The sequence below is a fragment of the Equus przewalskii genome, chromosome 8 (assembly GCF_037783145.1).
Source record: "Equus przewalskii isolate Varuska chromosome 8, EquPr2, whole genome shotgun sequence".
Lineage (NCBI taxonomy): Eukaryota > Metazoa > Chordata > Mammalia > Perissodactyla > Equidae > Equus > Equus przewalskii.
The window spans coordinates 83,293,939-83,354,886 of record NC_091838.1 but is presented as its reverse complement, the minus strand read 5'-3'; the positions used below and the strand labels follow the sequence as shown (position 1 = coordinate 83,354,886).

Here is a 60,948-nt window from a genome sequence, read left to right as displayed (position 1 = left end):
GGCCTCAGCTGGCTGTGCCTCTACCCCCCATACTGTGGCCCACAGCAGGTGCCTCGCCGCTCCCCACCCCCCTGCTAGGTGCCCATTGTCCGGGGAGAGGGTGGCCTCCACAGGCTTCCGGGGGGCAGGGAGGTCTTACGACGTCCCTCTGTTTACCCTTCACTCGATTGTGCCAGCCCTGCCCCACCCGACCTGCCCTGTCTCCACAGGAAGCAGGTTTGCCTGAACTTGCTGTAACCCTGCAAAACAGCAAGATGCGCTCTGGGTGTGCAGCCAGCTCTGCCTGCCCCAGGTGTGAACGGAGACCTCTCCCAGCCCAGTCACCCCCCGAAACGGTGGTTATAGAAACACACAGCAAAGAGGCTGCTCTGGCACGTTCCGTTGTCATGTTCATCTACCAAGGACGCCCGTGTGGCTTTTGCTTGCACAGACTTCGTGGATGGAGGGATGGCATTTATGACCTGGGAGCAAATGCATAGTTTTTATACTGGTTTATTTACTTATATGCAGATGAGCAATTTTGTAATCAGTGGTTGATTAGACACGAGGTTGATGAGAACCAGCTCCTCTGAGAAATACCCCTCACAGCCCGGAGCCCCTCTCCACAGTCCAGTGTCTGCCCGATGTTCATAGTCTTGAATTTACAGACCCGCAATGCTTCCAGTCACTGAAACAAACTCTTGATATTTCAGAAAAACTATTTGCCCCTTCTGAAAATTCATCTTTCCAGCCAGGACTGTGTGTACACAGGCAGCCCGTTTCCAGCCCAGCCCTTGGGCAAACGGGGAACTCAAGGTTTAGATTCCCACGCATCCTGTCCAAGCTGTTCACCTGACACTTTCCAGCACCCCTCCTCCCTCTGCCTCCCCTGCCCCAGTGCGGCCAAGGTGTTGACCAAGATTCTTTTACGGCATTCATGATTGAAGAATCACAAACTTGGAGTACGCTATTTTATTTCCACAAACCAAAGTGCCCTGTTAATAGGATGTGCGGGGCCAGAAGGAGCCCTGAGCTTGGATGAAAACACTGGTCTAAACCGCGGGTCTGCAGACGGCCATGGCTGCTCTGGGATGTCACCTGGCCCTGGGTCCATGTGGGGAGGGCCTCGGCCAGGCACAGACCCTCCCTGGACTGGCTTCCTCACAGGAGACTTCAGACACTGGCCACAATTGGGGTTTGGGGAATCCACTGCTTGGCCTGTGGGAAGGGCTTTTGGAAACACCTTTCGTAAAAGTCTCAAGGGATGACGTGGAGCCTCCTGGTCGAGGAGTCTGCCGGCATGGGAGGCCCCTCAGACTTGGCTGCCCCTCCTCAGGGACCACCAGGGGCTCTCGCGAGAGCTCCTCACCCACAGGTAGGTTTGCTCACTTTGTCGCACACACCACATCCCAGCCTCAAGAACCTTCCTCTGGCACCCTTACATTGGAGGACTCTGTGACCTGAGCTGAAGCCACAGGGGCAGGCCAGAGGGCGTGGGCTGTGACCTGAGGTCACCCAGGGGACAGGATGGTGAAGTCAGGAGGCAGGGGACAGGCCCACCAGGCTGGGGGAGCCCGTGCAGGCTCCTGTAAGGCTGGCCCAGTATCCGTGGAGTCTTCAAACCCCTCTGCCCATGAAACTCCACCTACCCCCGATACACAGCCGCCCCCGGACCTTCCCCCGTTGCACTGGGTGGGGTGGGAGATGTCATGGCCCACTGGCAGCCGGGGGCTGAGTTGGGGCAAGGGAGATGGAGGAAGGAGGGGTGCTGGAGGAAAGGCTTCCAGATTTCCAGGCCTCCCAGCCCCTGCCTGGCGGGAGGACCCAATCCTGTGGGGCGGATGTGTCCCCCGCCCAGGGCCTGCACTCCCTCCCAGACTGTCCCAAAGCCTGGAAAGGAGCCAGCACCCTTGTTCGGGGGTTGAGGCTGAGTTGCCCCTTCTCTCCAGCTCAGGTGGTGAAGGGACCGGCGGGAGGGGACTTTGGTCCCTCTGCTCACGTGGCCTCTACGAGGGAAAATGAGGTGGATGTGCGGGAGTCACACCCAAGCCGCTGGACAGACCTACGGGGGCAGCACCACAGGCTCTTTGTCTCTGCCCCAGATGGGCATGAGACTCAGGCACTTGACTCCTCCCCGTGCCTTAGTTTCCCCACCTGTGAAGGGAAGGGCCAGCCCTGGTCTCCGAGGCCCCGCCGACCCCACCATAGCGATCCCTATGGGATTCCCAGAGCCACACTCAGAGTTCCCGGGCAAGGGCGGCTGTAATGAGGGAGGGAGGGGCTTCTCTCTGGAAGATGTGCCTGGGGGACCTAGGGAGGAGACAAAGCTCTGGTCACCACAGTCCCACTGGGAGGAGCAGGGTCCTGTGGGGTCAGGGAGCCCCTGAGCTTCAGGGTCACCCTAGGGGACGGGTGCTCAGAGGGGAAGAAAGTGTGAAAGATGCTGGAGATGATGGAGGGAAGGAAGCAGCCAGGCCCCCTCCCCTGCCACCACCACCACCTCTGCTGAGGGTGTCCTGGCAGTGCAGCCCCCACATGGGCCCTGGACAGATGCCCCCCATGGAGGGTCCTGGTGTGGCTCCCAGCAGGGGCTCAGAGAGTAGGGAGTGTGCGTCAGAGCAAATGCTTCATGGGGGGCAGTGGGGGCCACCCCCTGGTGTGCGAAGCTGGCCCCTCCAGGATCTGCCCCTGCCCCTAGCCCCCTGGCCATCAGAGCTCGTGGCCGAGGGAGCACCGGGCTGCAGGAGAGGCTTCCTCGGAGGCAGGTGGCAGAGACCCCCACACACACTCCCCCCGACCTCCCCACCGTGGGGCTGAATGGCACGTGAAGAACAGGAGGGGCTGAAGAGCATTTATTGTCTACTGACTGCCGTGGGCGCTCTGCAGAGGACCCGCTGGAGGGGCTGTGGGCTCCGCTCTCCTAGCAGCCCCTGTCCAGCCGGGGCTCGGCAGTCTCTGCATCTTGACTCTGTGGTTGATTGATGGTGTTTGCAAAGTGTGACACACCTGTTGGCATAGCAGGGCACTGGGCACCTGAGGCTGGGGCTGGCCAGGTGGGAGGGCAGGAGTGGCCGTGGGTCACCCGAGGGTGGATGCTGCCCACCTCCTTCCCTGGGCCTCTGGGTCCCAGGTGTAGCAGGAGGTGGAGTCCAAGCATAGCCTGTTTGTGAGAACTCACGGGTCTGAGCAATGTGTGCATGTGTGTGAGCGCATGTGCGTGAAAGTATGTGCACACGTGTGCCCGCATGTGCATGTGTGTACACGTGTGCATGTGCACGTGTGTGAGGTGTGTGAGTGTACACATATGTGTGCATGTGAGCGAGCTTGAGGTGGGAGCTGTTGTGCAGGCCACCAGCAACTGCGATCCTCCTTGGTGTCTGGGTTCCAAGGGTCCTCACAGCAGGGCCCAGAGGAGGGCAGGCCCCAGGCTGAGCAGGAGCCCCCCGGCCAGGATCCAGAGGCTGCGCCCCACCTGGGCCACCCTGTTGCAGAGGTCCTTTCCACAGCAGTCCGGAGCCCACAGTTCTAACTTAGACCTGTCCTCTGAAACCATCTTCTCCACCAGCTGCTCCATCATGTCATAAACGTCATCGCAGGAAGAGCCACAACCCTTAGAATGTAACTTGACTACCTGCCCTGTGGGCAAGAAAGGAGATGGCTGGCTTGGAGGCCCCCCAGTTCCCTCTGACCTCTGGGGTTGTCCCTCATCGCCCTCTTCCCAGGGCTGCTGGGCGCCCCATTCCTCTGCTGGGAGGCCCGTCCCGCCCCACCAAGCCCCCACAGCCTCTGGAGGCTAGCCCCTCTGTGAACACATGGGGACACTGAGGCAGGCCAGTGAGGGCCCAGGTGACACGGACACTGGCCCCTGCCACACTCATACTCCTTCCACGAGGCCAGGGTGAGCCTCAGAGCAGAGCCCCCTGAACACACCCCCACATTCTGGATGCTGGGAACTCACCACTGGTCTTGGTCAAGGTCCTGCCACCCTTATAGCAGATGCTCGGTGTGGAGTCACATGAGATGGTGGTCTGGCACTTGCTGACGTCCTCTTCTTCAGTGCAGTTGTAGCACTGCAGGCTCAGGGCTGGGGTTTGGCAGGGACACAACCAAGCTCCAACAGCAGGAAGCTGGGTTTAGACCCCCACGGACCACAGCCACAGCCCACATTGGAGCGTGGCCTCCAGGCCCCTGCATAGGAACTGTGGCCCTTTCCCGCCTTCGGCGGTTCTGGAAGACAGCTCCCCACATGCTCACACACAGCCTCTCACAGGGGATGCCGCCCCATGCCCCCAGGACAGGTCCCTGCCGGGTTCCCTGGGACTCACCTTGCTGGGAGCACAGCAGCACGGCCAGCAGGACCAGATGGATGCCTTTCATGGCTCCTGGAGATGGCACAATTCCAGTGGGCCCCTTTAGGGTGCTCCAGGTTCAGGCTCCTACCCTCCTCCCCACACCCTGTTCCTTCATAGCTGACCCCTCTGCAGGCCTCCCCCAGCCCCCTGTGCCAACCAGATGGCTCTCGCACCTTGAGTCACCTGCTATCTTCAGCCTACACTCTGGAAACCAGCATCTGGAGCCACTTCCTCAGTGGCTCAGAATATATCCCCTTGCACCCTTGTGCCCCACCCGTGAGAACTGGGGGAGGGCGGGTGCTGGGCTGTGTGTCTCTGCCGTTTGCAAGGATTCTAGTGGTCAGACTCTACCCGGGACCATTAGTCGTTAGTCACTGGCCAGGAGGGTGGGCGTGAACTCCGGGCCTGCTGGGAGGGGCTGATTGGCAGAAATCCTGCTTCCTTCTCACTGAGGAGCGGTTGCCTTGGGGAGATCCCAGGAGGTTGCTTTGGGGAGATCCCAGGAGGAAGCTCGGCGGTCTCCAGTTTCCAACCGCCCTTCAGAGGCCTCTCTGAGGCCGCCGGCCCCCTCCTCAGAGCTGTAAAACTGAGACCTGTCAATGTTGGTCCTGTCTGTCCCCTTTCCCTTCTCTGGCTCCCAGTCCCAGTCCTCTCCTGGTGTCCTCCATGCACCCCCACCCCTCTGTGTGTCCTTTGTCTGCCCTTGGTGTCAGGGTAACGCTGGCCTCACAGAGTGAATTCAGAAGTGTCCCCTCCTCTTCAGTGTTCGGAAGAGTTTGAGGAGCATGAATGTTTATTCCTTTTTAAAAGTTTGATAGAACTGATGCGGGCTCAGTGAGCCGAGGAGTCGAAAGAGAGATTTCTCAGACTCAAGGTCTCGTGGTAGTGCTTCTTTACTCCCAGAATAACAGGGGGACAGGATCCAGGGACAGTGAGAACTGCAATGGGTTGAGGGTAGCGCTAAATTTATAAGGCATAGATATGTGAGTTATTTCTTTACAGGACAAAGGAAGGATCATGTTAAAAATCATTAAAAATTAGAGCAGAAATAAATGATATTGAAACAAAAAAGACAGTAGAAAGGATCAATGAAACAAAGAGTTGGTTCTTCGAAAAAATTAACAAAATCGACAAACCCTTAGCAAGACTCACTAAGAAAAAAAGAGAGAAGTCTCAAATAAATAAAATTAGGCATAAGAGAGGAGAAATCACAATGGATACCAAAGAAATACAAGGGATCATAAGAGAATACTATGAAAAACTATATGCCAACAAATTGAACAACCTAGAAGAAATGGACAAATTCCTAGACTCTTACAACCTCCCCAAACTGAATCAGGAATAAATAGAGAATCTGAATAGACCAATCACAAGTAAAGAAATAGAAACAGTAGTCAAAAACCTCCCCCAAAATAAGAGTCCAGGACCAGACGGCTTCTCTGGAGAATTCTACCAAACATTCAAAGAAGGTTTAATACCTATCCTTCTCAAACTATTCCAGAAAATTGAGAAAGATGGAGTACTCCCTAACACATTCTATGAAGCCAACATCACTCTGATCCCCAAACCTGACAAGGACAACACAAAGAAGGAGAACTACAGGCCGATATCACTGATGAACATAGATGCAAAAATCCTCAACAAAATTCTGGCAAACCAAATACAGCAATACATCAAAAAGATTATACACCATGATCAAGTGGGATTTATACCAGGGACACAGGGATGGTTCAACATCCGCAAGTCAATCAACATGATACACTACATTAACAAAATGAGAAACAAAAACCACATGATCATCTCAATAGATGCAGAGAAAGCATTCGACAAGATCCAACATCCATTTATGATAAAAACCCTCAATAAAATGGGTATGGAAGGAAAGTACCTCAACATAATAAAGGCCATATATGACAAACCCACAGCCAACATCATACTCAACGGACAAAAACTGAAAGCCATCCCTCTGAGAACAGGAACAAGACAAGGGTGCCCACTTTCACCACTCCTATTTAACATAGTACCAGAGGTGTTGGCCAGAGCAATTCAGCAGGAAAAAGAAATAAAAGGAATCCAAATAGGCAATGAAGAAGTAAAACTCTCACTGTTTGCAGACGACATGATCTTATATATAGAAAACCCCAAAGAATCCATAGAAAAACTATTAGAAACAATCAACAACTACAGCAAAGTTGCAGGGTGTAAAATCAACATACATAAATCAGTAGCATTCCTATACGCTAACAATGAACTAACAGAAAAAGAACTCAAGAACTCAATCCCATTCACGATCGCAACAAAAAGAATAAAATACCTTGGGATAAATTTAACCAAGGAAGTGAAAGATCTATACAACGAGAACTGCAAGACTTTCTTGAAAGAAACTGACGACGACATAAAGAGATGGAAAGACATTCCATGCACATGGATTGGAAGAATAAACATAGTTAAAATGTCCATACTACCTAAAGCAATCTACAGGTTCAACGCTATCCCAATCAGAATCCCAATGACATTCTTTACAGAAATAGACCAAAGAATCCTAAAATTCATATGGGGAAACAAAAGACCCCGAATTGCTAAAGCAATCCTGAGTAAGAAGAACAAAGCTGGAGGCATCACAATCCCTGATTTCAAAACATACTACAAAGCTACAGTAATCAAAACAGCATGGTAGTAGTACAAAAACAGGTGCACAGATCAATGGAACAGAATTGAAAGCCCGGAAATAAAACCACACATCTATGGACAGCTAATCTTCAACAAAGGAGCTGAGGGCCTACAATGGAGGAAAGAAAGTCTCTTCAACAAATGGTGCTGGGAAAACTGGACAGCCACATGTAAAAGAATGAAAATTGACCATTCTTTTTCACCATTCACCAAAATAAACTCAAAATGAATCAAAGACCTAAAGATTAGGTCTGAAACAATAAGTCTTCTAGAAGAGAATGCTAGGCAGTACACTCTTTGACATCAGTTTCAAAAGAATCTTTTCGGACACCATAACTCCTCAGATGAGGGAAACAATAGAAAGAATAAACAAATGGGACTTCATCAGACTAAAGAGCTTCTTCAAGGCAAGGGAAAACAGGATTGAAACAAAAAAACAGCCCACTAATTGGGAAAAAATATTTACAAGCTACTTATCCGACAAAGGGTTAATCTCCATAATATATAAAGAACTCACACAGTTCAACAACAAAAAATCAAACAACCTGATCAAAAAATGGGCAGGGGACATGAACAGACATTTCTCCAAAGAAGATATAAGAATGGCCAATAGACACATGAAAAGACGCTCATCATCACTAATCATCAGGGAAATGCAAATCAAAACTACACTAAGATATCACCTTACACCAGTTAGATTGGCAAAAATATCCAAAATCAAGAGTGACAAATGTTGGAGAGGTTGTGGAGAAAAAGGAACCCTCATACATTGTTGGTGGGAATGCAATCTGGTGCAGCCACTATGGAAAACAGTATGGAGATTTCTCAAAAAGTTAAAAATAGAAATACCTTATGACCCAGCCATCCCACTACTGGGTATCTATCCTAAGAACCTGAAATCAGCAATTCCAAGAGTCGCATGCACCCCTATGTTCATTGCAGCATTATTTACAATAGCCAAGATGTGGAACCAACCTAAGTGCCCAGCAACTGATGATTGGATAAAGAAGATATGGTATATATACACAATGGAATACTACTCAGCCATAAAAAAGGACAAAATCATCCCATTTGCAACAACATGGATGGACCTTGAGGGTATTATGTTAAGCGAAATAAGCCAGACAGAGAAAGACGAACTCTATATGACTCCACTCATAGGTGGAAGTTAACATATAGACAAGGAGAACTGATTGGTGGTTACCACGGGAAAGGGGGGGTGGGGGGAGGGCACAAAGGATGAAGTGGTGTACCCACAACATGACTAACAATGAGGTACAACTGAAATTTCACAAGGTTGTAAACTATCATAATCTTAATAAAAAAAATTTAATCATTCTAAAAAAAAAAGTCATTAAAATAGTGCCAGTGCAGGTGGGGTCTGGTTAGCGGGTGGTCGTATAACTTTGGATACGAATCAGGTCAGGACGTCCTATGCCTCCCGGAGGGTGGTACGGATCCATATGTAGGCCAGGATGCCTTGGGCTTCTCTCCCTGGGGCAGCCTTGATCCTCATCAGAATCACCAGTGAAGGCACCCAGTCCTGGGCTTGCTTTCTTGGGAGGTGTTTGATCACCGATCCTTCTCCTTACTAGTTCCGGTCATCCCTGGTATGCAGGGGGATCAGTTCCAGGGCCCCTCCTGGTACCAAACTCTGCGATGCTCAAGCCCCTTATATAGAAGGGCGTAGTGTTTGCATATGACCTACGCATATCCTCCCGTGTCCCTGACATCATCTCCAGAGTACTTATAAGAGCTGATATAACGTAACTGCTGTGGAAATAGTTGTTATACTGTATTGTGTGGGGGATGGTGACAAGCAAAAAGCCTATACACGTTCACTACAGATGCAGCCATGGTAGGCCTTTCGATCCTTGGCTGTGGGGCCCGAGATACGGAGGGCCCACTGTACGTGTCTATCAGATTTTCTGTTGCTTCATGATTTAGTCTTGATAGGTCTTGTGTTTCTAAGAATTTTTCCACTTCATCTGGATTATCAAATTTGTTGGTGTACAGCTGTTCATAGTACTCTCTTATAATGCTTTTTATTTCTGTAAAATCAGTAGTAATGTCCTCGCTTTTATTTCTGATTTTGGCTTGTGGGGGAGGGGAAAATTCCTTCCCTTCCCCTCTTGGTTCTTAGGGCTGGTTGAATCATTAAAATGACATAAGACAGGTTAATAGGAGAAAAACCAACTTATTACGTATGCACAGGAACCCCACATACACGAGAGAGTCAGAGACAGAAAGGTAAAATGAGGTATTTATGTCATCTTGAGCCAAGAAATGGGATAGGGGCCTGGGGCTTCAATGGGGAGGAGAGTAATTCAAGGAACAACGAGTAGAGCAAATGTGCGGTAATTAGAGGTTTGACCTACTATACAGGTAGTCACAAAAACTTATTTCTAGTAATAACACTTATTACGGGCAAGGCCTCCAATCTACTTCCTTTAAGGGAGAGTTACAAGTTTCTCTTCAGCCTGCGGGGTCTCAATAGCCTTTCACTCAAACTATTCCACAGGTCAAAGGGTCATATCTTGGGGTGGCCTGCCCTGAACACCATCAGGTTATTTGAGGTTTCTTTCTCTCTTTTTTCTTAGTCTATCTGACTAAAGTCTTGTCAATTTTGTTGATCTTTTCAAAAAACCAATGATTACTTTTGTTAATTTTCTCTATTGTTTTTATCTCCATTTTGTTTATCTCTGCTCTAATCTTTATTATTTCTTTCCTTCTGCTATTTTTAAAAAATTATTATTATTATCATTTTAATGATTTTATTTTTCCTTCTCTTCCCAAAGCCCCCTGGGACATAGCTGTGCATCCTTAGCTGGGTCCCCCCAGCTGTGGCATGCAGGATGCTGCCCCAGTATGGCCCGACGAGCAGTGCCATGTCCGTGCCCAGGACCCGAACTGGCGAAACCCTGGGCTGCCAAAGCAGAGCATGTGAACCCAATCACCTGGCCATGGGGCTGGCCCCTTCTTCTGCTGCTTTTGAGCTTAGTTTGTTCTGCTTTTTCTAGTTCCGTAAGGTGTAAAGTTAGATCATTGTCGAGACCTTTCTTCTTTTTTAATGTAAGCATTTATAACTATGAATTTCCCTCTGAGCACTGCTTTTGCTGCATCCCATACATTGTGGTGTGTTGAGTTTTCATTGTCATTTGTCTCAAGATCTTTTCTAACTTCCCTTGTGAGTTCTGCTTTGACCCATTGGTTATTGAAGAGTTTGTTGTTTAATTTTCATGTATTTGTGGATTTTCTAGTTTTCCTTCTGTTTGTGATTTCTACTTCCATTCCATTGTGATAAAAAAGATATTTTGTATGATTTCAATCTTTTAAAATTCATTAAGACTTGTTTTGTAGCCTAACATACGGTGTATCCTGGAGAACATTCCATGTGCACTGGAGAACAATGTATATTTTGCTACTGTTGGGTGGAGTGTTCCGTGTACATCTGTTAGGTCCAATTGACCTCTAGGCTTGTTCAAATCTTGTATTCATAATGTGTTTTTAGGGCTTTGCAGCAGGTGAGGCTCTCTTCTTTCACTTCCTAAAAGAATTTGCTTAGAATTGGTGTTGTTTCATCATGAAATGTTTGATAGAACCCATCAAAGAAGCCATCTAAGCCTGGAGTTTTCTTCAACAGCCTTTTTAATTTTCTTTTTCAGATAGAGAGCTATGCAGATTTTCTTTTTCCTTGTGTCAATTTTTGTAAGTTGTGTTTCAAGGAAATTGTCCATTCTATCTAAGTTGTTGAAATTCTGACATCAACTTGTTTAAACTTGTCAGGTGCCCAGCTCCGCTGGAGAGAGAGCTGAGATGTCAGCTTTGGGGAGTAGTCAATTTAAGCAACAAGCCAAAAACGAAAGTAGCGATAAGGTCTTTAATCAACAAGATCCAAAACGAAAGAAAGTACTGACTTTCCTCAGTTCCACTTTCCCTCATGAAATGGTCCACTGCTGGAGGCTCAGACAGATCACAGCGCAGCCCACCGGGTCCTCAGGAATTCTGACATAAAGATTTAAAGGTGTAGTTACAGTTTCTCGCTTAGGATGCATCCCTGCTTCTGGCACCTGCAGTTGCATCAGGCAGGAGAAAAGGAAGTTGGGGTGATGTGGGAAGAACTTTATAGTTGCTCCAGCATCGCCCCCAACCCCTCTGCCCCAGATCACCAGAAAAGCAGAGGGATCTGTCCAGGGGGATCTCCCCTTATTCCCCCTCCTGTTGAGTGTGAGCACACACTCTTGAAGGCATGTAAGCCAGCCCCTCATGCCTTATCTGCCCCCATTTTAGACAGCAATTGTTTCAACTGCCCATTCCAAGTTTCTATTAAACCATTATTCTGCAACATGATATGTCCGTGTGATGTGACAGCTCTTGGCCCACTGTTGGACAGTATGAGCTGTAAAGTGTGTTCTCAGTCTGAAGAAATGTAGCTCAGTGGTCAGAATCGGTACAATATTTTCTGTTCCAATCCTTTAATGGTATTTTGAGTGTTTGCATCTACCACTAGGCCTGCAAAGCCCAGTCCAGAGTAAGTGTCCATTCCTGTTAGGACCATTTATAAGCCCCCAGGGCTACTGGCATCATTCCAATGTAATCCACTTGCCACCTGTGTGTGGGGCCCTCTCGACAGGAAATTTTTCCCATTGTCATCCGCAGTCTCTGTCTCTCTTGTTGACAGGTCAGAGCAGCTGTTGCTGGCATTTTGTGCCCCTGAGACCAAGGGAGGAGTATGTCTAGATTCAGCCCATCTCTGCATTGCTGCATGCCCCCAAGCCCAAGTCGCCTCATTTCATGGACCCAGGCCCTCAAGGGAGGACACCAAAAGGTCCACTTGATGGTTTCAATCACCTTCTGAACCTGGAAGGGGTTCTTCTGATGGGCATTGATATGTCCTGCTTTAACGCACTCCTTAAATTCCTAGAGCAATTTCTTCCAACAGGGCCATGCCCTGTACGGGCATCACTTTAATGGTCCAATTTTCCACTGACCATATACCTGACTAGACGGCCAGGACTTTGGCTACGGCCCACGTGTTGATAAAAATGCAAATATAGAGGATTTTGTCATTGCTCAATTCTTCCATCGCTGTTAGGAAAACAGCATGCAATTCAGCCCATTGAGCCGATTTATTCTTGCCTTCTTCAATCAGAGTCTTGCCATCTCCTGGTCTTAATGTGACAGATTTCCAAACAGATTTTGTTCATCCGTCTTGGGACTGCCATCCATAAGCAAACAGCTCTTTGTGGTTCAGTTGAGAGATATTCGTAGGACACGGTCTATGTGGCGGTTGGTTCTGGCAGCTCCTCAGCTGGCTCCAAAGTCAGTCCTAGAGGAGAAGAGGTGCCTGCTCGTGAGCGTGGTGCGTGCCTCCTTACATTCCCCTGGCAGCACGCTCCTGCATAAACCATTTCCATGTTATTATGGAACTCTTCTGGCACTGCCTTCCTTGTTAGAGGGTTTCTCTGACATCACCTAAGACACAATGGGCACCTCAGGTTTCACAATTATTTTAGGTCCTCCCGTCATTGAAGCGGTCTCAATTAATGCTCAATAGTGGGCTAATAATTGTCTCTCAAATGGCATGTACGAGCAGCAGCATTTGGGAATTTTCTTGTCTAAAATCCCAACAGTTGCTCCTGGGAGGTACTCAAGGGCTTCTGCCATAAGCTCCAGTCTGCGTGAGTACAGGTGGCAGACACTTCCAAAGTCATGTCTGAGTGGGGTCACGAGAGCCTGTAGAAGTTGACAAAAGAAAGAGCTAAACTGGAGTCTCAAGGCCTTAGGGGGAGCTCTTACTCCATCACTCACGTCAATTACACCAAACAGGAAGAGATGGACGCTTGCATCTGGGACAGGAAATACAACCACTCTACTATTAAAGGAAGATTTCTCTCCCAACCCAGCAACAGCCCAGCCAATGAGATATACCACAGCTCAGCCAATGAGAAACACCACAGCTCAGCCAATGAGAAACACCACAGCTCAGCCAATGAGAAATGTCACAGCTCAGCCAATGAGAAATGCCACAGCTCAGCCAGTGAGAAATGTCACAGCTCAGCCAATGAGAAACACCACAGCTCAGCCAATGAGAAATGCCACAGCTCAGCCAATGAGAAACACCACAGCTCAGCCAATGAGAAATGCCACAGCTCAGCCAATGAGAAATGCCACAGCTCAGCCAATGAGAAACACCACAGCTCAGCCAATGAGAAATGTCACAGCTCAGCCAATGAGAAATGCCACAGCTCAGCCAATGAGAAACACCACAGCTCAGCCAATGAGAAACACTGCAGCTCAGCCAATGAGAAATGCCACAGGTGAGCCAATGGGAAAGACTGTAGCTCAGCTGACAAGATGCCATTGCCCCCCTGAACTGTTACTCTCCCCCAATGCACTTTCATTTAGAACAGCCCCTCTCTCTCCCCCTTTTTGTCTATAAAAGCAGCTCCCCATAGGTTTGTCTCTGGTTCGCCATAGCATGCGCATCCTGGATTGCAATTCTTTTGACTATTCCCGAATAAACTCATTTTGAGATAAAATAACAGGCAAATTTTCTTTTTAAGTTGACATATGTGATGTCAGGAGAGTGGGATCCAAAGGAGGCGGCCCCCCTGAGAGACGGCAACCCCCAGAATCGAGCGAGGTACCGCACACAGCCCCTTGTGCTCTCACTTCCGTGAGTGGCCACCTGCTTTCAGCTTGGTGAGTCTCATCTTGGATTTTGAGCTCTGCTCCCTTTGCTTCTGAGCTCTCAGGCTTTGTTCAGGATGTGGAGAGGTTTGTCCTCTCGGGGAGGGACTTTGTCCTCCAGGTTCAAGACTCTGACCTCAGGTTCCAGGCATCATCCTTGGGGAGTACTCAGTTCCTTTTGGGGCTCGGCCTTGATGATGGTCCAGTTTTTTGGTTTTCAGATTCCTTTTGGAATCAGGATGGGAACCCAGCAACTTCCTTTTGTTTTTAGATTCCTCCAGGGATCAGGGCTAGGACTCTAGCAGCTTTCTTGGGTTTTCAGAAGAAATTTGAGAACTGGGATCCCAGTTATCTGAATGTTCTGAGGGCAGCCCTCCTTCAGGAGTCCTGACTGGTTTATGTTTAAGAACTGTGGGCACCCTGCATGTGCTTTTTTTACTAAGTGGGTGCCAGAATTGCCATGGCCATTAAGGGGAACTGTCAGTCTCCCCAAACCAGCTTTTCTTAAAACCAAATTGAAAGACCGTGGCTCTAAAATTAAGCAAAAACAAATGGTGTGTCTATTTTCATTGGCATTTGGGGGCTTCCGGATATGCACAGAGCTCTAAAATCACCTCACTACATGACACCTTGTCTGGATTAGCTGAAATAACTGAAAAGCTGCGGAGAACAAAAGGCTTCTGAAGCTTCACGTTCCCCTCCCTCTTCTCTGTCTCAGGTGCTGGCTTATCTTCCCAGACTCCCGTCTCAGACTCTAGCCCAGCAGCCACCGTGTGCCCAGGCTCACCCCCAACGCCATCTTCCTGTCTTCCCCTCTGAAAACCTGCCCCTTTAAAATCAGACCCTCTGAGAAGTCAAATGCTAACCCCTGATTACTATTTCTAAGTTAACTGGAGCAAATAAACAACTAGAAGGATAAATTTAAACAGCAATTACCCTAGACTTTTGATAATAAACAAAATGACTCCAAAAACAGCTCTAAAAGGATACTTACAGCGTGCAAACAAAAATCTTTAGTAAAAGACTCTGGTCATCTGAACAAGTAACCTCACCTTAGTCCATCTGCCAGAAATACACTTTGCATGCAACTATTCTTCTGAGCTTGTACCTGAGACATGGCTAAAGGTTTTAAAATAAAGCTATGAGATCTCTGTTCAGGTCTATGTCTACATGTATATGTTATAGATGTCGACAAAAATAATCCATAGCGAATCTATAAATGAAAATTTGGGAGAGTTTATTCTGAGCTAAAATGTGAGGACCATGGCCTGGGGCCTTTCTTCCCCAAAGAAGAAAAAACACTGAAGAGGTAGGGTGTATAGAGTGATTATATACCCCCAAAGAGGATGTTTCACATAGGATTGAAATGTCCCTTTTACAATAGTCGTGAGACTGCTCTGTTGGCACAGCGATGGATGGACAGAGCAGGTAGGTCTTGCTGTCTCTGTGGACACAGCAGGGTGGCAGGTCTGTTGTCTCGAGCTGGGTGGTCACAGGTGAGCTGGGTGGTCAAAGGTGAGCACAGTAATCAGTTCCTAGCCTAAGGAAAGATGCTTATCCTTAAGGAAATGCCAATGTTGGGGAAGTTGCACCTTTATCTTAAGGACATTTCTCCTTGCCATAGTAAGTGTTTAAAGCAGATACACAATCCCTGCTCAATGCCCATGCTGGGCCCTTTTGGAAAAAACAAAGTCAGGCCGAACTAGGTTTATACCAAATGGCTTCCTCATGTACTCTGGTACATCCTATTGCTTGTCATTTCTATTTGTCATAGAGATGTGATATTTTCCTGCCCCCGGATGGTATTGCTAGAATTGATTTGTAAAAACCTCTGTTTAATTGGCTTGGTTATAAATTAAGTATTCCTAAATTTCAGAAATATAATGGAAACTAACTTAAATGCTTTTCAAGTTCACGTGATCTAGGATCAATGTTTAGTAAATAAAAGCTAGCTAAGGGTTGTTGGTTTAAGTAATAAACAGGCTTGCCTTCAGGGTTGTTAGTATCGGGTGCCATGCAAATGTGCAACTTTCTGTCTGCCTGGGGTTACTAGTCAAGTGGGCCCCTGCTGTCTCTGTTTCAGAATTTGTCAGAAGAGAGAAACTTTGGATGATGGTTGGCTATTTAATGTCTAATCGAAACATGATTGTTAAAAGCGAGTAATCAAAATAATTGCAAACAAGGTCAAGTTTATAATAAGTTAAAGTAAATAATGGATAGTCATTGAATACCTAAATCATTTTCCAAACAAGATAAAACAATAAAATATTAATTACTCAAGATAAGTTTATCTCCTTTTGGCTTCCAATTGCAAAGAAATGAAAGATAAATTTGAGTCTGTTGGTAACCATGTCTTGTACCACACTGAAAGACTGCACTATTGAAAGGGCATATACTCCTAGGAATTATGAAATGTATCTCTAAACCTGCCGGTCCACAATTATGTACTTCTGAGTTTTCACTAGAAATTGGGGATTCTAAGGGTTAAGAATTCTTATATGAGTAACTAAAGCTACTAGAAACAAAAAGGGGAACATCTCTGTATACAAGGAAAGTAGGATGTGTGTTTCTGTAAAAGAAGGTATGAGCAATGGAAATGCATTCTGTTGAGCGAAGAGAAAGTAATTTTGTCCTAAACAGAGGCTGGTGTTTTGTTAAAATAATTTCCTGTGTTGTTTCTATCAGGTCTTTACTTAAGAGAGCTGAATCTTCTTAGTATTGAAGGAGTTAAGTTTTGCTTACAACTATGTAACCTTTCGTATTTGCCTTTGAAACTTGTTATTGTTACTTTGGTCAAATAGATACTTAAGTATTATTTCATAATGATCTGCGATCCCATTTGGTCAAGTGTCCAAAGCTTTTGATATTGTAGGGGACTGGAATTGGCCACCCCAAAATATGTCTCTTTGGCATGAGGAATATTTTGGGATTGTTACTTTTAAAAAACTGCAGACAGGAAAGAAACTCTGAAAAGTAGAATTTACTTACCCTTTGTTAAGAGACATTTACATTTGTAAAGGAAATCTCCATCTGTAAATGTGTCTCCCTCTCTGTACCAGGAAGAAGGGGGGATGACCTTATCTCTAGAAACTCTCATCAGCGTGGAAGGCAAGGACTCAAGTCTGCGTAATAACCTGACTCTTGTTTACTGTACTTGTATGGTAATCTCCCATGATCGACTCCCCCTGCTCCCAACATCCTACAAGCTTCCCCAAATATTCAAATTCTAAATGACGTCTTTTCATATATGCCCTTTGAATAGTGCAATCTTTCAATGTGACACAAGACATCATTACCAAGAAACCTAAACTTTGGGATTTTCCAGAGGGCAGCTGGGACAGCTCATAAGATCTATTCCCTCCCCTTATTAAAAGAGAGATATTAGATGAATTAGGCTTATGTGGCACATCAGATTACTTGAGAAGCATGGTTGAATAAGCAACAATAAACCTTTTTATGTTGTATTGTATGGTTGAATGTTACCAGCATGTCTTCTAGAAACTGTATAAAATTCCTAAACATCTGATGTGTCCTAATATAATGTTATTATCTGTAATTCTAGTTACTATCTAAAATGCATGTCACAAAAATACCAAATTTTCTTCTCAATTGTATGTACCCATTGCTTTTTAAAAAAGTATTTGCCGGTTACAGACAGTTATTGTTTTACTTTGATGCTTTACAAATATGTTTCATTTTCAAAGAGATTCATGAAAAACACTTTGGCAAGTCCTCTGGAACGCAGGTTTTGATAACTTCAAGACCATAACACTGAACTGGATGGAAATTTCTGAATCTCAAATGAAAGACTGATTGCTTTGATGTTTCGTTTTCCAGATGGAAAGGACCCCTTTTGCTCCTCTCCTTTCAGCTCCCTATAACTCACAGCAATTTGGTAAAGCGTATCTTTGCAATAAGGGTTGAAACATTTACATTTTTCTCTCTACCTGATCCCTCCAGAATTCAGAAACTTTCAAGTATTCTTTTCATGGCAATGTATGTATTTGCCTGGGTTCAGTGAAGCTCTGTTCTCCTTAAGAGGGCACAATTGGAAATATTAGCTACCTTAGCAAGGCTTTGACTAAGATGTTATATTTATGAAAGATGTACATAGACTCAGATAGGACCAGGCAGATTTAAGAAACTGCTTGGAAAATCAGCCTAACACCTTGCTTATGAGGTTCCAGCAAAGCGAGCTTTAAAAAAGCTTATATGGTCAACCACTGTTCTTGCTGCATTTATATAAATAATCTGGCCAGGTTTAACACAAATTAATTTTACTCTGATTATCTTCAATAAAAATGGGGGTTATTGTGGAGAGAGAAATTATGTTTGCATATTCATAGATATTAAATTCTAGTCCTGTTAATAGTCTTCAAGGTTTTGCTATACCTGTAAGCTGGACTGGATCCTAAATTCTTCTAGTTTTCTTAGATGTCTGGCTAAGGTAATCCAAACTGACATTTCCAATCTTCTTGCCCTTGAAATCTCCTTGGACTACACTAGGTCCTTCTCACTACCCAGATGGCAGGCAAACTTCAGGGACTTGAGCCTTGGGTGCACGTCTCACAGCTAAAGAAGGCTCTACCTGACACTTCTTTCTGAACAAACACTGGGGACCTCAAATCAAACTGAGTAGAAAGAGAAGCAGCTGACATCTGAGGCAGAGAGCTTTCCCAAGACGACCAGACCAGGGCTGTACACCCTCTTCCCACTGCTGTTTCTTACTTTATTTTCTCCCTCTCTTTCCTGGAAGGACAATGCCCTTGTTCGCATTTCCCAATCCCTTTAGAAAGGAAGAAACCTCTCTGATTGCTGGATTTGCCATCAGAAACCTTGGTCTGTGCAAGAGAGTAATGATCCCGTAGTTCACCCTATAAGTCATTTCACTGGGATTTCAGATGCTCTTGTTTGTCTAAATTAGTCTGCTGGCCCATTTTACCAAGTCAACGTTCTAGACCTGCCTAAACTTCTTCCTTGCTTTAATTTGACCCAGCCTGGGAAGGGGAAAACAAGATCTGTTGAATATTTGTATGAAAAATTCTGCAAAGCCATCATAGTAATCCAGGCCATCTGTAAATTTCTAGATACCCATGTATTTAGGCAACCTGTCAGTGTGTAACAACACAGTATCTGAGCCTAGGTTATGTAATGCTAATGCTTCTGTGTAGATGATTGAGTCCATAGACGCTATCACTCACGTGAAGGCCCTTATGTACCACCCCTGGTTATGTCTTCTTCCGTGGAGGTTTCAGTAATGGCCTTTATGCTTGGACAACTCAGTGCCTTGACAGCTGGAGAATACAAGGACAGTGTGCCCTTGCCATAGTCACTGTCCTGTTCTCTCTGCATAACCAGAGACCTCTCATTGGTCTCTCCCATTGAATCTCCATAGTCACCCTAAACGAGAACTTCCAGGAGGCGTACATGACTCTGGGTTTTCCTCCATGGGAAGAACTTTCTTTCCGTGGATCAGAGTGAGTGCCAACGAACAAATGATCAGGAGTCTCCCTGACTCTAGAAGAATTGGCCGACTCCACAGCCAAAGCAGTTTCAGCTCAGCAACCATCACTGAACTCATTGGCCAAGGTAGTCTTGGATAACTGTGTAGCCCTTGATTATCTATTTGCTGAGCAAGGACATGTCTGTGCTGTGGGGAACGCCTCCTGGGGCACATGGATAAACACCTCTCGGGAAGTAGAAGCCCAGTTACATAAGATCAGAGAGCAGGCACAGTGGCTACAACCAGTTCCACCTAACAAGCCACTGTCTTTTGATTTGTCCAGCTGGTACCTTCAGGTCTGGGCTCCTGGTTTAGAACCATCTGCAAAGTGGGCTTGTTGCATTGCTCTTAATCTTACTCTGTCTACTTGTTGTGAAGTTCTGTGCCTATTGCCTGTTCAACTGCTGTACAAATGAGGTGTCCAATAAGGTGTTGCTGGCTTGGCACTTTGAGATGATCTCTAAGGCCTATGACCTTGGAGAACCATAAACTTTAGATGGGAAATGCCTGAGAGTTCTCCCTCCTAACTTTCCTTGTTACTCAAATGTGGCCTAAGTGGTTTCCAACCACCATGCACTTTCCCTCCAATGTGGGACATGACAACCAGGAAAGGTCCTTCCTGGCACCGAGGGACAAGACCACTACGTGCAGAGACCCTGACTGTTGATCAGAGACGCTTTCAGAGAAAGATCTTGATCAAAAGGGATAAATGTGGAAATTAATTAAAGAAACCTCAACTAAACTGGAGTCAGGAAGGCCTGTAAGATGAGCTCTAACTGCCATCACACATCATTAATTGCACCAAACAGGAAGAGATGGACACTTGCATCTCCCGCAGGAAGTAAAACTACTTTACTACTGAAGGAAGATTTCTTTCCCCACCAAGTAGCAGCCCAGCCAATGAGAAACACAGCGACTCAGCCAATGAGAAAGACTGCAGCTCAGCCAGTGAGAAATACCACAGCCCAGCCAACGAGAAGTCTCTGCAGCTCAGCCAATGAGAAATGCCACAGCTCAGCCAATGAGAAGGCGTTGCCATCCTGAACTGTTACTCTCCCCCAATGGATTTTTCTTTAGAACAGCCCCTCCCTACTCCCCCTTTTTCTCTATAAAAGCAGCTCCCCTCCTTTGTTTTCTCGATTTGTCCATGTTTTCCTGTAACATACATACTCTAAATTGCAAATTTTTGGCTGTTTTCCAATAAACTCATTTCAAGATAAAATAGCAGGCAAATTTGCTTTTAAGTTAACAGGCCCGAAGACATTGAGATGTTACCTGTCTTTGTCATTCAGACACGACCTGCTTTTGTTCACGTCCCCACTCAAATGCAGCTTTCTTTCAGGTAATCTTATAGATGGGAGGTAGCAGTGTTCCCGGATGTGGAATACACATTCTCCAAAATCCAGATAACAACTTTATTTAAGCCTCGATACTGTACTGTTAGTCTCCATTAGCCATCCACCTTTTTCACAGGCCACATAGTGCTGTACAGCGGATTCCCTGTCACCAGCACTCCAACTTCCAGCCTGTCGTTCATTCCAGTGGTAGTTTCTTTTTTGTCTCCCAGGTGTTCTGTGCTGTTTTAAGTTAACCACCTGTGTGGGCTTGGGTGGTCTAGTGGTTCCCATTTATCATGCCTGATTACAACTGGCCTGAGGGCGGACTTACCAGCCTTTTGCTCCTTCTCTTTTGAATTCCTCCAGCTGGGGTAAATAGAGTGAGCTTGTTTGGGGCCTTTTAATGTTGGGGGCCTAAGAGGAGGTCCCATTGGTCCCCCAGTCTCTGGTGCTGCATCCATCGATGTCCACTTTATTCATCCCCTTTCTCAACAAGCGTCTGAAGACTTCCACTCTCCTGGGTCGAGTCCCTTGACTCTCCCTATTTTCTTAGTTACTTTAACGTTCTTGATATCACTAAGACCCCTATGGGGAAGCGGAGATAGCAAATCTGATAAGCCTTCTCGAACTGTCATTCAAGTCTGTAGCAGTAAAATTACACGGGGTGCTCATGTGATAGGGTGCCCTGAACCACAGTATTTACCATAACCTGGGTAATGGGTATATTCAGCAGGTGAATGCCTTGCTCATTGTAAAGCCAGTCCCCCATGGCTTGCATATGAAGCCTATTAGCTGCTTCATCTGGGGTGCTCCACTTGGCATTTATAGGGGAACTTGGGCAGTCCCCTTTCTGAGGATAAACACACTTTACAGAGGCTCTTGTCCAGTCCACTGGCTGGCTGTTCCCTCAGGAATAACCTCCTGTGTGTCTGGATCATGTACAGCCATCTGTGCCTGTTGCACAGTGAGCTGTGGGTCCTACGTTAACCCAAACGTGCTCTTCCACTCTCTGGCTTCAAACCAAAGACACAGCCCCAAATTTGTTATTGTCATAGCCCATTTCAGTAAAGGTTCTTCAGGAAGCTGATGATACCAACCCACAAAAAGAACGAGTTCCTTCACACTATAGCCTCTGGTTTCAGTCATTTCTTGGTTTGCCATCCCCCTACATTAACTACCTTCTTGGGGACCACAGCTCTCAGAGGTAGTTTCTGTTGCCCATGTGTAATTTTCTTTTTAGAAAATTAGAAAGAAAAGAATTCTTCTTAGAAGAAAATTAGAAGAAAAGAATTTCTTCTGCCCGTGCTTTCTAGGCGGCTTTGAGGCTAATGGCTGAAGCTCAGATAACCCAAATTTGAGCTTGGTTTACCATCATAGCTCAACCCAGGACTTTCTTTTACTATCATTTGGCTATTACAGATACCAATAACCAGGGAATTGAATATTTAGTGTGCTTCCTATTACTTTTCACTTCCTTGTATACCCAATGAGCCGACTCTGCGGGAGTCGAGACTACTACCATTTCTAAGTTCCGTTGTAACTTTCCCGTCAGTAACTGATCTCAGCGCAGCTGCACTTTCAGACTGTGGGAGACCAGGGAGCCACCCAGGGATCACAGTTTCCTCATCCCCCTCCCTTTCATCATTTCTCTTGAAAACTACATGTTTCTGTGGTCCAGGGTTGTCCTTCTAAGAAGTCTTCTAAGAATTCTGGCTCACCCATCCCACAGATCTTTGAAAACAGGCCAGTGAGCAGTCCTTTTGGGTTTTTATGGAGGCTTCATTATGTGGTCATGATCAACAAGTCACTGGTCATTGGCAATTGATTCAACCTCCCTCCTCTCCCTGGAAATCAGGGGGTCCCACTGAGAGTCCCAGTCCTCTGACCACGTGGCTAGTTCTCCTGGCAACCAGCCCTCCCATTAGGTGCTTTACGCAAGTCACTTCATTAACATAACAAAAAACTCCTTTATCCCTCTCAACACTTAGGAAATTCCAAGAGTTTTGGGAGCTGTGAGCCAAGAACTGTAGATGAAGACCAAATATACAGTATCTGAGAAATACATATATTTGGTCATCTGAATGACCAAATATATATATTTCTTATCAATCACAATATTGCCCTCTCCTACTAATTTCATGTTTAATTTTGCTCTTATTTTTTTAATTTCTTAAGGAGAAAATTTGTATCATTGGTTTTCTTTCTTTCTTCCTTTCTAATTTGGGAATTGAAAGGACACATTTTCCTCTAAGTGCTGCTTTTGAGGCTTCCCACACATTCTGACATATTCTGACTCTATTACCACTCGGTTCACAATATTTTCTAACTTTCCTTGTTTATTCTTTGAACCATAGGAATTTGAGTACTGTTATCTAATTTAAAAATATTTTGGGATTTTCCAGATCTGAGCTCTCCAATATGCAGCCACTCAGCATGTGTTGCTATTAAGCACATGACAAGTTCCTGGTGCAAATCGAGGTGCTTTTTAAGGGTAAAATACCCACTGGATTTTGAAGACAATTCAAAATAAGGAGCGTAAAATATCTCATTTTTGAAAATATTCAAAGTGATAAAGATAATATTTTGGATATAATGGTTTAAATAAAGTATATTATTATTAATTTCACCTTTCTTTAATGTACCTACCAGAAAGTTTCAAATTACATTTGTGACTTGTTACATCTCTGTTGAACAATACTATTCTAAATATCTTATTGTTACTGACTTTGATTTTGCTCTTAAAGAATGTCATCGTTTGCAATTTATTGATGCTTTTCTGGAGCAGTGTATGACTATCTTGATGAGCATCCAGTGTGCGCCTGAAAAGACTGTGTATTTTGCAATTATTTGACATCCTTTTTTGTAAGTGTCAATTATGCCAAGATGGTTGATAGTATTGCTCAAGTTTTCTATATTTGTACTGAAATATTTCCATCCTCTTGTTCTATCAATTATTGACAGAGAAGCTTTAAAATCTCCAACTACGACTGTGGTTTTGTAAATGTCTCCCTTTGTTTCTATCTGTTTTTGCTTCACGTATTTTGAAATTTTGTTATTAGGTTCATACGTGCTAAGGTCTGTTATGTCTTCCTGGTTAAATTGCCACCTTATTGTTATGAAATGTCTGACTTTATCTCTACACTGTTCGCTTTGAAGCCTAATTGTATTAACAGCTTTCTTATGCTTGTTTGCAATGTGTATCTTTTTCCATCTATTTATTCTCATACTATTTACAACTGCATTCCGACACCAATTCTCTGACACCAGCTGGGTGTCCTATAATTCATGTCAGTTCCTTCACTAACCATCCGGGTTGGCACGGATCTCACAGGGTGAGGGCACCACTGCCTTTATTTCAGACACCAGCTGCAAGTGGACTCCACAGGCTACCTGCACTTCTGTCCTACTTGGCTTTCCACGACTTCCCTCCATTTAGATTCAATAATTTCATAGAACAACTCAAAGGGCTCACTAAAAGTTCTATACTTATGATGACTGTTTTGTTATAAAGGAAACAGCTTAGGAACAGTCAGATGGAGGAGACGGAAAGGACAGGGCCTTTCCTTGTGGAATCTGGGCACATCCCACTCCCGGCACATCAATATGTTCACCAACCAGGAAGGCTCCCTAAGCTTTGCTGTCCAGAGATTTTACTGAGGTTTAATTACATAGACACGATTGACTAAATCATTGTCGTGTGATCGAGCTCAGTCTCCTCTCTTCTCCCTGGAGGTCAGGGGTGAAGCTGAAAGTTCCAACCCTCTAATCATGTGCGTTGTCTTTCTGGGGTGGCCAGCCACTCGCAGGTAGCTAGCATAAGTCATCTCACTAGCATAAACTCTGGTGTGGTTGAAAAGGGCTCATTATGAATAATAAAATACACCTTTATCACTCAGAAAAGTCAAGAGTTTTTGAAGCTCTGTGGATGGAACTGGGGGCAAAGACCAGATAGATTCTTCATTGCATCACGGGCCACCCATTGTCTTTGACCATGGGTCCCTGTGGCAAAAGGATCACACTTGTCTGAACATAACAGAGAGAGCAACATTGGGAAGATGCAGTGTGGGGTCGAGAGAGGAAGGCTTTAACTCCATTGCCTAATCTATTTGAATATCAACATCAGGATGACAATCTTACCAACAGTGCCAGCATAAGACCACATTGCATTATGGTCGACGTGTTAACGAAAAATTATTCTGGTAAGGAAGCCTTTATTCAAGACCACGGCAACAGAGGAGACAGACTGAAGTCAATACGAGGTGCGAATACAGCAAAGACAGCTGGGGGTGAGTGAAGGGGTCAGTGGGAGGACAATTACTAAGAGATATCCGTGTAGGGGGGATCTTGCTGAGCTGACTCAGCAGAATTCTTTGCTAAAACTGGACGTGGCAGGCCAAAGAGGACTGGGGTCAAGGCTGAGGCGTGCTTGAGGAGACGCTTCAGAGGAGCCTGACTAACGCTTGGGCGAGAAGGGAGTCTGTGAGTCTCTCTTCTGTTGTAAGGAAAGAAGAGACGTTCTTTCTTCTGCACAATAGACGTCCATTTCTCTTTCAACCACCCTTTGTTTAGTAAGCACCAGCTGAGCCGGGCATGTCAAGACTTGCAGTGGAAGGTGTTTGCTAGATGGCACGAGACATCAGGTATTTTACAAGGGGATTTCTGTGAAGACAAAAGAAAAACAAAGTCAATGGTTTGAGCAAATTATAGACCCAGTTTCTGAGTCCAGAGGGCAGCCGGTGGAGAAGATTTCTAGAGGTTGGGCTCCAAGTGTGTTTAGATGGTCCAGTAAGTGTGGCAGTGGCAATGTAGTAAATATGACAGATTTCCTGGTTTGCAGTTTGAATGTTTTTGTGATGGCATAGATGTCGGAGGTTTTGGTGTCATAGCCCACAGTCCTGGCTTTTCCTGGAGCAGAAGGTAGACGCAGGGGTTTGGGAGCAGTTCCTGAGGCCACACAGCACAGCCCAGGCTTGAACGTGGTCCACCCACGTTCTACTGTGGGGATGAGCCCTTTGAGGGGCCGTTGTCCGGCTTCAGCTGGCAGAATCTTTAGATCTGAGGGGAAAGGGCAGCTGTAAGGCAGTCTAGAGTTCTGAGAAGGATCTGGGTGGTTTGCTTTTGGTTCTCAGTGAGGCCAAGTGAGGAGGGTGGGAGAAAAACTGCAAATGTTTGTTTGAAGAATTGTAGGCAGATAATGAAAGCACCTAGGGAAATGGAGAAGCTGGCAAGGACTGACAAAGTGTGCAAGGTGGCAGATCCCACCCTATTTGCAGATAAGCAACAAACTTCCATAATGGTCATGCCCGGAGTCTGGTAACCCGTGAGAGTGCACGTAATTCTCTGTGGAAACACTAAATGTCTCTCTGCGCTCACCCTCTCTTCGTTCAAAGATCAGTGAAACAAGGTCATTCTCATTTACACAATAAGCCTGATCTCTTTAGATTTGGCCTGATTGTTTACCTAAGTGCAGCAAGAATGGTAACTGAATACAGGCCTTTTTAAGTAGGCTTTGCTGGAGCTTTCCATAAGCAATGTGAGACTGGACTTTTCAAAGCCTCCTGAGACCAGGAAGCCAAGCCAAGGACTTGATCCTGACTTTTTCTTTTTTTGGGGGTTGGGGGGAAGATTAGCCCTGAGCTAACATCTGCTGCCAATCCTCTTCTTTTTGCTGAGGAAGACTGGCCCTGAGCTAACATCCGTGCCCATCTTCCTCTACTTTATATGTGGGACACCTACCACAGCACGGCTTGCCAAGCGGTGCCACATCCGCAGCCGGCATCCCAACCAGCGAAACCTGGGCCAAGGAAGCGGAATGTGTGAACTTAACCTCTGCGCCACTGGGCTGGCCCCTAGACCCCAGCATTTGCCTGCAGTACCCATAGAGTTGGGTGAATTCCTCTCTCTTTGCAATCTCCCAAATATCCTACGCTTACTAGGCCTGCCAGGCCGTGACCTTCCCTACTCACTTGTAAGGCTGGTAGTCCAGTAAGCCAGGTACCAGGCCGGTTTTCCCGAGAGGGTTTCGGAAGCCCTGGCTGCATGAGGTCACCCTCAGTTCCTTACAATTGACCACACGTGATTCTGTGCACACGGTTCCAGATGACATTCCAGTCAAATGCCTTGACTTGGTTGTAACCAGTGTTTCCAGTTATGTCCTATTGCTAGAGGACAATTTCTTACTGAACCTATGCAAATAATTATAGTGCCATGAAAATAAGAATACTCATGAGGAATTTCTGAATTCTGGGGAGCTCAGGCAGGGAGAAAAAGACAAATGTTTCCTTTCTGTTTATAAAAGCACGGTCTACTGAACTGCTACGCGTTATAGATAGGAGAAAATAGAAAGGCGTGCCCTATGTCTAGAAACAAAAGCCATAACCATCCTCTGTTCACTCAGTCCTGTGTCATAAATTCTGCTTCCACTCGCTCTTGGGTTAGCAGACTCATGACCCCATCAGCTTCTCCGCTAGAGCTCATGGTATGATCTCAAAGTTATTTAAGTAATGCCTCCAGATGCTTGCGCCCCAGAGCACAGGCATGGGCTCTGAGACCATCACTTTTGGTGAAGACAAAGCCCCCTGGCCTGTAGCTGACCACACATGCTTTCAGGGAAGAAACAGAGTAAAACAGAAACTGTCTGAGGATGACAAAAGACTGAAAATGACTGGCAAAGATCTGATGAGGGCTCACTGTAAAAATGACACAACAGATGAGGAAATTTGGTTATTTCTTGACACAAAACATTTAAAAATAATCACTGGATGGGCCAGCCCCAGTGGCCTAGTGGTTAAGCTTGGCACACTCCGCTTCAGCGGCCCAGGTTCGGTTCCTGGGCACGGAACTACAACACTCATCTGTCAGTGGCCATGCTGTGGTGGCAGCTCACATACAAAAAGAGAAAGATTGGCAATAGAAGTTAGCCCAGGGCAAATCTTCCTCAGCAGAAAAATTTAAAAAATAAAGATAATAACTGGAATTATGACTAACATTATGTTGTTGTATAATATGAAGCTGAGCATTACCAGGACATTTCACGGGCAGTGAAGTCACAGACACTGACAAATTTCTAGGAACTTCATGCAATTTCTTAATTGTTTGTATTAGCTACACTTTGTTCATACAGATATAACATAGAGAAGGTTAAACACCTTGTCTTATTTGACAACGCTTCCCATGCAACTCACCACACCAAATAAATCTAATAGTTTTTGATGTCTCTCTTTGTGCAAGGCAAAAGGACAGACACTTTGTGATTCTCCAGGGGCCCCATGGAAATCTCAATGTCTGTGTGAGATCAGCAGATTTCACTTAGCATGCACTTGGGAAGGCACAGTTATCAGAAACGTCAAAAGGTTTGAACACTTCACTCAATAGCGTCACAGTTCACTGTTAGGCGATGCTTGCTTGCTTTTTAACCAAAGTGACAATAAAAGACTTTAGAACTAGATAGGAGGCAACATGACTATGTGTAAAAAAAAAAGCGCAGCTCTTTTCAAGATGAGAAAGCTTTGTTGTCTTGCATCATCAAGAACATGATAGAGTCAGCATACGGCACAGAAAATCACTCCGATGAAACACACAATCTTTGTTTTCTAGGCAGACTACAGATTACTCAAAAGGTAAAGAAGATCGTTATACAGTCTCTTATTAAGATCAGACCAATAACCCAAGAAGAGTTTGTCATTTTAAGAGAGAGGAAACCAAATTCTAGTTTTGCATTAGTGTGGTATTGATACTAAAATTTACGTTTAAAAAATCATATAAATAGACACATGTAGCCTTAGCCAGCTTTGACCACGCAACGTGAGATTCCTTCTCTACAAACCTGCAACTTACCACATCATCCAGGTTTTGCCCTGCCTTTTTCTCCTTGTGGGGAAACAGCCAGGCCCTGTACTTCAGGACAAAGTGACTTTTTACCTTCTACAAACACAGCCTACTTTCTTTGCGGACAAAATTGTTTCCTTTCACCCTTATCATTTCTAGTAGTTTCATTTACGTATATTGATCATAATTTTTAACCTTAGTAACTTTTATTTTACAGGGAAGACTAGGGAGCAGACATTTGTGAATTGTCTGTCATGCACCAGTGTCCTGTGGCGGACTGGCAAAGTTTATGACTGAGCCATCTCACAGCTTTTATAGCTCTACACTTCCTCATGGTACTATTTTTGAATGAAGCAAAAAGACCATGTTTGTTAACAGAATAAAACACACTTAGCCTCTCCATACTGTTTAAAAATAGGAAGCTGAAGCCTGTAAACGTAAATTTATATTTAGTAATTGATATCTCAGCAGTTTCTTACTTAGAAATGGTCTGGATATTTAAGGAATATCTATTCTTAGCTTAAGTCTAAGGTCGCAAATTGCCAAGAAGATTTTGGAAACTCTTGTTAACCAGACGTGCTAAAAGCATAGTTATTCTTGAAAACTCCATTGACAGAAGTTTTATTGTACTTGCGTCAACTTAATACATGTGGTCTTAACAATTATGCTTGGATTATTCATGAGAATGTCATAAAATATGAAACTAAGCTAGCCATCGTCTCAGGTTATTTCCTTGTTAACTATTTTTACAGTGTGTGCATGTTAGGCAAGTACCAAAAAAAAAAATCACAAAAGCAAAAATACCCACAAAAAACAACTAAAAAATGTTAAATCCACAATTTTTTTTTGTTTTACTGCCGCATTGGAGGGGCATGAAGTAACAGGTATCAAGCAATCCATGTCTCGTTGTGCATCACGTTCCTCGTTACTCCTATTTTTATTCCTAGCGTGAAGGTATAATCTTTATAGCCTTACATCCACAGCTGTATTGTCTCTCTCTGTATAGTCTAGTGCATACTGGTAAACCCAAAAAGAATAAAAATGTATGCTCATGTTGTATGCAATTCTAGTAACTCAGAGGACACAGCCTTTTTCACTAAACCAACAATACGAAGCTACTCTTACTTACCCAAGATTTACTCAAATCATGTGAACTTCAACAGCATGTGGTTGGGCTTTGATATTTGTGAGAGTTTCGGGACGAGCTCACGGATATAAGCACTTATTTACGTCTAAGCCGATCAGAGCAGAGCAGTCTGCTTTCAGGAATTTCACCAATGGATTTGATAACACCATCCAGAGGTCGGGAGACACCACGCACAGTTGCCCTCGTACACACACACACAGAAAGACACAGAGAGCTCCCCAGCCTTCAGGCCAACGCATCAGCAGTGAGTCAGGCACAGACACAGGAACACGAGACCTGTAGGTTTCTGTAAAGAGCGGGCTCTCCCCTTTGCCCCATTTTCTATTTTTATCTGAATTGTGTTTCTGGCAGAGGACACAATTTAGGTCACCTGCTCCATGTGAGGATTAGAGTCCCCAAGTTTATGGAGGGCATTGTTGAGATTTCCTTTGCCCTGGTGTGCAGGCTTATGGGGGCTGTGGACAGCCCTGTTATAATGGCTCCTTCCAGTCCTCAACCAGACCAGTACTCTGAGGGGAGATCTCTGCCCATTGGTGGACATGGTGGGCGGTGACATGTGCTCCTTGGTCTGAAGAGAGGTGACTCGCTGGTCCAGACTGCGGCAGTGTCTTCTGTTCTGCTCTGTTCTGCTTCTTTGATAGCATCCCGAGCATGGCATCTACCCCCAGGGAAGCCAAGCCCGATCCAGTCGGGTTCTCCTACTATGGGGACCGTGTGCCTCCCCCGGGAGCCTCCCCGTCCCAGCATCCGTCTCCCTTGCCGGCTGTGATGAGGGCCTTCCCGCAGGGGATGTCCCTGGAGCCATCGGCAGTCTGGCTCTCTTTTGCTGGCAGACAGCCCTGTTCTTGCTGGCATTCTGGGCCTCGCAGGCTGCAGGAGGAATGTGTCTACACCCAGCCCGTCTCTGCACTGCCGCAACCCCCGTGTCCATTGTCTCCCACAGCGATGCCTCGTCCCTCTTTCTCAGACTTGGGGAAGTTACCAGCTCCCTCTCAGCAAAACACTGCCCTTCTCTCCAGCTCAGGTGGTGAAGGGACCGGCGGGAGAGGACCGTGGCCCCTCTGCTCCCCTGGCTTCTACAGGGAAAACTGGGGTGGATGTGCGGGCTCACACCCAAGCCGCTGAACTGGTGGGGGCAGCACCACAGGCCCGTTGTCTCTGCCCCAGACCGGTATGAGACTCAGGCACTTGAGCGCTCCCTGTGCCTCAGTTTCCCCACCAGTGAAGGGGAGGGCCAGCGTTGGTCTCCAAGGCCCTGTTGACCCCACCATGGCAATACCTGTGGGGTTCCCAGAGCCACACTCAGAGTTCCCGGGCAAGGGCAGCTGTAATGAGGGAGGGAGGGGCTTCTCTCTGGAAGATGTGCCTGGGGGACCTGGGGAGGAGACGAAGCTCTGGTCACCACAGTCCCACTGGGAGGAGCAGGGTCCTGTGGGGTCAGGGAGCCTCTGAGCTTCAGGGTCGCCCTGGGGGACAGGTGCTCAGAGGGGAAGAAAGTGTGAAAGATGATGGAGGGAAGGAAGCAGCCAGGTCCCCTCCCCTGCCGCCACCACCACCTCTGCTGAGGGTGTCCTGGCAGCACAGCACCCACATGGGCCCTGGACAGATGCCCCCCATGGAGGGTCCTGGTGTGGCTCCCAGCAGGCATGGGAAGGGGGGCTGTGAGGCAATGGCCTTCTTTGATGGCCCTGCTGAGGATTTCCACGGCAGCCGGGATACATGGACGTGGCAGTGCTGGGTCAGAGGAGCCCCTAGAAGTGAAGACACCCCCGAAGGCCCCAGCACTGCCTGCCCTGCCAGGAGCCTCGCCTGTGGACTTGAGGCCGGACCGTCCCTGTTGGAATGTTTCTGTGAAAATCTAAAGCGTCGTTTGGACTTTGAAGTTTTGGGACACCCCCTTCTCTGCATCGTCACAGGACTCCATACAGTTCTTGGTAAAGCCCAGAAACCCTGAGGGAGGAAGCAGACGGAAGTGGAGAAGGAGAAATCACTCTGAGGCCCTCTGCCCCTGGGGTCCCCCTCCGCTCTCATTCTCCTGTACCCAAGGGCCCCCCGGGGATGTCTCACAGGAGCTGCCCCCAGGCCACATGACGGGGACACTGAGGCAGGTCGAGAGGGTAGCGAGGTCAGCCCCCAGAGCCCTTGCTCCAGGCCAGGAGGAGTCCAGGCACCTGGCTGGACAGGACGGAGGAGTGAGGGTGGGTCGGGTAGACACAGGGGTCTCAGGGCTGAGCAGAGGAAACAGGGGGCTTCCAGGCCCAGTCTGGGGACCCCATTCAGGGTGGGCGGTGGCACGTGGCCCCTGGCCGTGGCAGGCTTTCTCCAGGGGAGCCGGGGGCTCTCAGGCACTCGTCCTCACCCGTCAGGTTGAGGGACCCACCACCACCCTGACCCCCACAGATGCCAGGACGCCCTGCCCGCAGCCCTCACCTCCCTCAGCCAGCTCCGTGAACAGCAGTGCCGCCCGCAGGCTTCAGCTGGCCTCTGCATGCCTTGCTCCAGGCCACAAGAGACAGATTCCGTAGCCCCGGCCTGACGTACCTGGAGGTCAGGCGCAGGCGGGCCCCCCAGCCCAGCCCCATGGAGGTGGGACCCACTCCCACTGTGGCTTTGGCCGCTGCTCCCTATCTCCCTCCAGGGGGTCAGGAGAAGGCGGCTGGGGGCGGGCTCCCTCCCCTCTGTGTGAAGAGCTTCCCTTCGCCCCTCTTAGGCATCCCTCCAGTGCTGGGGAAAGAGCCCCCCTTCCTCAGAAACGCACCCTGCCCCTCCCCCACCTGCCCTCCATGGACCAAGGGGCATTTTCTCTTTGCTACCCTTAGGGGACAGGAATCCTGAAGCCAGTGTTCCCCAGTCAGGGGTAATTCCTCTCAACCAGGGGGCATTTGGCAATGTCTGGGACATTTTTGGTTGTCATGACTCAGGGAGGGAGGAGACCTGCTGGCATCCAGGGGATAGAGGCTGGAACCCGCCCCCACTGCCTGTGGGCTGCTCTGCCTGGATGTTCCAGTGGCCCCCACACTCGGCAGCCCCAGCCTTGAGCTCAGCATCCTCCAGAGTCCCCATTCCGAGCTGAGACCACACTAGTGGCTCACTCTAGCCATTGTCCTTGATGGAGCCCTGTGAGTGGGTGGGATCACCATTCAGAGCCTTAGATACCCCTAGGCTTAAGTTAGCTCTAGGTACGCAATAAACCAGCATGAGTGGAGCAGGGTTAGAGATCAAAGGAAGTGTCAGCTTAAGACTGAAGGCAAGGACAGACCAAATCCATGGTGAGAGGAGCCAGGGCAAGACAAGACCAAATTCTTGATGATATGAGGCAGGTCAAGACAAGACCAATACCAAGAACAAGAACAAGAACAAGGCCTGGGCTGCACTGACCAAGGCCCACTAGTGGCTGTGATGGGCACCAAGCCCCAGCAAGACACGCTCAGGCCACGGTGTGGCAGTGTTTGGATGGATGCTGATAGCAGCGTCCTGTGGCCTGGGGCAGCCCCGAGCTATGGGGTCACCCTGGGTGCAGGCGCTCAGCGGGGAAGAACGTGTGAAAGACGATGGAGGAAGGAAGCGGGCCAGTCCCCCTCCGCTACTGCCACCACTGCCTCTGCTGAGGGTGTCGCAGCAGTGCAGCCCCCAGTGGGCACTGGACAGATGTTCCCCAAAGGAGGGTCCTGGTGTGGCTCCTGGCAGAGGTTCAGAGAGCGGGGAGTGTGCATCCGAGCAAATGCTTTATGGGGGGCCGTGGGGGCCATCCCCCCGTGTGCGAAGCTGGCCCCTCCAGGATCTGCCCCTGCCCCTAGCCCCCTGGCCATCAGAGCTCGTGGCCGAGGGAGAACCAGGCTGCCCAAGAGGCTTCCTCGGAGGCAGGTGGCAGAGACCCCCACACGCACTCCCCCCGACCTCCCCACCGTGGGGCTGAATGGCATGTGAAGAACAGGAGGGGGCTGAAGAGCATTTATTGTCTACTGACTGCCGTGGGCGCTCTGCAGAGGACCCGCTGGAGGGGCTGTGGGCTCCGCTCTCCTAGCAGCCCCTGTCCAGCCGGGGCTCGGCAGTCTCTGCATCTTGAGTCTGTGGTTGATTGATGGTGTTTGCAAAGTGTGACAGGCCTGTTGGCATAGCAGGGCGGTGGGCTTGGGGCTGGGGCTGGCCAGATGGGTGGGCAGGAGTGGCCGAGGGTCAGCAGAGGGTGGAGGCTGCCCGCGTCCTTCCCTGGGCCTCTGGGTCCCAGCTATAGCAGGAGGAGGAGTCCAAGCATAGCCTACGCTTGCGAGAACTCATGGGTCTGAGCGTGTGTGTGGATGCGTGTGAGCGCATGCGTACGAGTGTATGTGCATGTGAGTGACTGCTTGTGCGTGTGTGTACATGTGTGTGCATGTGCATGAGAGAGCGAGCTTGAGGTGGGAGCTGCTGTGAATGCCACATGGAAGTACGATCAGTAAGGATGCTCCCCCCTCAACTTGGTGTCTGAGTCCCAGGGGTCCTCACAGCAGGGCCCAGAGGAGGGCAGGCCCCAGGCTGAGCAGGAGCCCCCCAGCCAGGGCCCAGAGGCTGCGCGCCACCTGGGCCACCCCGTTACAGAGGTCCTTTTCACAGCAGGCCACATCCCGCACTTCTAGGTTGAACGCTGGGTTGGATAGATTCGAAATCTGCTGCATCGCCTGGGAAGCTTCCTGGCAGGAAGGGGCACAACCCTTAGCGTGTATTGTGCCTGTCTCCCCTGTGGGGGAGAAAAGGAAATGCTGGATGTGGGAGGCCCCCCAGTTCCCTCTGACCTCTGGGGTTGTCCCTCATCGCCCTCTTCCCAGGGCTGCTTGGCCCTCCATTCCTCTGCTGGGAGGCCCATCCCGCCCCACCAAGCCCCCACAGCCTCTGGAGGCTAGCCCCTCTTGTACAGATGGGGACACTGAGGCAGGCCAGTGAGGGCCCAGGTGACACGGACACTGGCCCCTGCCACACTCACACTCCTTCCATGAGGCCAGGGTGAGCCTCAGAGCAGAGCCCCCTGAACACACCCCCACATTCTGGATGCTGGGAACTCACCACTGGTCTTGGTCAAGGTCCTGCCACCCTTATAGCAGATGCTCGGTGTGGAGTCACATGAGATGGTGGTCTGGCACTTGCTGACGTCCTCTTCTTCAGTGCAGTTGTAGCACTGCAGGCTCAGGGCTGGGGTTTGGCAGGGACACAACCAAGCTCCAACAGCAGGAAGCTGGGTTTAGACCCCCACGGACCACAGCCACAGCCCACATTGGAGCGTGGCCTCCAGGCCCCTGCATAGGAACTGTGGCCCTTTCCCGCCTTCTACGGTTCTGGAAGACAGCTCCCCACATGCTCACACACAGCCTCTCACAGGGGATGCCGCCCCATGCCCCCAGGACAGGTCCCTGCCGGGTTCCCTGGGACTCACCTTGCTGGGAGCACAGCAGCACGGCCAGCAGGACCAGATGGATGCCTTTCATGGCTCCTGGAGATGGCACAATTCCAGTGGGCCCCTTTAGGGTGCTCCAGATTCAGGCTCCTCCCCTCATCCCCACGCCCTGTTCCTTCATAGCTCACTCCTCTGCAGGCCTCCCCCAGCCCCCTGTGCCAACCAGATGGCTCTCGCACCTTGAGTCACCTGCTAGCTTCAGCCTACACTCAGGAAATCAGCATCTGGAGGCACTTCCTCAGCGGCTCCGAAAATATCCCCTTGCACCCTTGTGCCCCCCCCACCGTGAGAACTGGGGGAGGGCGGGTGCTGGGCTGTGTGTCTCCGCCGTTTGCAAGGATTCTAGTGGTCAGACTCTACCCGGGACCATTAGTCGTTAATCACTGGCCAGGAGGGTGGGCGTGAACTCTGGGCCTGCTGGGAGGGGCTGATTGGCAGAAATCCTGCTTCCTTCTCACTGAGGAGCGGTTGCCTTGGGGAGATCCCAGGAGGAAGCTCGGCGGTCTCCAGTTTCCAACCGCCCTTCAGAGGCCTCTCTGAGGCCGCCGGCCCCCTCCTCAGAGCTGTAAAACTGAGACCTGTCAATGTTGGTCCTGTCTGTCCCCTTTCCCTTCTCTGGCTCCCAGTCCCAGTCCTCTCCTGGTGTCCTCCATGCATCCCCACCCCTCTGTGTGTCCTTTGTCTGCCCTTGGTGTCAGGGTAACGCTGGCCTCACAGAGTGAATTCGGAAGTGTCCCCTCCTCTTCAGTGTTCGGAAGAGTTTGAGGAGGGTTGATGTTTATTCCTTTTTAAAAGTTTGGTAGAAGCACCAGTGAAGGCACCCAGTCCTGTGCTTGCTTTCTTGGGAGGTGTTTGATCACCGATCCTTCTCCTTACTAGTTCCGGTCATCCCTGGTATGCAGGGGGATCAGTTCCAGGGCCCCTCCTGGTACCAAACTCTGCGATGCTCAAGCCCCTTATATAGAAGGGCGTAGTGTTTGCACACGACCTACGCATATCCTCCCGTGTCCCTGACATCATCTCCAGAGTACTTATAAGAGCTGATATAATCTAACTGCTGTGGAAATAGTTGTTATACTGTATTGTGCGGGGGATGGTGACAAGAAAACGGTCTGTACACGTTCCGTACAGATGCAGCCATCGTAAGCCTTTCGCTCCTTGGATGCTGAGCCCATGGATACAGAGGGCCCTCTGTATGTGTCTATCAGATTTTGTTGTTTGTTTTTTTAAATTTATTTTTAAGCCTTTTTTTTCCTTCCTCCCAAAGCCCCCCAGTGCACAGTTGTATATTCTAGCTGTAGGTCCTTCTGGTTCTGCTATGTGGGATGTTGCCTCAGCATGGCTTGATGAGCGGTGCTAGCTCTGCGCCCGGGATCTGACCTGGTGAAACCCTGGGCCGCCGAAGTGCAGTGCGGGAACTTACGCCACTGGGCCACTGGGCCGGCCCCTGTCTCCCCTCGCCCAGCCCCTTTTCCTGTTTTACTGGGGGACTCGATGTCTATGAAGTAATGGATATCAAGCAATCCATTAAAGTCGCACACCAAACTCATCATTACTCGTACTTTTACTCTCAGTTCAAATTTATAATTTTCACGGTTTTACATCTTGTAGGTAGAACCTTAGCTTATGTGACTAGTAAACCCAAAAAGAACAAAAATGTATGCTCACGTTAAATGCAATGCTAGTAACTCAGAGGACACAGCCTTTTTCACTAAACCAACAATATTAAGCTAGTCTTACTTACCAAAGATTTACCCAAATTATGTGAACTTCAACAGCATTTGGGTGGGCTTTGATATTTGTGAGAGTTTCGGGACGATCTCACGGATATAAGCACTTATTTACGTCTAAGCCGACCAGAGCAGAGAAGTCAGCTTTCAGGAATTTCATTAATGGATTTGATAACACCATTCAGAGGTCGGGAGACACCACGCACAGTGCGCTCGTACACACACACACAGAAAGACACGGAGAGCTCCCCAGCCTTCAGGCCAACGCATCAGCCGTGAGTCAGGCACAGACACAGGAACACGAGACCTGTAGGTTTCTGTAAAGAGCGGGCTCTCCCCTTTGCCCCGTTCTCTATTTTTATCTGAATTGTGTTTCCGGGAGAGGACACGATGTGGGTCACCTGCTCCATGTGAGGATCAGAGTCCCCACGTTTATGGAGGGCGTGGTTGAGATTTCCTTTGCCCTGGTGTGCAGGCCTGTGGGGGCTGTGGACAGCCCTGTTATAATGGCTCCTTCCAGTCCTCAACCAGACCAGTATTCTGAGGGGAGATCACTGCCCATTGGTGGACATGGTGGGCGGTGACATGTGCTCCTTTGTCTAAAGAGAGGTGACTTGCTGGTCCAGACTGTGGCAGTGTCTTCTGTTCTGCTCTGTTCTGCTTCTTTGACAGCATCCCGAGCACGGCATCTACCCCCAGGGAGGCCAAGCCCGATCCAGTCGGGGTCTCCTCCTGTGGGGACCGTGTGCCTCCCCCGGGAGCCTCCCCGTCCCAGCGTCCATCTCCCTTGCCGGCTGTGATGAGGGCCTTCCCGCAGGGGATGTCCCTGGAGCCATCGGCGGTCTGGCTCTCTTTTGCTGGCAGACAGCCCTGTTCTTGCTGGCATTCTGGGCCTCGCAGGCTGCAGGAGGAATGTGTCTACACCCAGCCCGTCTCTGCACTGCCGCAACCCCCTTGTCCATTGTCGCCCACAGCGATGCCTCGTCCCTCTTTCTCAGACTCGTGGAAGTTACCACCTGCCTCTCAGCAAAACACTGCCCTTCTCTCCAGCTCAGGTGGTGAAGGGACGGGCGGCAGAGGACCGTGGCCCCACTTCACCCCTGGCTTCTACAGGGAAAACTGGGGTGGATGTGCGGGCTCACACCCAAGCCGCTGAACTGGCAGGGGCAGCACCACAGGCCTGTTGTCTCTGCCCCAGACCGGTATGAGACTCAGGCACTTGAGCGCTCCCCGTGCCTCAGTTTCCCCACCTGTGAAGACAGGGGCCAGCCTTGGTCTCTGAGGCCCCGTCGACCCCACCATAGCGATCCCTGTGGGATTCCCAGAGCCACACTCAGAGTTCCCGGGCAAGGGCAGCTGTAATGAGGGAGGGAGGGGCTTCTCTCTGAAAAATGTGCCTGGGGGACCTGGGGAGGAGACGAAGCTCTGGTCAGCACAGTCCAACTGGGAGGAGCAGGGTCCTGTGGGGTCAGGGAGCCTCTGAGCTTCAGGGTCGCCCTGGGGGACAGGTGCTCAGAGAGGAAGAAAGTGTCAAAGACGATGGAAGGAAGGAAGCAGCCAGGTCCCCACCCCTGCCGCCACCACCGCCTCTGCTGAGGGTGTTGCAGCAGCACAGCCCCGACATGGGCCCTGGACAGATGCCCCCCATGGAGGGTCCTGGTGTGGCTCCCAGCAGGCATGGGAAGGGGGGCTGTGAGGCAATGGCCTCCTTTGATGGCCCTGCTGAGGTTTTCCCATGGCAGCCGGGGCACATGGACGTGGCAGTGCTGGGTCAGAGGAGCCCCTAGAAGTGAAGACACCACACCCCCGAAGGCCCCAGCACTGCCTGCCCTGCCAGGAGCCTCGCCTGTGGACTTGAGGCCGGACCGTCCCTGTTGGAATGTTTCTGTGAAAATCTAAAGCGTCGTTTGGACTTTGAAGTTTTGGGACACTCCCTTCTCTGCATCGTCACAGGACTCCATACAGTTCTTGGTAAAGCCCAGAAACCCTGAGGGAGGAAGCAGACGGAAGTGGAGAAGGAGAAATCACTCTGAGGCCCTCTGCCCCTGGGGTCCCCCTCCGCTCTCATTCTCCTGTACCCAAGGGCCCCCCGGGGATGTCTCACAGGAGCTGCCCCCAGGCCACATGACGGGGACACTGAGGCAGGTCGAGAGGGTAGCGAGGTCAGCCCCCAGAGCCCTTGCTCCAGGCCAGGAGGAGTCCAGGCACCTGGCTGGACAGGACGGAGGAGTGAGGGTGGGTCGGGTAGACACAGGGGTCTCAGGGCTGAGCAGAGGAAACAGGGGGCTTCCAGGCCCAGTCTGGGGACCCCATTCAGGGTGGGCGGTGGCACGTGGCCCCTGGCCGTGGCAGGCTTTCTCCAGGGGAGCCGGGGGCTCTCAGGCACTCGTCCTCACCCGTCAGGTTGAGGGACCCACCACCACCCTGACCCCCACAGATGCCAGGACGCCCTGCCCGCAGCCCTCACCTCCCTCAGCCAGCTCCGTGAACAGCAGTGCCGCCCGCAGGCTTCAGCTGGCCTCTGCATGCCTTGCTCCAGGCCGCAGAAGGCAGATTCTGTAGCCCTGGGAAGGCTCAGCCTTGGGTACCTTGAATCAGGCACACAGTGGGCTCCCAAGCCCAGCCCCATGAAGGTGGGACCCACTCCCACTGTGGCTTTGGCCGCTGCTCCCTATCCCCCTCCAGGGGGTCAGGAGAAGGCGGCTGGGGGCGGGCTCCCTCCCCTCTGTCTGAAGAGCTTCCCTTCGCCCCTCTTAGCTATCCCTCCAGTGCTGGGGAAAGAGCCCTCCCTCCTCAGAAACGCACCCTGCCCCTCCCCCACCTGCCCCTCCCCCACCTGCCCTCCATGGACCAAGGGGCATTTTCTCTTTGCTACCCTTAGGGGACAGGAATCCTGAAGCCAGTTTTCGCCAGTCAGGGGCAATTCTCCTCAACCAGGGGGCATTTGGCAATGTCTGGGACATTTTTGGTTGTCATGACTCAGGGAGGGAGGAGACCTGCTGGCATCCAGGGGATAGAGGCTGGAACCCGCCCCCACTGCCTGTGGGCTGCTCTGCCTGGATGTTCCAGTGGCCCCCACACTCGGCAGCCCCAGCCTTGAGCTCAGCATCCTCCAGAGTCCCCATTCCGAGCTGAGACCACACTAGTGGCTCACTCTAGCCATTGTCCTTGATGGAGCCCGTGAGTGTGTGGGATCACCATTCAGAGGCTTAGATACCCCTAGATTTAAGATAGCTCTAGGTACGCAATAAACCAGCATGAGTAGAGCAGGGTTAGAGATCAAAGGAAGGGTCAGCCTAAGACTAGAAGCAAGGCCAGACCAAATCCATGGTGAGATGAGCCAGGTCAAGACAAGACCAATACCAAGAACAAGAACAAGAACAAGAACAAGGCCTGGGCTGCACTTACCAAGGCCCACTAATGGCTGTGATGGGTACCACGCCTGGGCAAGACACGCTCAGGCCAGGATGTGGCCGTGTTTGGATGGATGCTGATAGCAGCGTCCTGTGGCCTGGGGCAGCCCCGAGCTATGGGGTCACCCTGGGTGCAGGCGCCCAGCGGGGAAAAACGTGTGAAAGACGATGGAGGAAGGAAGCAGGCCAGTCCCCCTCCGCTACTACCACCACTGCCTCTGCAGAGGGTGTCCTGGCAGTGCAGCCCCCAGTGGGCCCTGGACAGATGTTCCCCAAAGGAGGGTCCTGGTGTGGCTCCTGGCAGAGGTTCAGAGAGCGGGGAGTGTGCATCCGAGCAAATGCTTTATGGGGGGCCGTGGGGCCACCCCCTGGTGTGCAAAGCTGGCCCCTCCAGATTCTGCCCCTGCCCCTAGCCCTCTGGCCATCAGAGATCATGGCCGAGGGAGCACCGGGCTGCAGCAGGTGTCAGAGACCCCCACAGAACTCCCCCCGACCTCCCCACCGTGGGGCCGAATGGCATGTGAAGAACAGGAGGGGGGCTGAAGAGCATTTATTGTCTACTGACTGCCGTGGGCGCTCTGCAGAGGACCCGCTGGAGGGGCTATTTGCTCCGCTCTCCTAGCAGCCCCTGTCCAGCCGGGGCTCGGCAGTCTCTGCATCTTGAGTCTGTGGTTGATTGATGGTGTTTGCAAAGTGTGACAGGCCTGTTGGCATAGCAGGGCACTGGACACCTGAGGCTGGGGCTGGCCAGGTGGGAGGGCAGGAGTGGCCGTGGGTCACCCGAGGGTGGATGCTGCCCACCTCCTTCCCTGGGCCTCTGGGTCCCAGGTGTAGCAGGAGGTGGAGTCCAAGCATAGCCTGTTTGTGAGAACTCACGGGTCTGAGCAATGTGTGCATGTGTGTGAGCGCATGTGCGTGAAAGTATGTGCACACGTGTGCCCGCATGTGCATGTGTGTACACGTGTGCATGTGCACGTGTGTGAGGTGTGTGAGTGTACACATATGTGTGCATGTGAGCGAGCTTGAGGTGGGAGCTGTTGTGCAGGCCACCAGCAACTGCGATCCTCCTTGGTGTCTGGGTTCCAAGGGTCCTCACAGCAGGGCCCAGAGGAGGGCAGGCCGCAGGCTGAGCAGGAGCCCCCCGGCCAGGATCCAGAGGCTGCGCCCCACCTGGGCCACCCTGTTGCAGAGGTCCTTTCCACAGCAGTCCGGAGCCCACAGTTCTAACTTAGACCTGTCCTCTGAAACCATCTTCTCCACCAGCTGCTCCATCATGTCATAAACGTCATCGCAGGAAGAGCCACAACCCTTAGAATGTAACTTGACCACCTGCCCTGTGGGCAAGAAAGGAGACGGCTGGCTTGGAGGCCCCCCAGTTCCCTCTGACCTCTGGGGTTGTCCCTCATCGCCCTCTTCCCAGGGCTGCTTGGCCCTCCATTCCTCTGCTGGGAGGCCCATCCCGCCCCACCAAGCCCCCACAGCCTCTGGAGGCTAGCCCCTCTTGTACAGATGGGGACACTGAGGCAGGCCAGTGAGGGCCCAGGTGACACGGACACTGGCCCCTGCCACACTCACACTCCTTCCATGAGGCCAGCGTGAGCCTCAGAGCAGAGCCCCCTGAACACACCCCCACATTCTGGATGCTGGGAACTCACCACTGGTCTTGGTCAAGGTCCTGCCACCCTTATAGCAGATGCTCGGTGTGGAGTCACATGAGATGGTGGTCTGGCACTTGCTGACGTCCTCTTCTTCAGTGCAGTTGTAGCACTGCAGGCTCAGGGCTGGGGTTTGGCAGGGACACAACCAAGCTCCAACAGCAGGAAGCTGGGTTTAGACCCCCACGGACCACAGCCACAGCCCACATTGGAGCGTGGCCTCCAGGCCCCTGCATAGGAACTGTGGCCCTTTCCCGCCTTCTGCGGTTCTGGAAGACAGCTCCCCACATGCTCACACACAGCCTCTCACAGGGGATGCCGCCCCATGCCCCCAGGACAGGTCCCTGCCGGGTTCCCTGGGACTCACCTTGCTGGGAGCACAGCAGCACGGCCAGCAGGACCAGATGGATGCCTTTCATGGCTCCTGGAGATGGCACAATTCCAGTGGGCCCCTTTAGGGTGCTCCAGATTCAGGCTCCTCCCCTCATCCCCACGCCCTGTTCCTTCATAGCTCACTCCTCTGCAGGCCTCCCCCAGCCCCCTGTGCCAACCAGATGGCTCTCGCACCTTGAGTCACCTGCTAGCTTCAGCCTACACTCAGGAAATCAGCATCTGGAGGCACTTCCTCAGCGGCTCCGAAAATATCCCCTTGCACCCTTGTGCCCCCCCCACCGTGAGAACTGGGGGAGGGCGGGTGCTGGGCTGTGTGTCTCCGCCGTTTGCAAGGATTCTAGTGGTCAGACTCTACCCGGGACCATTAGTCGTTAGTCACTGGCCAGGAGGGTGGGCGTGAACTCTGGGCCTGCTGGGAGGGGCTGATTGGCAGAAATCCTGCTTCCTTCTCACTGAGGAGCAGTTGCCTTGGGGAGATCCCAGGAGGAAGCTCGGCGGTCTCCAGTTTCCAACCGCCCTTCAGAGGCCTCTCTGAGGCCGCCGGCCCCCTCCTCAGAGCTGTAAAACTGAGACCTGTCAATGTTGGTCCTGTCTGTCCCCTTTCCCTTCTCTGGCTCCCAGTCCCAGTCCTCTCCTGGTGTCCTCCATGCATCCCCACCCCTCTGTGTGTCCTTTGTCTGCCCTTGGTGTCAGGGTAACGCTGGCCTCACAGAGTGAATTCGGAAGTGTCCCTTCCTCTTCAGTGTTCGGAAGAGTTTGAGGAGGGTTGATGTTTATTCCTTTTTAAAAGTTTGGTAGAAGCACCAGTGAAGGCACCCAGTCCTGTGCTTGCTTTCTTGGGAGGTGTTTGATCACCGATCCTTCTCCTTACTAGTTCTGGTCATCCCTGGTATGCAGGGGGATCAGTTCCAGGGCCCCTCCTGGTACCAAACTCTGCGATGCTCAAGCCCCTTATATAGAAGGGCGTAGTGTTTGCACACGACCTACGCATATCCTCCCGTGTCCCTGACATCATCTCCAGAGTACTTATAAGAGCTGATATAATCTAACTGCTGTGGAAATAGTTGTTATACTGTATTGTGTGGGGGATGGTGACAAGAAAACGGTCTGTACACGTTCCGTACAGATGCAGCCATCGTAAGCCTTTCGCTCCTTGGATGCTGAGCCCATGGATACAGAGGGCCCTCTGTATGTGTCTATCAGATTTTGTTGTTTGTTTTTTTAAATTTATTTTTAAGCCTTTTTTTTCCTTCCTCCCAAAGCCCCCCAGTGCACAGTTGTATATTCTAGCTGTAGGTCCTTCTGGTTCTGCTATGTGGGATGTTGCCTCAGCATGGCTTGATGAGCGGTGCTAGCTCTGCGCCCGGGATCTGACCTGGTGAAACCCTGGGCCGCCGAAGTGCAGTGCGGGAACTTACGCCACTGGGCCACTGGGCCGGCCCCTGTCTCCCCTCGCCCAGCCCCTTTTCCTGTTTTACTGGGGGACTCGATGTCTATGAAGTAATGGATATCAAGCAATCCATTAAAGTCGCACACCAAACTCATCATTACTCGTACTTTTACTCTCAGTTCAAATTTATAATTTTCACGGTTTTACATCTTGTAGGTAGAACCTTAGCTTATTTAACTACTAAACCCAAAAAGAACAAAAATGTATGCTCACGTTAAATCAAATGCTAGTAACTCAGAGGACACAGCCTTTTTCACTAAACCAACAATATGAAGCTAGTCTTACTTACCAAAGATTTACCCAAATTATGTGAACTTCAACAGCATTTGGGTGGGCTTTGATATTTGTGAGAGTTTCGGGACGATCTCACGGATATAAGCACTTATTTACGTCTAAGCCGACCAGAGCAGAGAAGTCAGCTTTCAGGAATTTCATTAATGGATTTGATAACACCATTCAGAGGTCGGGAGACACCACGCACAGTGCGCTCGTACACACACACACAGAAAGACACGGAGAGCTCCCCAGCCTTCAGGCCAACGCATCAGCCGTGAGTCAGGCACAGACACAGGAACACGAGACCTGTAGGTTTCTGTAAAGAGCGGGCTCTCCCCTTTGCCCCGTTCTCTATTTTTATCTGAATTGTGTTTCCGGGAGAGGACACGATGTGGGTCACCTGCTCCATGTGAGGATCAGAGTCCCCACGTTTATGGAGGGCGTGGTTGAGATTTCCTTTGCCCTGGTGTGCAGGCCTGTGGGGGCTGTGGACAGCCCTGTTGTAACGACTCCTTCCAGTCCTCGACCAGACCAGTACTCTGAGGGGAGATCACTGCCCATTGGTGGACATGGTGGGCGGTGACATGTGCTCCTTTGTCTAAAGAGAGGTGACTCGCTGGTCCAGACTGTGGCAGTGTCTTCTGTTCTGCTCTGTTCTGCTTCTTTGACAGCATCCCGAGCACGGCATCTACCCCCAGGGAGGCCAAGCCCGATCCAGTCGGGGTCTCCTCCTGTGGGGACCGTGTGCCTCCCCCGGGAGCCTCCCCGTCCCAGCGTCCATCTCCCTTGCTGGCTGTGATGAGGGCCTTCCCGCAGGGGATGTCCCTGGAGTCATCGGCAGTCTGGCTCTCTTTTACTGGCAGACAGCCCTGTTCTTGCTGGCATTCTGGGCCTCGCAGGCTGCAGGAGGAATGTGTCTACACCCAGCCCGTCTCTGCACTGCCGCAACCCCCGTGTCCATTGTCTCCCACAGCGATGCCTCGTCCCTCTTTCTCAGACTTGGGGAAGTTACCAGCTCCCTCTCAGCAAAACACTGCCCTTCTCTCCAGCTCAGATGGTGAAGGGACCGGCGGGAGAGGACCGTGGCCCCTCTGCTCCCCTGGCTTCTACAGGGAAAACTGGGGTGGATGTGCGGCCTCATACCCAAGCCCCTGAACTGGTGGGGGCAGCACCACAGGCCTGTTGTCTCTGCCCCAGACCGGTATGAGACTCAGGCACTTGACCACTCCCCGTGCCTCAGTTTCCCCACCTGTGAAGGCAGGGGCCAGCCTTGGTCTCCGAGGCCCTGTCGAACCCACCATAGCGATCCCTGTGGGATTCCCAGAGCCACACTCAGAGTTCCCAGGCAAGGGGGCTGTAACGAGGGAGGGAGGAGCTTCTCTCTGGAAGATGTGCCTGGGGGACCTGGGGAGGAGACGAAGCTCTGGTCACCACAGTCCCACCGGGAGGAACAGGGTCCTGTGGGGTCAGGGAGCCTCTGAGCTTCAGGGTCACCCTGGGGGACAGATGCTCAGAGGCAAAGACAGTGTGAAAGAAGATGGAGGGAAGGAAGCAGCCAGGTCCACTCTCCTGCCGCCACCACCACCTCTGCTGATGGTGTCCTGGCAGCGCAGCCCCCACACGGGCCCTGGACAGATGCCCCCCATTGAAGGTCCTGCTGTGGCTCCCAGCAGGCATGGGAAGGGGGGCTGTCAGGCAATGGCCTCCTTTGATGGCCCTGCTGAGGTTTTCCCACGGCAGCCGGGGCACATGGACGTGGCAGTGCTGGGTCAGAGGAACCCCTAGAAGTGAAGACACCCCCGAAGGCCCCAGCACTGCCTGCCCTGCCAGGAGCCTCGCCTGTGGACTTGAGGCCGGACCGTCCCTGTTGGAACGTTTCTGTGAAAATCTAAAGCGTCGTTTGGGCTTTGAAGTTTTGGGACACCCCCTTCTCCGCATCATCACAGGACTCCATACAGTTCTTGGTAAAGCCCAGAAACCCTGAGGGAGGAAGCAGATGGAAGTGGAGAAGGAGAAATCACTCTGAGGCCCTCTGCCCCTGGGTTCCCCCTCCGCTCTCATCTCTTGTACCCAAGGGCCCCCCGGGGATGTCTCACAGGAGCTGCCCCCAGGCCACATGACGGGGACACTGAGGCAGGTCGAGAGGGTAGTGAGGTCAGCCCCCAGAGCCCTTGCTCCAGGCCAGGAGGAGCCCAGGCACCTGGCTGGACAGGACGGAGGAGTGAGGGTGGGTCGGGTAGACACAGGGGTCTCAGGGCTGAGCAGAGGAAACAGGGGGCTTCCAGGCCCAGTCCGGGGACCCCATTCAGGGAAGGCGGTGACACGTGTCCCCTGGCCATGGCAGGCTTTCTCCAGGGGAGCCGGGGGCTCTCAGGCACTTGTACTCACCCGTCAGGTTGAGGGACCCACCACCACCCTGACCCCCACAGATGCCCAGGACGCCCTGCCCGCAGCCCTCACCTCCCTCAGCCAGCTCCGTGAACAGCAGTGCCGCCCGCAGGCTTCAGCTGGCCTCTGCATGCCTTGCTCCAGGCCACAAGAGACAGGTTCTGTAGCCCGGGCCTGGGGTACCTTGACGTCAGGTGCAGGCAGACCCCCCAGCCCAGCCCCATGGAGGTGGGACCCACTCCCACTGTGGCTTTGGCCGCTGCTCCCTATCCTCCTCCAGGGGGTCAAGAGAAGGCGGCTGGGGACGGGCTCCCTCCCCTCTGTCTGAAGAGTTTCCCTTCGACCCTCTTAGCCATCCCTCCAGTGCTGGGGGAAAAGAGCCCCCCCCTCCTCAGAAACGCACCCTGCCCCTCCCCCACCTGCCCTCCATGGACCAAGGGGCGTTTTCTCTTTGCTACCCTTAGGGGACAGGAATCCTGAAGCCAGTTTTCCCCAGTCAGGGGCAATTCTCCTCAACCAGGGGGCATTTGGCAATGTCTGGGGACATTTTTGGTTGTCATGACTCAGGGAGGGAGACCTGCTGGCATCCAGGGGATAGAGGCTGGAACCCGCCCCCACTGCCTGCGGGCTGCTCTGCCTGGATGTTCCAGTGGCCCCCACACTCAGCAGCCCCAGCCTTGAGCTCAGCATCCTCCAGAGTCCCCATTCCGAGCTGAGACCACACTAGTGGCTCACTCTAGCCATTGTCCTTGATGGAGCCCTGTGAGTGGGTGGGGTTCACCATTCAGAGCCTTAGATAACCCTAGATTTAAGTTAGCTCTAGGTACGCAATAAACAGCATGAGTAGAGCAGGGTCAGAGATCAAAGGAAGGGTCCGCCTAAGACTAGAAGCAAGGACAGACCATATCCATGATGAGAGGAGCCAGGGCAAGACAAGACCAAATCCTTGATGAGATGAGGCAGGTGAAGATAAGACCAAATCCATGAGGAGATGAGCCAGGTCAAGACAAGGTCAATCCCAGATAATGACCAAGACCACAAAGGCCTAGGCGGCACCAACCAAGGCCCACTAATGGCTGTGATGGGCATCAAGGCTGGGCAAGACAAGGTCAGGCCAAGACGTGGCTGTGTTTGAATGGACGCTGGCTTCTCCACTGCATGACAGGTTATGGCATTGCCTGTGGCCTCGCTGATGGCTCTCGGCCCATTAGTCTGTGGATCCTCTTACAACCTGAATGGAAGGTAACCCATGCACACTGCAGAGTGAGTCCTGAGGTCTCTTCCTGCAAGACCTCGCAGGCCAGCTGGCCACAGTGACTCAGGAGGCAGCTGGGGCTGCGATAGCTTTCCACTTTCATTGTGAATGCGGTTTGCGGACTCAGCTGCTAATCAAAGAATGAGGCCCTATCTCTCCACTGATGAAAGAACAAAGAATGATGGGAACTCTAGCTGAAAGAACAGATCTGGCCCAACAATTTGAGGAAAGGATTCTGAAGTGAGAGGGGTTTTGATGCTCCCATGTGGAAGAAGTGGTTTCGGTGACAGGTGAATAAAAGTAGGTGTTATCCTCTCTTACCAACTCTTCCTGGAATATGTGGTCACAGACCCCCTTACTCCCTCTCAATTCTGGCCCCTTCCCCACCCCTGGCCTAAGTCACAATGAGGCAAATGTGAAGGTGGGCCTGGGCCTAGAGGTGGCGTTGAGGCATCACCCCGCACATTCCTGGGTCGATCGCAGCCCCGAGAACTGAAGCTTCGTCCCACATGGAAACCACCACCAGGAGAGGCTTCGCAGGGCCCTGGGGCTAGAAATGCACATGGGAGTCTGGGCCCAGGGAGACGCAGGATGGTTATAAAGTTCCTCCTTCGTTCTTTCCTAGGTTTTTCAAGTTTCTATAATGAAAGAGAATTATGTTTGTAACCCAAGAAAGTAAGAATTTTATTAAAGATACAGCGTTTTAAAAAAGCTCCTGAGTGTGAGGCACCAGCCAGGGCTGCGTGTCAGGGACCCTGTGGCTGGGCCTGCTGGGCACTCCCCTCCCCACCACAAAATGACTCCTAGATGTACCTGGAGGTTTGAAGAGGATGGGCAAGCGTGCAGAGACCTGGGAAGCTCTGGCTCTAAGAGGACGTGCAGGAAATGCACCCAGGGGACCCCGGGCACATGTCCTGGCGGGGTGAGGGAAGAGCGTGTGGGATGATGGGCACTGTGGAACCCGAAATGTTCAGATGACAAGTTCTCGATGCGTCTGGGAGGGAGCGTGGACGGCGAATGAGATGGGAGGTAAGTTCTGAGCACCTACCTGTGCCTACACCCTCGAGGAAGCCTTCCTGTGGCCGTCACTCTACCATTTCCCAGCTGAGGAGGCGGATGGCCAGAGAGGTGAGGTGGGGAGTCCAAGACGCCTTATGACTGAGGGCGAGAGCTTGCGCTCAGAAATGCTCTGTCCTCTGGAATGCGTTATTTGCCCTGATACCGCCAGGGAGCTGGAGGAGCCTGTGCTGGGAAGTCTCCTCCTCTGTTTATTCATTCCTTCATTCATGCCTCTTGGCATGGACCTGTGGATTCCTACCTCGCTCAGTAGGCTGGGATCCATTTGTATCATTGTACATTTTGATGTTCAGATTATTCCAGACTTGGTTCCTCCGAGTCCCTTAAAGCTGACCTCTGGATTCTTTTGCTGTGTCTCCATCATGCGTGGAGCACTTCCTGGCTTTCTGGCTTAAGAACCGTTCCAGGCCCATCCTGTTCTTCCCCTGACGCAGCCCTGCGTCGGCCATTCCTCCAGGGAGCCCAGCTCTTCCTGGCAGATGGTGGGTTTAGAGACTCAGCTGCCAGTGTCTCTGTTCTCCCAGGGGCTGCTGCTCCCAAACCCTTTCCATACACAGAGCTCGGAAGCACACTTGTTCATACCTCGATATGTGTGGGGACTTCTGTGTCTGCATCCCCAGAAACCATGAGTTCATGCCAGTTCTCATGCAACCCAACGCAGTGGTTTCTCTCCAGCTTTCCCGTCTCCACGTTGCTCCGTCTTCTCCGACAATGAGAAGCCAGGCTCCCACCACCCTCAACGTATTGCGTATTTGCTCAGTCCACCTGTAGGTAGCAAATCTCCCGTCTCCCCTGTTACGGATTGAATTGTGCCTCCCCAAAATGTACGTCCAAGTCTTAACCCCCAGTACCTGTGAATGCAACCTTATTTGGAAATAGGGCCACTGATGTAATTTGTTAGGTTAAGATGAACTCATAGTGGAGTAGGGTGGGCCCTAAATCCTATAAGACTAATGTCCTTATAAGTAGACAGACCCATGGGGAGAAGATGGCCATGTGACGGCAAAAGCCGAGACCGGAGCAATGCAGCTACCAGCCAAGGAGCACGAAGGACAGCTGGCACTGCCAGCAGCAGGAGAGCGGAGGAAGGAGCCGCCCCTGCAGTCCCAGAGAGAGCCCGGCCCTGCCGACGCCCTCATCTTGGCCTTCTGGTCTCAAAACTGCTCGAGAACACATTTCTGTGGTTTGAAGCCCCCACTCTGCAGGACTTTGCTGCAGCAGCCCTAGGAAATGACCCCCCCACCCCCATCCAGTGCCAGCGCCCCATCAGCGTCCCCCTGCCCTGCAGGCCTGCCTTCTACCCTACGGCTGGCAGTTCCCTCCTGCTCCCACCCCTCCTGTGATTTAGGTCATTTGGTTGACCCAGGCCTGGATTTTATTGTGCTCAAAGGGATGAATCTTCTCCTTTATCTTGTGCATCTTGATAAGAAATCTTCGCCGCCCTGAGGGCACGAGGCTCCTGTCCCACAGCCTATTCCAAGGGCTCCGCCTGCTGCCCTCAGGCTCTGGGAACCAACGTGGGCGAGGGAGCTCTCCCGCTCCTCCCTCCCCGGAGCAAAAACACGAGGCACGCCGCCCTCCTGCTGCTGCCCGCGCCACTCACTGCGCTTTCTGTGTGCGCACCTGTTTCTGGGCTTTCTGTTCTGTTTCATTTTTCTGTTTCTCTGTCCCGGGTCCAAAACTATACTGCTTAGCATAATAGTTTTATAAGTCTTGATGATGTGTGAAGTGCTCTGAATTAATGAGTCAACACACACACACACACTCCGGTAGGTTCCAAGTGGAGTTCCATTGAATGTAAAGATCCAGAGAGAATCAACGGCTTAAAAAACAGAGTCTTTCAACCTACAAATATGATTTATATCTTCATTTATTTACATTTTTAAAAATGCCTCTAAATAGAATTGTTAAAAAAAGAAAGAGGCCCAAGATAGAGTCATTTGCCCCGTGACAGCAAACCAACACTTAACTGCGGTCCCAGCCTATCCCGGGAGCGGGGCCTTCACAGCAGCCTGAAACGTCCCGATCAGCTCGGCTGAGGTGAGGACGCCCCTGCCCTCCCTCCCCCGAGAGAAGCCGGCCTGGAACACTCCTTCCTTTTCTTTGCTGGGAACCCCCTGCCCTCCCGCAGCCTCTGAGAACCTTCCACGTGGGACAGGTCGTCGGAGCGCCCTTCTCTCTGCTGGATGGGCTGCCGCCCCATCCACCAGTCACCTCATAGAGCCAATTAGGTCTCCGCATTCACTTGGGTGGATTTTGTTTTTTAACAGAGAGCAATAACTTTTTTGTGGAGATCCTTCGCATATTTCCATAGGTATTCGATATTCATACTGTTACTGTGTACATCCAGTTACACGTTTTTCTTTCTCATTTTGCTAATTGTCTGTGGCTGGTATGTAGGAATACGATTAACTACTGTTTTGATTTGTACCCAGCAAATTTCCTAAAGTCTCTTGTTAGTTCTAATAATACACGTGTCGACTCTGCTGACATTATCCTTTGGAGGACCAGCCAATGCTGTCACCACTGAAAAGGCTCATGTGTCCTTGCACCACCAGATGTGTGCAACCTGGCTCTGCCTTTATGCTTGAACGCCTCCAAGAACCCCGTCCTTTGTCAGTTCACACCGTCCTCATTTGTTGCCACCCTGTCCCACCCAACCTCACCTCCACCCAAGATCCTCACCTGTTTCAAGGATCTTACCATGCGCCTGGTCTCCGAGACCTGCTGGCTTCATGGGCTGAAGACAGGCCTGCTGAGGGCTCAGGCGTAGTGCCAGCGAGGACTCGCAGCCTGGGAGGTGCTGTCCCTCAGGGATAGTAAATGCTTTGAATCAATGTTTGGTGTTGGCCCCCAAAGCCGGGGATGCGAGGGTCCACAAACAGCGGGGGGGGGGGGTGGGATGAGGTTGGCCTTTGTCACTTCTGCGGTCTTTCTTTGCCATCCTTACATCCTCGGATCTGATGAGATTTGGGGTCAAAATGTACAAAGGGCGCCCAAGGTAAATCTGGTCATAACGCCACGAAACTGGGAGCTGAGGCCACCCGCAGCCATCTGGGACTCAAGACAGAGGAAGGGGTCTCCCTAGGAGCTGGGTGAGTTTCCCGATTACCACAGATGTATGGTTGCCACTTCACAAACGAGGCAAGAACGATTAAGTCTGGGCTCCTCATTCCAGGCCCCTCCCTCCTGGTGTCCCTTTGTCCAGTAGCCCCAGCCAATGGGAAACTGAGACGCCCTATAAAGACAGGGCCACATAGGACTCTGAAACCACGGGGATGAGGCCAAGGTGCCGGCAGACAGTGAGGGGAACGTGGAAGAGAGGAGAAGAGGGGCTCTGGCTATCAACCTCGTCCCGGGGTCAGCCGCAGAGGTGGCTGAGGAAGCCCCGTTCACCTGGTACTGTTCCTCCTGTCTTGGAGCAGTGTGGGCATGTTTTAGGTCCAGCACGGGGTGGCTATCACTCTGTGGCAGTTGACGAGGCCTGGCTCTCCGTAGCCAACTGGCCCTCCAGCCCTGCTCTGTCCTCTCCGCTCTGCCCCATGCCCGTGGGCACATCTGGGCGCCTCGATGGGCATCCTTGTCTTCTGGCTTCCTGTGGGGCTCAGTTCAAGGGAAGGAGCTGGCAGACAGTTGAAGCTGGGAGAGTATTCAGCCCGCACCCCCACCCCTCATGCTGCAGTTTGGCAGAGGCTGGGTAACCTCTGTCCCTCTCCTGGAGGCCACAGCTGCCCTGGGTTCGGACACCGTTCATCTCTTTGCTCGTGCAGCTCTGTCGGTGCTCAGGTCTCCCGCTCACGTCAGCTCCTGGTGCTTCAGCGACGCTTGTCCACTTCTCTCAAGCCTCCTGCACCTGGCCCTGGGTGCCCTGCCTGTTTCTGGCCAGGGCTTGGGCAATGGACAACGCTCTCTTCCAGCTCATTCAAGTCCCCAGCCAGACACTGCCTCTGTAGCCCCTTGTCTGTCCATGCCAGCCCCTCCCCCCCTGCAAAGCGCGTCTCTGAGCCTTAGGAAACCTGGCATTCGCTACATGCTTATTCGCTTGCAGTTATCTCCCCCAGAAAGGGGGCTCCGCAAGGCAGGGGCTGACTAGCGCATCGCGCTCTCTGCGGTGTCTGGCCCACACACCTGCTATAGAAACAGGCCCTGAGGAAATGATAAATAACCGAGAGAGCCTTCTCAGTGCGTGCACTTTCCAGAGCCGTGGTGGAGGGACTGGTGCCTGTGTGACCCCGGAGCCTGGCGGCTGTTGGGACCTCCGGGGTGCTCTTCTCTGTCCTCAGCCCCACACTTGGCAGCACCCTCCGTGTTGCCTCAGCCTGTGAGGCCAGCTGCTGGGGGGTTAACAAAGGGAGGGAGGAAGGGTCCCAGCGAGAATCCTTCTGGGCCAGAAGAGAAATTTGAGATAAGTGAAAGCAGAGGCAGCCTTTGGTGAAAATTCCTGTTTGTGGTCATGCCAAAAGTTGATGGTGGATTGTGACAGGACTGTGATGGAGGCGGGAGGGCTTACCCACAGGAAACACTTGGCCTGGGGAGCATGACCACCAGAGGAACCGAAAGCAGGCTGGAGCGTCCCCAGGCCTCCCAGTCCTGCGGGAAGTGTGCAGGGTGAAGGTAAAGAATTTTAGAATCAGCACAGGCACCGCCACTGAGAGATTTATGGTGAGAGTGAAGGGTCTCTTTCAAATACGGTAGTGAGGATATAAACTGGTAAACTGTTTATAAAGGAATTTAGCAACACGTATCAGGAAGCTGGAAAAATATTCAATCCTTTGTCCCAGTAATTGCAACCCAGGATATTGTCTTTTGGAGGGAATCTGCTCCTGGAGGCACCATTCATTCATTCATTCATTCATTCAGTGTTTACTGAGCACCCATTCCTTAGCAGGCAGTGTTCTAGCTACTTGTAATACGGGCGTGAATGAAAAAAAACAGAGAAATTTCCCTGCTTAATGAAACTTCCATTACAATGCAGGAGACAGACAATAAATAATGAATGTAATAAATTAACTTATATAGACATTAGGGGTGCTAGAGAGAAAGGAAAAAGTGGCCCAGGGGACTTTACACCCAGAGGCTGGGGCACGGTGGGGAGGTTGCTGCCGCTCCCTGGTGAGGTGGGAGGCTGGGAGATGCAGGATGTGCTGGAGCAGAGGGAGTCTGTGGGGGGGGAGGGGCGGGGTGGGAGGAGGAGCCCGGAGTTCTGAGTCTCCATTTTCTGCAGCCCTGGGGAGGCCAGGGAGGGGTGGGGGAGGGGCCCACAGAAAATGGGAGCTGGGGGGTAGGTCAGGCCGGGCCTCCTGCAGGTCACCCGAGCCCTGGCCTGAGTGGTCTCCAGGTCTGATGGGGACTCCAGAGACCAGGTCCTGTTGCTGGTTTTGCAAAGTGCCCTCCCTGGCTGGGGTTTCCCATAAGTCAGCCCAAGAGGAGGACAGGGGGCCAGAGTCACCACTGCTGGTGAAACCGAAGAGGAAAGAGTTAAAATTTCCCTGGGTTAGGGCCACCCGGTGCCTGTACCCACAAGGTTAATGTGGGAAACAAAGTAACCGAAGTTTCTGAGCTTCCTTTGCAGAACAGTAGGAAGACGCTGATAAGAGAGCAGCTTGCTGGCAGCTCCCACCTGATTAACCATCTTGCGGAGCATTGAGAAGCTGAAATGATGGATGGTAAACTTTAGACATCACGGACTGACAGTCCACCCCATGCAACACATAGAACCCCGCGACTTCACACCTGCCACCCATGAAGAAATAAGACAGACAGGCGCTCCTGTGCAGAGCACGCTTAGAACTTCAGCCTCCAAGGCCACATGCTCTCCCTCCTCTACCTAAAACTCCAAAGAAAAACCCTTGCTTGTAGCTTTTCAAGGAGTTCAGGATTACATTTCTGCCATTCTCCTTGCTCAGTGCTTTGCAATAGAATTCCTACCTTCTTCCACTACACCTGGCATCAGAGACTGGCTTGCTGTGTGACAGGTGAGCAAACCCGCTTCCAGCTGGGTAACACTGGGCAGGCTCAGAGCGGCTGTGGTCTTGCCCAAGGCTCTGGGGTTGGGGGAGGGAGGCCAGAGGCCTCCTGGAGCCTTATCTCCCATGCTCCTCCCTAGGCAGGGAGGGAGGAGGTGAGAAGACAGGGGCCTGGAGAGAGCTGGCAGCTCTGGGGTTTCCCTGTAAGCAGCGGGGAGACTGAGGCTCAGAGAAAGCAGGCCAGTGGTGGTGGGGCTGCCCTGCCATCTTGGCTGATCTGCCTGCAGTTGGGCCCAGGATAAGCTGTGCCTGTGACAGTGGTGGTGGCTGTAGGGGCCTCACAGCCTGAGTGGGAGTGGAAGGGGGACTGTAGGGTGGCCAGCCTTCTCTTGGCTGCAGACATCCCAATGAAGGGACATACAGTGTCCTGGGAACTCGGTAGGTCTGTGGCTGCAGCCAGGGCCTGGGGGAGCCCTGGGCTGGGCTGGAAGCGGCAGGACACTAATCTGACCATTCTGCCCATGGACTGTCCCTGGGAGCTGCAGCAAGCCTGTCCCGGTTCTGCCACCTGGATGACTCTAGGGGAGACGTTTTGGGCCAAGAGAGACAGGTGGGGCCTGAAGGGAGAGGGCCCTCCTTCTACTTGCCCAGACAGCAGGGGTCCCCACCCTATCCTCTCCATGCTCTTTGGCTCCCTACCTGGGAGCCTCACCCTGGCTCCCTGAGTCCTCCCATCAGGGCAGGGCCAGCCGCCCTCCTGCTCTCTCAGCAGCTGGCATAGAGCTGTTGTTCCTGTCTCCTGGGACCTGGGAAGGGCTAAGACTGGCCCTGCAGCATTTGGGTGCTGACTAGGGGTCCTGTCCAGTCCTCTGTTTGTCGGTCTCCCCCCGTCCCCTACCTCCTGCTTCATACGAGCTGGGCAGCTGACCACTCAGAGGGTGGAGGACAGCCCAGGCCACCCAACCTGGCAGAGGGGAGCTGGCACCAAGCCCCCACCCAGGGCGCTGCCTAACAGGCTGCATGGCCTCTCAGTCCCACCCAGGGCTGTGGGTCCTAACAGGCAGTGGGGACTGCCCAGTCTAGGTGCAGTGGGGCAGGGGCTCCACTGAGCTGGGCTGGGCCTTTTCCGTGTCTTGCCGACTCTGTCCCATCCCTGCTGCCTACCCACTCCATCTCCTTCAGGGAGACCCTGGGAGAAGCAGAACCAGCCTGGCTTGCTCTCCTTACCATGGTCACCAGGGACACCACAGGTGACTGCAGGAATGGAGGGAGCCAAGATGGGGCTGGTCCAGGGAGGATTGGGTCCTTGGAGAACCCTCTGGGGGCAAAGCTGGACCAGGAATGGTCTAGATCTTGGGAGGTGTCTCCCTCCCCAGATCTGAACCCTGAGCTTGGACCTGGGGAGGGTGAAGGGTGCCAGCCCAGAGGAGTGCAGGAAGGGAGCAGTGCGAGATGGGGAAGCTGGGGAAGGAGAGAAGGAAGAGGGGAGGGAGATGGAGGGAAATAGAGGGAGGAGGGGCTGGGCCTCTCACAGCCTCGGGGAGCTCACATCCCCCCAGCAGCAAGACACGGGTCCCTGTGCTCCTGGACCTGGACCTGGACCCATGATGGTGGGAGCTACCTATCTGGCTCTGTGCCTGACACCCTTGCTCCACCCTGACATCTGTCCAGCCTGCAAGGAGGTGCCAGGTATGGTGCTGGCCGGCCTGGCCATGCTCTGGTCAGGAGTTGGATTCCCCAGTCTCAGTGCCCAGGTGCCTGGGTGAAGCCCCCTATTTCACTGTAGCCAAATTCAGCTCCACCATGTCTGGACCCTGCCCACTCACTCAGGCTTCTCAGTCTCCCTTCCGAACCCTGAGACTGGTCTCTGGGAGGTGGGGCCATCCTGCCCAGCCTCTGGCCTCCTCCACTACTTCTCTGTGCTGCCCATGCCCTGGGCCGGGTCAGGCAGGGTACTGTGGCTCCTCTTTCCCAATTCTTAGTATCTTCTCCCGTTGCCCTGCTCTGCCCTCCTGTGACTTCCAGGGGGCCCCAGCCTGCTGGCCCGTGGGCCCAGGTACAATGGAGGACATCTCCTGATAAGAGGGGAGGAGAAGGGCATTCCTCCTCCAGGATGCCTGACTATCCCTTTGGGAGAATCAGCTGTCCCCACTCGGTGACATCTTGGTACCTGCCTCCCTGCTTAGGAAGCAGAGGGATCTGTGGAGAGTCTGTCATGGATTCCTCCTCTCAGTGCCCCAGTTGAGCCTCAAAAATAGAAAAAGTGAAAAATATGGAAGAGAGGCTAAGAAAGATGGCACATAGAGTGAGACAGACCCTAAAATAGTTGAGGGGATGGTACAGAGGCAACACTGAATTCATAGTAGCTGCGACATTTCCAGAACTGATAATATATATCAAATCAGAAATCAATAAATTCTGAGCAGGATAAATAAAGAAATATCCACACACAGGCCCACGAAAATGCAGAAAACCAAAGGCAAAACCTTTTACTCAGCTAGAGAAGAAGATCTCCTTCTAAGGACTAACATTGAGAATGACACCTGGCTTCTTGATAGCAGCTATGCAAGCCGGGAGAAGCACAGATGACAGCCTAGAGCTCTACAGGCAGCAAAACATCCTGTGGGAACAAAGTTGAAAGAAAGACATCGCCAGACAAACAAATACAAGGGTTTATCAGCAGCACACTTACACCAAAAGACAGTCCACACAGTGTTCCTAAGCCGGGAGGAAATGTCCCACTTGAAGCTCAGAGGTGCATCCAGAACTGAAGAAAATATTGACCAACATTGGTAAATCCAAAAGCACATTGATTCTGTAAAAAGATTAATAAGAATGCCTTATGGGAGACTTGAATCACTTGACTTGAGAGACAGGGTCAGGGCCAGGCCGGTGGCGCGGCTGTGAAGTGCGCACGTTCTGCTTCTCGGTGGCCCGGGGTTTGCCGGTTCAGATCCCGGGTGCGGACATGGCACCACTTGGCAAAAGCCATGCTGTGGCAGGCATCCCACGTATAAAGTAGAGGATGATGGGCATGGATGTTAGCTCAAGACCAGTCTTCCTCAGCAAAAAGAGAAGGATTGGCATCAGTTAGCTCAGGGCTAATCTTCCTCAGGAAAAAAAAAAAAAAGAAGACAGGGTCTTTCACAGCACAAAAGTCTTTCATTTTGCCAAAGTCCAATTTCTCATCTTTTTGTTTTATGGATCATGCTTTTGATGTCAAGTGTAAGATCTCCTCACTAATCCTTAGGTCCTGAAGATTTTCTCTTATGCTTTCTTCTAGAGGTTTAATAGTTTAGCATTTTACATTTACATCTACAAGCCGTTTGGAGTTAATGTTGGTCTCCGTTATGAGGTTCAGGTCAAGGTTACTTATGGAGACCCAATTGTTTGAGCACCATTGGTTTAAAATACCATCCCGCCTCCATTGCATGGCTTTTCCACCTGTGCCACAGATCACTTGACCTCACTCGTGTGAGACAGTTTCTGGGTTCTCTATTCTGTTCCACTGATTATGTGTCTACCCTCCACTGTTTTCACTACTGTAGCTAAATAATAATTCTTCAAAGTAGTAGACTAATTCCTCCCACTTTTTTAAAATATAAAATTGTTTTAGCTATTCTAGTTCCTTTGCCTTTTCATATAAGTTTTAGAATAATCTTGTCTATACGTACAAAAATGTTTGCTGGCCTTTTGATGAGGATGATGTTAAAAGTGTATATCCACTTGGAGAGAACGGACATCTTCACTATGCAGTATGTATCTCATTTAGGTTTTCTTTGAATTTTTTCAACAGAATTTTACAATTTTCAGCACACAGGTCCTGTACATATTTTCTTAAGTTTATACCTAAATACTTCATTTTCTTTGGAGTAATTGCAAATAGATTTGTGCTCATTTCTGTTTCGACATGTTTATTGTCAGTACATAGAAATATGATTGATTCTGATGGTTGATCTAGTCTCTTATAACATTTCCGAACTTAATTATTAGTTCTAAGAACTGTTTTTGTAGATTCCTTGGGATTTTCAGCATAGACAATCATGTCATCTGCAAATAGGGATGTGTCATTTCTTCTTTCCAATCTATATGACTTTTATTTCCTTTTCTTACCTTATTACACAAGCTAGAACTTCCAGTACTATATTGAGTAAGTGACAAGAGGGAACATTCTTGCTTTGTTCCCTATCTTAGCAGGTGTAGGGGAGGAAGACGTTTCCTCTACCCACTCTGAGTTCTTCTGGCTGGAGAATGAATTAAATCCACATGAGACAGAATAACAGGAGAAAATTAAACAAAGCTTCATAACATGTATACATGGGAGAGGCTCAGGCAACCTGAGCAACTTGCCAAAATGGCTGAAGCCATGGCCTTAAATATCATCTTCAGCTGAAGACAAAGGAGGATGTTCGGGGTGGGCGGGGGGAGTCGATCATGGGAGGTTACCACACAAGTACAGTAAACAAGAGTCAGGTCATTACGCAGACTTGAGTCCTTGCCTTTGGCATTGATTAAGAGTTTCTAGATAAGGTCATTCCCCCTTCTTCCTGGTACAGAGAGGGAGACACATTTACAGATGGAGATTTCCTTTACAAATGTAAATGTCTCTTAACAAAGGCTAAGAAAATTCTACTTTTCAGAGTTTCTTTCCTGTCTGCAGTTTATTAAAAGTAACCAGCCCAAAATAATCCTCATGCCAAAGAGAAATATCTTGGGGTGGCCAATTCCAGTCCCCACACAGGAAAGCAAACAGTCTTCACCATTAAGTATCATGTTATTTGAAGTTTTTTTGGTATATATTATTTATCAATTTGAGAAAGTTTTGCTCTGTTCCTAACTTGCTGAATTTTTTTTTTCAATCATGAATTAGTATTGAACTGTATCCAATGCTTTTGCTGTGTTAGTCAATATGATCATGTGATTTATCTTCTGTAGCCTGTTAATATAATGGAATACATTGGTTGTATTTAGAATACGGAACATACACTGCATCCCTGGAATGAACCTCCTTCACTTGTGGTATATGATCTTTAAAAATATAATGCTGAATTCTACTTGCTGTTATTTTTTTGTGTTTTTTTTTTGAGTCTATGTTCGTGAGTGACATTAGTCTGTAGTTTTGTGTGTGTGTGTGTCTGTGTGAGTACGTGTGTGTTCGTGTGTTGTCTTTGTCTGGGTGGGCGGAGGGCAGCGAGCCTCCTGCAGGTCACCCAGACCCTGTCTCTGGGCAGATCCCCTCTTAGGTCTGAGGGAGATAACTTTCTCCTTCTGGGGATCTTTTCTCTAATGCTTACCCTTAATTTTTCCCCTGTCCTGGGCCTTCTTTCCTTCTCATTGTGAGCTCTCTCCTCAGGGACTTTCATCTATACCCAGGATTTCAGGTAGCCCTTTACAGGGTGCCTCCAGAATCTCCACAGCCTTACCTGGAGATCATACGGGCACTTCACGCCACACACCCCAGCATGAACCCCACATCCTTCCCCTAAACCTGCACCTCACATCCATTTACCTGGTGATTGAAGTAGCACCTGGGAATCCTCCTTCAGTCCTTACCTGCATCCTGCCTCCCATGTCCCATCATCCATTCACCCCACAAGTCATTGTGCATTGTACCCCGAGCCAAGCCCTGGGGTCCTGTGATGAAGAGAGCTCACACGACCCCTGCCTTCCAGTGCCAATAGTCTGGGGAGACAGTTACTGCAGCATTAACAATGGATCTGGTGCACCCACAGGAGGGATGGGCTCCAGCCTCCTTGAGGGAGTGACATAAATTGAGACCCATGAGTATTGGAATCACAGAATTCCAATGGCCAAAATTCCACTCTGCTGACGTGGCCATGGAGCCAGGCGTTGCCAGCAGAAGTGTAAATTCAAGTAATCCCTTTTATGGAAGACAATTTCGAAATATGTATCGCCATTGACCCAACAGTTCTACCCTTGGAAAGTCTCCCACAGCCACTCTTATATATGTGAAGAATGGACAATCAGCTCATCTGTTTCAGGGTTTTCTGTAAGGGCAAAAGCTGGAAAACCACCAAAATGTCTATCAACAGAGCACTGGTAAAATAAATTATGATCAAGTGCACAATGAGCCACAATTCAATTTTTAAAATGAGAACGTGATAAGTTCTGCAAAATGTATTTTAAGTGACCCATGTGCCTAATGCGCAAAATTTTAAGCAAAATTGGAAAAAATTAGATTCCATACCCTTTATGAATGCGTACACACAAATAAACTCTGAGAGGATAAGTAAAACCCAGTAAGAGTGCTCTGATGGATGGATGCGGAAGAGGTGGGAGGGAGTCATCACTCTAGTCCTTTTCTACTTTTGATCCATTGTTCCAAGTCCTGAAGTCCCCTGAGAGAAGAGGGGCACGCTTGCCTTCCACCTGAGGGCCAGGCCCAAGT

The 60,948-nt window shown here is 50.6% G+C and overlaps 3 protein-coding genes across 7 annotated transcripts; all 3 read right to left on the bottom strand.

The window, feature by feature from the left end:
* Positions 1 to 936: 936 nt before the first annotated feature.
* On the bottom strand, positions 937 to 5,014 carry LOC103545026 (lymphocyte antigen 6H-like). 2 transcript variants are annotated; one of them, XM_070631209.1, is made up of 4 exons: positions 4,505 to 5,014; positions 4,305 to 4,361; positions 3,938 to 4,063; positions 937 to 3,615 (listed from the first exon to the last, which is right to left on the bottom strand). In XM_070631209.1, the coding sequence occupies exons 2-4, from the start codon at positions 4,354 to 4,356 to the stop codon at positions 3,374 to 3,376; spliced, it is 420 nt and encodes a 139-aa protein (XP_070487310.1). In that variant the 5' UTR covers positions 4,357 to 4,361; positions 4,505 to 5,014; the 3' UTR covers positions 937 to 3,373. The 2 variants fall into 2 exon arrangements, with proteins under 2 accessions (XP_070487310.1, XP_070487311.1); XM_070631210.1 differs by having other exon boundaries at positions 4,515 to 4,997.
* A 28,430-nt stretch (positions 5,015 to 33,444) lies between these two features.
* LOC139085188 (lymphocyte antigen 6H-like) lies at positions 33,445 to 35,869 on the bottom strand. 3 transcript variants are annotated; one of them, XM_070631206.1, is made up of 4 exons: positions 35,126 to 35,869; positions 34,916 to 34,972; positions 34,549 to 34,674; positions 33,445 to 34,225 (listed from the first exon to the last, which is right to left on the bottom strand). In XM_070631206.1, exons 2-4 carry the CDS (start codon positions 34,965 to 34,967, stop codon positions 33,990 to 33,992), a joined length of 414 nt encoding a protein of 137 aa, XP_070487307.1. In that variant the 5' UTR covers positions 34,968 to 34,972; positions 35,126 to 35,869; the 3' UTR covers positions 33,445 to 33,989. The 3 variants fall into 3 exon arrangements, with proteins under 3 accessions (XP_070487307.1, XP_070487309.1, XP_070487308.1); XM_070631208.1 differs by having other exon boundaries at positions 34,916 to 35,000; positions 35,126 to 35,314; XM_070631207.1 differs by having other exon boundaries at positions 35,116 to 35,239.
* A 4,744-nt stretch (positions 35,870 to 40,613) lies between these two features.
* LOC103541566 (lymphocyte antigen 6H-like) lies at positions 40,614 to 43,055 on the bottom strand. 2 transcript variants are annotated; one of them, XM_070631205.1, is made up of 4 exons: positions 42,302 to 43,055; positions 42,102 to 42,158; positions 41,735 to 41,860; positions 40,614 to 41,413 (listed from the first exon to the last, which is right to left on the bottom strand). In XM_070631205.1, exons 2-4 carry the CDS (start codon positions 42,151 to 42,153, stop codon positions 41,172 to 41,174), a joined length of 420 nt encoding a protein of 139 aa, XP_070487306.1. In that variant the 5' UTR covers positions 42,154 to 42,158; positions 42,302 to 43,055; the 3' UTR covers positions 40,614 to 41,171. The 2 variants fall into 2 exon arrangements, with proteins under 2 accessions (XP_070487306.1, XP_008506623.1); XM_008508401.2 differs by having other exon boundaries at positions 42,312 to 42,504.
* Positions 43,056 to 60,948: the final 17,893 nt, after the last annotated feature.

Coding starts and splice junctions, on each gene's coding strand:
- LOC103541566 (XM_070631205.1), bottom strand. CDS start 42,153: ATGAAAGGCATCCATCTGGTCCTGCTGGCCGTGCTGCTGTGCTCCCAG. Junction 41,861..42,101: donor GCTGCTGTGCTCCCAGCAAG/GTGAGTCCCAGG, acceptor GCCAAACCCCAG/CCCTGAGCCTGCAGTGCTAC. Junction 41,414..41,734: donor GACCTTGACCAAGACCAGTG/GTGAGTTCCCAG, acceptor TCTTGCCCACAG/GGCAGGTGGTCAAGTTACAT.
- LOC139085188 (XM_070631206.1), bottom strand. CDS start 34,967: ATGAAAGGCATCCATCTGGTCCTGCTGGCCGTGCTGCTGTGCTCCCAG. Junction 34,675..34,915: donor GCTGCTGTGCTCCCAGCAAG/GTGAGTCCCAGG, acceptor GCCAAACCCCAG/CCCTGAGCCTGCAGTGCTAC. Junction 34,226..34,548: donor GACCTTGACCAAGACCAGTG/GTGAGTTCCCAG, acceptor TCTCCCCCACAG/GGGAGACAGGCACAATACAC.
- LOC103545026 (XM_070631209.1), bottom strand. CDS start 4,356: ATGAAAGGCATCCATCTGGTCCTGCTGGCCGTGCTGCTGTGCTCCCAG. Junction 4,064..4,304: donor GCTGCTGTGCTCCCAGCAAG/GTGAGTCCCAGG, acceptor GCCAAACCCCAG/CCCTGAGCCTGCAGTGCTAC. Junction 3,616..3,937: donor GACCTTGACCAAGACCAGTG/GTGAGTTCCCAG, acceptor TCTTGCCCACAG/GGCAGGTAGTCAAGTTACAT.